Here is a 62,905-nt window from a genome sequence, read left to right as displayed (position 1 = left end):
AAATATTTTAATTTATAAAAATATTTTAAATCTATTTTATATTTAGATTTACTTATTAGCATCCGTGAAAGAACATTATCCGATTTGGATTTATTATATTTAAACGATTTGTTTGTGTTGTATCTATTATGTCCTATCGTTTGTTTGCGAGCGATGTGAGGTTTCTTATATTTGATTCATTATTGATAGCTTATTGTCAACAATAACATTATTGAGGGTGACCGTATTCTTCGATCAACAATAGATGAGATATTTTCTTTCTCAATTTAACCCTAATTCAAAATTTACTTAAATATCTTTTAAAATAAATAATTAATAAAAATAAATAAGTTATGGGCATTTAAGTAATCTTAGATATATTAAAAAATCGAAACAGTTTTCCTTAATTCAGTCAACTCATGCGGGTTATCTAAAAACTGATGGGGTCAACACGTTCATTCTATTCTTTTAACACAATCGATTTAATAAGTGAATCAGATCGATTAATGATCTATTTCTTATTTTTTTTCGATCTAACCACCGGTCATGCATCACAGAGATCAGAATAGTCTTTGCAGCTGCTTAATTCTTCGCACTAAAAGAAAAATCCAAGCTAATATATAAAATTTTCACTGCTCGCAACATAAAATAAGAAAAAGGGATATCCCAATTTCCAAGCTTTCAGCAGTGTCTGGCATTTCTTGCAGTAGATATAGCAGTAGTCCCATCACGAAGTGGATTGCTTTGGGGTCACAAACATCCGCAATAATTGAACGGCAGATGTATATTCTCTTTCCAAAGTCATGTGGATAGAGAGAATACATCAAAACAAAAAAAAGCTTCCCCCCATTTATTTATAAAGTCAGATTCTTTTCCAACTCGGCCAAGAAAGCCGATACATTAATTCAAGGAATGGTTTGACTTATGCATAATATTGAGATTTTTATAGTTTTACAAATAAAATAAATAATCTTATTTATTCCTATTAGTTGTATGGATGAAAAATATAACATATGACATCATATACTAAATCCATATAAAAATAAAAAAAAATAAAAAAATTTTGATATTCATTATGTTTGTATTGATTTTATCGGTAAAAAAGTAATTTCAATATCTCATATGTCGAAAACAGAAGGTATGTTAAAATTATCCTTTCATTCATTACTTTTTACGTATTATGCTTGTTATTAATGTAACTAACAATATTAGGATAAATAAAATTATTTATTTTGCTTTCAGAATTATAAGAATCTAAATGTAAATTTATTAAGTAGAGAGATGATGATACTAAGAGAATCTAAGTATAGAAAGAAATATATAATTAACATTAACATTAATGAGAAGAGAAGAACAAATAGAATTGAATGATGTATGAAGATAGCATGCATGTGTTTAAATATATTCTTTTATTTGGTTATTAGTATTTGATAAATTACTTAAAAAAATTCATGTTTTTATTTTGTCAAACTTTATCATAAGTACTTTGGGGAAAATGAAACTAAAAAAAATAACAAATCGTGATTTGTATGACAAAAAAAAATCTTCAATGAGGTATTAAGCATGTGAAATGAATTGAAAAGAATTTTTTATTAGTTCTATTTTCACTTTTTACATAAAGAGATTGATTTTTTTTAGGAAAGAAATTTGATTTGAATGATCCAAAAATGATAGGAATATAGATTAATGGACCATTGATAATATATATACATATATATTATATATATATATATATATATATATATATATATATATATATATATATAATGATATCTGAATCATTTTCGGGCATATGTTAAAAATATAAAATTAATAAATCATGTCTCATTCTTCCATGTAATAATATTGATAAACAAATTAAAGAAAACCAAATTGGTCAATCAGCATTCTGATCCCAAATTCAAATCCAAATTTTGTTGGCTGGTAATCAGCACTTCATTTTCCAAAACAAATTGGACAAAGGTAAATCCTCTCTCTACATGAAATGTTTCTTCTTGCAAAAAAAAAAAAAAACAGCTTCAAAATTGTTAGTAAGTATGCATAGAGATTGAAAGATGGTTAAAAAAAATAGTTCTACGAAAGTAAGAATTGAAAGAGCCGTGTCATATTACATATTACCGGATTGGATCATGATTTCATATATTTAACCTTGACTAGTTTAATTTAGACTCAATAAAAATAATAATAAGTCTTAATTAGGTGAGGAAAAAAAATCCATACGAATAAGATAAGATGGAGACAAATAAAAGGAGAAAGGAAGTAATTTTGAAATTTGGAATATTAATTCCAATCAATTTGACTTTGAAAATTATCATCAATTTTAAAAGAAAAAAAAATCCTAAGCCTCTAATTTAGGGAAAGGAAGGTCAATAGATCCTCGAGGAAAGAAAGAAAGAGCATCACATAAATCTGACTACCATCAAACCACAGTTTCCACATCTTCACTCAGAAAAGAAAAGAAGTGGAAGAAAGAATCAATCACCTCTCGATAACGTACCAAAGCCGGGCTCATGTTTCACAATCACATCTTGTTTATATTAACAGATGGCAACCATACTACAAATTGACTTAAGAATGAAAAGAAATATCTAATTGGAACAGCACACTAAACTATGCTGGAGTTACCACCACCATCACACATCAGCCCCCCATGGGATCTTAGTCAAACTCCTTTAAGAAGAGAATTGTGTTGAAGGTCTGCACCCCCTATCTTGATCTTGTCCAAAAGACCTTTGTTCTGATTCCCTAAAGAGAGTGGCACCTTTCCGCATTTAAAAGAATGCAAATAGGAGACCAGTAGTGGTCACTGCAACAGTTAATGATGCTGGGAGTAGAGAGGAAGCTCTCCTCCTTGTTGGGTCACCATCTCCAGAGGCCAAGCTTGCCAGCCAAGAGTCATCTTCCATCACTGGTTCTGTTGTTTTTGGTGCAGAATTCTTGGTGGCTTTTTGGCTGTCAAACAACACCATGAAACAAATCATTTATTTGAGCTACATTAGATCAAACATATGTCAATTACTTTGACAAACAATAACTTACTGATCAGACATATAAGCTGAAGAAAGAAAAAAAGCTGTGGAATCCTGCTTTTTTTTTTACAGATATACCCAAGTCACTTTAGAACTCAGACACCACCACCACCCACTAGCTTCTGAAACTGGATCACCACCATGCATGGTGGGGAAAGAACAAAGCAAAAGAAGAAAGAGGGGTGTGCTAAAGCCTAAAGCCTCTTTTCCCCTTTCCTTATCTTGTCCTTCCTCCTACTAAACCTTCCAGGGAAAGACAAGAATGGAAAGAGAAAGCAAAAGAAGAGATTATTTTAAGAGGTCAAAATGGAAGAGTTCCTCATCGAGGTGGACCAAGAAAGTTTGACGTGGGGTGAATATGGCATTCACCGATCCCCCTATCAAGAACACAAAATTGTTCATACTATTTTTCTGCCTCCAAGAAAAAGGACCGTGGAATGAGAGATGCAACGGGAGGAACATCGAAATTTGACTTTTCTAAAGCTCTCTTTCTATGTACTCAAGCCTCTCTCTCTCTCTCTCAGTTCTTTGGTTCTTTTACTGTTGTCTTATGTTCTTATACTGCTCTCTTTGGGAGAAGACGTTAATGGTGGACATGAATGAATGAATACCTTGGGGAGGATTCAGGGCAGAAGGTGATGGAGTATCCCTGAGCTCCGGCACAGGTGAAGGTGCTGGTGGCGTCGTCGTAGGCGTAGCTGTACGAGCGCGGGCACGCGGACTTGAACATCGCCGAGTAGACGGACGGCCGGCACGTGGTCGGGCTGTCGTACTCGCCGCTGCAGCAGAACTCCGGCCGCCCGAACGCCTCGCACGCGCTGCGGCACGCCGTGGCGTCACCGTCCCCGAGTTTCAGCTCCGCGGGACACCGGCGGTTGAGGTCCGCGGCGCACCCCGTGGCAGCGCACCCGTATCCGCCGGTGACCTCCACCACCATCGGCAGGTTGTAGCCGTCCACGAGGCTCACGTCGTAGAAGTCCTTCCCCTCGCTTCCGTCGAGCGTGAACTCCGCGAGCGTCGCAGGTGGAGCAGCCCCGGCGCCGTTGCACTCCACCTGGCCGGACCCGCAGTCGCCGGTGGCGCAGGAGCCGCGTCCGGCCGCGTCGAACGAGCATCCCGTGCGAGCCCAGAAGCGTCCGGACCAGCCGGAAGGGGCCAGGAGGGTGCGGCTAGCGCCGGCGGGGAGCTCGAAGCCGGTGGTCTCCAGCTTCGAGCTGCCTGAATTGGACAGCACGCCAGGCCAAATCGTGTCACCACATCTATTCACGAACGCGAATGTGACGCTCTCTCCTGTGCATACGCACCAAATCAGCCATTAACGCCACCTAAATCAATCACATCATCATCTGAAACCATGTATACCTGTGAGGAAGCGGAGACACATCACAAGGGACAAGGAGATCAAGTTCTGCAACAACAAGATATGAGACATCGAAGAGCTGTTCTACAGGGGAAATTGAAGGGAATGGGTGGGAGAGGATGAGGTGCGACTCCGAGAGGGAGGCTACAGTTACAATGCCACCGGAGGAAGTCGAACGGGGATGGGGAGGTGGATGTACTCTACTGGTGCTTTATATAGGCAGCCAGAAGCCAAACGAGTTGACTTTGCTGACGCTTACAATAGCAGTAATGAGGAAAGAACAATGAACGGTGACCGACCTGAGCTACTCTTTTTGTTTGCTGTGGTGGAAGATTGACATGAGGCTGAATTCCTGTTAGCTCATCGTTTACGACTCCTTAATGGTGTTGTCCTTAATTGTGTGTGTGTGTGGTTAAATAATATGTAGATGTTAGGAGTGTGGGTGTGATTTAAACCCATCAAAGTCAGTGGATATATATATATATATATATATATATATATATATATATATATATATATATATATATATAATTATTTTCACTGTGATTTACGTGACGGTTGGGCAGTATATGGCGAAGCAGGGGGCACCTGAGCCGTCCAATGAAAGGGCCACGTGGCATGAGGACGCCCGTCGGTGTAGAAAGTCAAACTTTATTCACGTGCAATTTTGACCACCCCTTTTCCGGAAGATGCACGAATGTTCGCTTATGTCTGAGGTCCGCGCCCCGGTACCTATCGTGTGGTTGGAGGGAAGATGCGGGACCCAGGGACCATGTGGAGAAAACCAGAACGAAGGGAAGATGGAAGGATGGAGTAACGCGAACAAGAAAACAAAGAACACGGAGAAGAACTGAGGAAACCAAATCACAAGAAACTTTGGATCATAAGATGAGCAGACGCGAAAGAGAAACAAGTAGCTGTCAAGAAGCCATGATTCGATCGACACCAGAAGATCTCGTCCAGGTTTGTCGACTCATCAGTCCCAATGCGGGAGCGGTGTGCATGCCAGATCAAAGAGTGGTAAGTTTGCAGAGAGTTCTGCAAATGGCAGCAAATGATGTGGGCAGGGATAGCGGGGAGCACCACATGGTGGCTTCGTTGTGATGGGCCAATCGTACTGTTAGTATTATAGCTACTTGTAACGTGAGCTAAGAGGCTGGGTCATACTGCATTCCCACAATCTTTCCTAGTAAGCAACGGATCAAGGCGGAGAGATCTATGAACCATATGGCTGGCTGCCGTGTAAAGATGCATGAATGGGATAAGAGATGATGAGGCCTTTCTCCTTCACCAGTCCTTTTACATTTTTCTCTTTACAAAAGAAGCTTCCTCCTGTCACCGCGCACTTGATCGTCTTGCTGCCTCCGCAGACCTCCCATGCAGATGTTTTCCACCCTTGCTCCCTCCCTCCTTCCTTCCTCTCTTATCGCTGATCTCCATGCACGCTATAAACAATGCAATGAGGGGCAACGATAGGCGGAGCGAAAGGCGGAGCAGGAAACTGCAAGCTTATCCCTTTGCTTATTACACAAATGGATCGACCTGACAACAGCTTGGCAGGGGTCGGATAAAAAGGCATCGGGGAGAGAGAGAGAGAGAGAGAGCGCCGTTGTCGGGCGAGGCGACTCGCTTTTGGAAGCGTCGACGAGGATAAGTCGCGCATGATCTCCACTAGCTACAGGATGAGTCACGGCTGATGTTTTTGCTCTCTTCCTATACATATATATATGGATGCCTCGGACAGCATTCTTTTTAGATTGGCAAACAGTGACATTGATCCTAAAAGATTATGCTATGACAGATCAATTGCATGACTGACGTGGTAGCTTTTTTCATTAGATCAATTGATAATAATTTATTAATGATAGTAAAAGAGTACAGTTTCCACGCTAAATCAACTGTAAAAAGTTAAGCATGTTTTGACCAAATAGGGATGAAAACATTACAAATGTCAGCTATTACTTGATAACATATTGAGTATGAACACATTTAGTTGTATTTTTTTGTTTTTTTAACAACGTTAATCATCCTTTTATAATGAAAAAGACAAATATTTACTACAGTACGAGTGAGATTAATCGAGGAATCAAACATTATAATTGTAAATTAATCCAAATTATTAGGTCGTCTACCAACACAAGCTCGCCTCTTTAATCACTTTGCTACATGAGGCTAATTCTTAATCAACCACTATACTAAATCATAATGACGACGAAGGATTGAGAGAAAAATCAAATACATAGAAAATTGAAAGAAATGGGAACCCTCAAATTTAAGTAACATTTATCATTATTGATCTTTAATTTCAGAGGAAACACTGACCTTAATCTGTTGCATAAATTGACTTCAGATGGAAACAAATATACCATAATATATACCAACTAAAATCATGAAACAAATAACAGAAAATAAATAAATTATATAATATAATATTCGATCAGGCTGGTAATACATCCATCCGATCATAACCTTGCTATCACAGTTCCCTAAGAAAACATAGTAGCAAAAAGAGCAATATATAAACATCAAACTGAGATATTGCATCCACGACCACAATTCAACTGAGCTTCTCCTGATCAAATATTTAGAAACACAATAGTATGGAACACTAATTCACTTTTGTACCAACTCCCTCTTATCCTTTTGATCTGATGCACATACCACAGATTTAGTTAATTATACTGAGAGTCAGTAACAAATAATCTTGATTTACTTACCATAAACATTGTCCTCCAGGCAAAGATTGTGTCCTCGGCACTGAGATGCATCATGTAGTGCTGAGATTTACCAAAATCACAAGATCCTGTACAGAAGATTAAAGATTAAATCCTTGTGGAAATTAAACAAAATAGAGTTTACGCACTCACACAACAGCCAGAATGAATATGTCCAATAACTTGACAGTGGAAGAAACGGCAAAATGGCAACTCATGACGAAGAATGATGCACATTTCAAGAACCAATATAAATATCACGCAAGAGTCAAAATTATTTGAAGACAAGAAAAATGAACTCCTAATAAGAAGTAAAAGTCCGATGCTGGTAGTATGGTCTTGTAAATAAACTCATAGTCATGTCAGTAAATGCAATTAGCATATACCACAACAAAGAGAAGTGTAGAGACAGTAAAAATCAAGAAATTTACATATTCATTATGTAAGCCCAACAACAACTCTGAAAAAAACTTGGATGATTCAACAGAAGATTCCAACTTTTACCAAGCCATTCTGATTAATCATGCAACAAATGGCACAGAGTCATAGGGACTTTAATAGACAATTTTACTGGTTCAGTTTTGATATTCCTTCACATATATTATCTCCATCAAAAGAATTTGCAGTAACTTCTAATGTGCAACTAAATGTCATTTTAAGACATGCCATCACATAATTCTTTGAGATTCTAAATCGTGCTTTACCATTATGCTGGTAATGAGGCACCTGACTTCAGCCAATTGTATCAACTAAATATCTTATTTAACAAATCAGGTGTAAGCATTGCCTATCAGAAATCTTAGTTTACATCAAAAGTTAAAACATACAAAGCACATTCTTAAAACAATCATAGCATATTATACATTTCTTATCAGTTAATGTGTTTTCCCCTCACCACTTGCACCCACAGGCTCATGTCCAGAAATAATGCCCCTGAATTATCAGGACAGCAAGCAGAACCGTCTAAAGGAACAGAAACATGTTATACTAATGCAGCAGGCTAAAATGGAACTCACCTGATGACAGTTTATACGATAACCTTGGGGAATATTTAACTAACAATCAACAACTCATTTAACACTTGTAACTCGCAAGATCCTCAATCTCTGCACAACTACAATCATTGCTGAACAACAAAGACAATAAGCATAATAAAAGAAAAGAATCTATAAGCACGAATGATTCTAAAAACAATATTGCAATGAGCATCAGCAACCACATTGGTAACATCGTTTGATGAGGGATCACGTCTAAATCATGAGACACATGTATAAACCATCAAATGATTAAATAGTCTACTAATTAAAGTATTAACTTTCAATGCAGATTGAAATCTTCAAGAGTGCCAACAAGTGTTTCACATAGTGCTTCACATGAATTCCAAGAGAAACATGATAAAAGAATGTGATTCTTTGATAAACACCAGAAATAGCAAAGAGCCTCAATACTCTTGTGCACAGTGTACTACAACCATGGATTGCAGCAATAACAAAAATCTAGTTGGCCAAGGAAACTGGAACTTTTCCTACAAACCCCGTTGGCAAATAATCTTCATATAAAAATCCATCACATAATAATAAGGCATCACCTTTGTAAATTCATGTCACAAGAAACTACTGCAGTATGCGGGCTGTCATTGTCTGTCAAAAGCGTCCCTACAACAGGAATATCGTTCACAGATGATAAAGTCACCAACAAGAAGTCACAGTTCAATTACATAATGTAAAATCGTTCACAGCACACAAATAATAACGGAAAGACGACCTGCAACAAGAAAAGATGATGAGAAATGTAGCACGCAATTGCACAGAATCACAACAATATATATATATATATATATATATATATATATATATATATATATATATATATATATATATATATATATATATATATATATAATAGAAAATGCAGGCTGAGAGAACTTTCATACCCAAAATAAGCCACAATCCATCAAAATTAAACCACAGCAAATATAACAAAACACATCCATGTAGAGAGATGAAAAAGATGGAAAGACACGAGCCCGGCGTATAATCTAAAACTATCAATATAAGGTGGTCAAAAAAGAAAAGAACACAACTTGCAAGCAATTAACCCTCAGTTCTTGGCAGGGCATTCCCGGGCGAAGTGCCCCATCTCGCCACAATTAAAACAGGATCGGTCGGTACCACTGCCACCCCCGCCATACCTGACTCCTCCGCCCCCGCCTCCGCTAGCCTGGTAGCAATCCCTAGCGAGATGACCCATCTCACCACAGCTAAAGCAAACACCGCCGCCACCGCCACCGCCCCCGCCGCCGCCGCCGCTTCCTCCCTGGTAGCAATCCTTAGCAATATGCCCAGACTCACCGCAATTATAGCAAGCTCCACCGCCACCGAACCCACCGCCACCCCTTCCCCTCCATCCACCTCCCCATCCTCCACCATTAAACCCGTATCCTCCACCATACACCCCGCCGCGCGCCCCACTGCCGCGTCCGCCGCCATACCCGTCCCTTCGGCCGCCACCGCCGCCGCCCTGGACGTTGGATCCGTCGGGCCCGGTGACGTCGACTGCCTTGGCGCGGCCGTCATCGCCCTCGGTGATCAAGAACTCGACGACCTCCCCCTCGGCGAGGGTACGAAAGCCCTCTGCCTTGATGGACGACTGGTGGACGAAGACGTCCTCCCCGCCGTCGTCCGGCGAGATGAAGCCGAACCCCTTGGTGCTGTTGAACCACTTAACCGTGCCCCTCGATCGCCCATCCGCCTGCGCCATCCGAACCAGAGGAACCCTAACCCTAACACAGTAGAAAGGAAGCGTCACGTTTTCCCTCCCCCCCCCTTCGGTCGATACTTATGGAGGCGTAGTAGCTTTGGGCGAGCAACGGGAGGGGGAAACGAAATCGAACGGTCAATCAGGAAGCTATCTGGAACACGGACTGTCGGATCAGCCTAGGTTTTATTTAGTGGGGAAGTAAGAGTCCCAACGACCAACATCATGATATGGCGGGAAGATCAAAGAAAACGGACGGTGTTGGTCGAGTAACCTAATTATAGGATCGTATGCTATAATATCGGATTAAATGTCAAGAGCAGCTAAATCATAAAGTCTAAGCTCGTGGATGAGATGGCTTTTGTTACTATAATACTCGTCTTTTTTTCTATCAAGAAAAAAATATATTGTGATGTATGTTCTTCCTTAAAGTCACTTATGTACGTGAACCTTAACAATTTTATTCATTCAAGATAAACCAAGTAGAGTTTTCAAATGATGATTGTCTTAATTATATTTGTATGTATAGTTGCCATCTAAATTATAGATTTTTTTAGAGCTCCCTATCCGTGCATCTTAGCATGAAGACCCGAGGATTGTACCTTGAGCTTATGCGCTCCTTAATCGTTCACTCGATATGAAGACCCGAGGCCTGCACCTCAATCAAGCATATGTGCTCCCAAGTTTATGCATCTCGACATGAAGACCTGAGATCTACATCAAGGTCGAGCTTACGTGCTCCTTAGTCGTGCACTCGATGTGAAGACCGAAGGCTTGCACCTAGACCGAGCCTATGTGCTCTTTAGTAGTGCACTGAAGAATCAAGATCTACACCTTGATCGAGCTAATATATTTTTTCGATAAAAAAACAATGAAGCCACTAAGAGAGACACACAAAATACATACCTCGAATCCCCCTACGAGAGACATGTGATACAACTCTATGGTGGAGGGGGAATGATAGAGGATATTCTGATACCACCCAGTTGGTAGCCACCTTAGACCCCACATGGAACCTCCCAGCTGAAGTCACACACGTCTCAAAGGGGTATGAAATGACAATGCCCAACTCAGAAATGGTTGTGTCCCGAAGCGATGCCACCCGACTTAGAAGCGACGAAAGCAGAATCCACGTCGCTTGAAATCGCATGAAGCGACACCAAAAAGTGAGGAAATAGTTCCGCATCACATGAGATCAAAATAGTTGCCCTATAACATACGAACCGCTCGCATGAAATATCGATGGACGCTAATAAGCAATAGCTTCTCTACTCTCTTATTTATACGACTGATACTGTTGTCTTCCTCCCCCTCTGTCTTTCTCTGACTTAAGCATCGGATGGGTTGAGCTGGAAAGCCCTCGACACAAACCTATTGTGCAGGACCATCGGTGGTTAAGAGATGACTCCACTACAAGGATGCAATCTCACAACCATGAGGTAACCCTTCGACCGGAGGACAACCCATCCGTTCAAAGAGAGGACCTTACAACCGAGCATATCTCAGTTCCTCTATCCGATCTCACCGCTTCAAAGTCAGATCAACCCTAACGAATCACCTCCCTTACGGATCTCCTATGTCGGTTTGCCACATCAACACTCCCACATTAGCATGAACGAAAACATAAGAGAACATGCACCTTCGATAATGAACCAATAATGCTGACTCATCAATCGACGATACTCATGACACCATCATATTATATATATATATATATATATATATATATATATATATATATATATATATATATATATAAAATAAACGTTCTAAGTATCCTTCTTCTCTCTCAATAAAATAATTGTCTAATTCTTATGGGTCGATTGTACAACTTGATGAACTTATTTGCTTATGATTTGATTCCATAGTACATTTCTTATGATAAACCCATTATGTGAATCGATTCATAAAACATTATCAAGAATTAAAAAAATCAAATTTAATTTAATACAGATATTTTTATTTATTTAAAAAATTTTGATTGAAACGGATTTGATTGATTCTAGACCATGCCGACGTGGCTCCAATCAGCCACAACGTGTGGGAAGAAATAATATTTAATTGCTGTTTGCATAGCATATTATAATCATTAAAAAAATCCAGTAAGAAGAGTCGCAGCCAATTGGAAGGGGACGGCCGATCAACGACTTGATCACGCTGTCTTTTGCATGTCCCCAGTGGCCAAGGGACGATGAGAGTGACCGCCCCCAGGTTTCAGAATTTGCCCCTTCTAGTATTCCTTTCTTTTCTATCTATTGAGTCGGAGTTTACAGTTAAACGATGCCTCCTTACTATGTTGCGTGATGAGAGAAGGCTGTGCTACAAAGAGAAACAAATGTGATGAAACGATCTTTCACAGGCTTCTCATCAAGCAGATACAAGGCATCACAAATTTTCAGTACCTGTCAACACCCTTGAAGATATGTACATAACAAGGAAGAATAAGGGGCTCAATGGTTTGAGATCCAGCTCTTCTTCTGCTACCAGCACTGGTCCGTCTCCCATGTCCGTGGGCGGCGGTCCTGGGAGGAGCACCAAGACGTCCTCAGCGCAGTGAACACCACCGACTTAACCCTTCGGTCGTAGTCGACGCGCTTCTCTGGGTCTGAGAGGATCTCGTAGGCCGCGCGGACGCGCATGAACTCGTCCGCTGCCGACGCGCCCTTCCCCTGGGCCGCCACCACGTCCGGGTGGCACGACCGGGCGAGCCTCCGGTACGCCACCTTGATCTCAACGCCCGTGGCGTCGGCCGCGACGCCGAGCACATCGTAGAGCGTCGCAGACGAGGAGCCGACGGCGACGGAGCAGCTCGGAGGCCGGCGGCGAGGGAGGGAGGGGCTCCGGAGGAACGATTTGGGGAAGGCGAGCGACAGCGACGACATCATCCACGAGATGATTCGAATTCGACCCGGTCGGTTAATTATATAGGAACAGATGGAAGAGGGAAGAGACTCTTAGACGGTCAAGATTCGATCACAAGCGGCATGATCTCTTGATCGGTGTGCTCGAGGGTCCGTGTCAGTACATCCACTGAATCGGATCAGAGGTGTGATTGAATCCGCTCTGCGTGCTTTTACTGTCGACGGTATTGCGCAAGTGGATTGGCTTATCATGCCCACAGACATTAATGCCTAATTTTGCCCCAATCCATTGCACCTTTCTGTACCACGAAGATTCCGCCCCCAAGTATCATCTTGAGAAAGGATTCGATTGAAAGGATGTTCATGGCGCGACTCATAAGGCATGGTAGGCCCAGACAAACGCGGGTGCAGCTCGGCTCGGGTGACCCAGACAGCCAAGGTTACTAAGCCGACGCATGACAGCCCAAACGCAGACCGGGGTCACTCCAGTCCTGATGGACCGGACCCTGTCGGGCTAGCCCAAACGGGCAGAAGGTGGCTCGGCCCGGTCCAAGCGGGCAGAACTTGATTTGAATCAGCAACAGTGAATCTATTTTGAAAAAGCAATGGTGTGGCTCCATTGGCAGCCGCGGCTACATGCAGCCTTCCAAAGCCAATCCTACCCCACCCGAAAAAGATATATCACCACAGAATCTCACGACCAAGGGCCATTATTGCTCACAACCATCCCTCAAGGACAGATGCCTGACCAAGAGGCTGTCCTTCCACCACTTTCTTGAAACAAACGCCCATCGTCCTTTTTTCATTCTGAGCCGTTTGATTAAATAAAGAAACATATCCGCACGTATCTCAATGTCACGAATTCGACATCTTGGTAACAATCCTAATTTTATTGATCAGAGATATGGATAACTCCGTGATACACATGAAAGGGAAGACAAAAGCAACGCGGTGCGGACAGCCAAACGATGACAATGGTGGCTCCTGCTGACGATAATGACAAGAAACCTAAACATGGATAGTTATGACGACACACGACGACTCCGGATCGACGGCCACAGAGGCGTGAACCGTCGATTATTCCTACGACGACCACCACTCCAGACGACGACGACGAAGACCAATAGATCGGGATGCGCTCCTCTACATCCTCCTAAGACAGCTGACCGCAGTCGGCGACGACGACGGGCTTCTTGGTGGTGCCGCTTGGCGATCCCACCGCTTCGATGGCCTTCACCACCTCCAACCCCTCCACCACGCGGCCGAACACGACGTGCTTGCCATCGAGCCACGACGTCTGCGCGGTGCAGATGAAGAACTGCGACCCGTTAGTATGCTTCCCGGCGTTCGCCATGGAAAGCACGCCAGGGCCCGTGTGCTTCTTCACGAAGTTCTCGTCGGCGAACTTCTCCCCGTAGATCGACTCTCCGCCGGTGCCGTTGCCGCGAGTGAAGTCACCGCCCTGGCACATGAACCCGGGGATCACCCGGTGGAAGGAGGAACCCTTGTAGTGGAGGGGCTTGCCGGAGCGCCCCATCCCCTTCTCGCCCGTGCAGAGGGCCCGGAAGTTCTCCGCCGTCTTCGGCGTCACGTCCGCGTACAGCTCCATCACGATCCGCCCCACCGGTGAGCCGCCGACGGACATGTCGAAGTAGACGCGAGGGTTGGCCATCTCCAATCGATCGACTGTGATTTCAGGTGAGCAAATCAGACCCCTCTTCGATCTGCTCCTCGCTTATGCTCTTCTCCGTCTAGGGTTCCATCTCTCTTATAGAGAAACGACGAGAGGAGATATTTAGTCTAAGGACGAATCTGCTCCGTCCAATAAGGACGCGTGTCGTGATCGTCTTGAGGTAGGGTTTGAGGAGGATGGGAGCCGAGACGCGGGGTTCGGCTTAACTAGCGTATGGTTAAAAGATCGCCATTGGGTTAGGAAAAGCATATGCTGTCCGCCACTTGATGCGGGATTCCTGGGGGAGCGGCACGTGACTGGTGGGGCAGCAGATGCTCGCACGCGTACTACGCTCCACCAAATGGTTTGCCTATCACGTGATATTCACGTGAGTGTAGCATTCGCGATGGCATTGGTATCACAAGGCCTCGTCGTCTGCATTTTGACTCGATCAAAGGTAGATAAAGTTCCATGTCAAATATTTATTCTAACATGTCTAATGGCACAAGCGAAGCGCGTAGATGCAGCACGTGGTCACTACGGACTGCTACATTGACTCGATGCAGTAACATGAGGTTTCGGCCATTATGCCCCCCAATCACAGGATTGGCGAGCTCAATCAAGCATCCAATCTCAGCACGAGTGGGCTACGAGTCACACGTAGCTAATGTTTGGGCTCATCCTCGGCTGCAAGACAAGACTATTGGTCATCAATGGACCGGTGACTTGTGTCACGTGAAACTAACCGATTATCCCTAGAAAAGCTATTCGTTTCCATCTATAAAAGGGATGACCACCATGTGATCCCCCACGCTCTCAAGCCCTAAAGCTGCCGACGCCCTTCTCCTTCCATCATGTTTTATCTTGCATATTTCTCTTAGTTTTTTTTTTTTTCTTTTTTTGGTTTTCTTCTTCTCGTATTGAAAAATTCTTTCTCCTTTTCGTGCTAAGATTTTGTTCATTTTGATTTTCTTTCATCTGACTTGTATGAGCGAGATTGTAATTTGTGGGTTTTGTTTGCAGTGACGACTCGTAGATTGCAACAGAAGAAGCATTGCTTTCTCTCAAAAGCATGCGATGTTGCCTTTGTATCTTCCATGACTCTGATGCAATGACCCACTGCTCCCCTCAAAAACATCTTTTGAGTTGGAAAATGCATTGAACCATGTATTACATAAATAGGTTTTTTGCTTTAAATTTAAGCACATACTTCTGCTGGGATCTATGTTGTATATGAAGGGCTATCTGAACTTATGTTGTTTGATGTTAATATATATATATATATATATATATATTATTTACTTGTTTGTTGTTAATATATATATTTTTTTATCAAATGGAATGGTTGTTGAATCATTTCACCACCCGAGTCCTTTTTTGGGTTGAATTTGACAGATTCGCCATCCTATCCGATCCTATCCCTCGCATCCGTACGGTGACAAACGGATAAGCTCAAGTCAAGTGGACAATCAGGATGGTGCCAAGAGTTATTTGGAAACCTCCGTACTAACAGCTGGAAAAACTTGATTGGCGGATTGGATCGGACCCGACTAGGATTGGATTCAAACGTCGAGATTTATATACGATCGTAAAGGTAATTAATTCTTCATGAACATGGAAGTTTCCTACTCAATAATTTTATTTTGTCGGTGGTAACTCACTCTGCTCCAGCTTGGCTTTTAAAGGAAAAAAAATGCCATGCCTTTGAGAAGATCGAGGGGCTCCATTTTATCGTATGTCGTAATTTTTGCCCCTAGTTTCTCCGTACGTACAGCGTTAATAGCATTCATTGGATAATAAATGATGGGAGAGTAAGGATCAATCTACATTTTGATACGTACATACAACCCACAAAACTCGTGCTTAAACCTGATCATCCTTTAACGTACGGTGGATGCCTTTGACGCTAAATTAGCCTTCATCGTGGGATAATAGGCGATCACGTGGAACATTGCCGTGACGTTTAGCTATTCGTCCACATGGTTCGTTATGTTTGGCTTTCAGACAAATAATATAACAACAATTTACTCGATCAAGAAAAATTGTTCTCTTTGAATCGTTTCGATCGGGCTTGATGAACGGTGTCGCCAGTTCGACGGCAAAACAGAAATCGTTGACGTGTCCACCACCGCCACCCTTTCCTTCGATTCACCTGATACGGCTCGATCGACCTATGCGGACGATAGCAGCCGTCCAAAATTTCCATCGACTCACCTTCGTGTTGCTGCTGCCTCCGAGGGAGGCGAACGTGGCGTGTGCGCGTGTGGAACACATTTTCGGACGGATGTCTCCATAGCGAAACGAGGAGGGAGAGCATTTCCTAAATTCTAGCCATCCCTGCTGGCGACACCCAGGTCGGGCCCCACCGATTCTTCACACCTGGAGAGTTCCTTCTTGGCACTCGACGCCGACGGAGGGTGCCAGGAGAGGGCTGGATCCCATGGACGAAACCCTAGAGAGAAGGGGAGACCTATCGACGTCCATCCGACACGTGGCGAAACCGCAGTGACCCGCCGTGGATTTCCCGTTATAAGCACTTGTCTCCTCCCCTCACAGTACTCAATTCTCCCTCTTCTATCAGCGGCAACCGCTCCCCCCACCCCCCCCCCCCCCCCCCTCCTCCTCCTCCTCTCTCTCTCTCTCTCTCTCTCTCTCTGCTCATCTCCCATGTCTCTCTTACGCAGCCGTGTCAAAGGTTCGTCACCCCCGGCCGCCGCCTCCATCTGCCAGGAGGGCATAGACGACGAGGAGGATATTCCGCCGGCGGCGGTGTGTCTTACGGAGGAGGAGCTGCAGGTGGCCCGCATACTCTGCAGGCTCCCCGAGACCATCCTCTACTTCGATCTCCGCCTCCGTCGCATCACTTCGCCTTCCCTGCCCGACTACCTTCGGTGGGGTACCAGACGGCGCCGCTCGATCTCGGACGACCCACCCCCTCCTCTCCCCCCATCTCCTGCTCCTCCTCCGCCTCCACCGGGAGAAGAGAAAGAGGAAGGCGATGGCTGCGAGGTCCCGACCTCCTCGTCCGCCTTCGCCGTCGAAGCCACGACATCCAGCCCGGCGACGCCGCTTTCGTTCCCCGGGAGCGGCGGCGAGGACGACGACGGCAGACCGAGTTCGGCAGCGCCGTCGCCTCCACCCAAGCAGCGGTTCAAGAACCCCGAGCGGCACAAGGAGGTGAAAGAAGCAGACAAACAACACATCCCAGTCTCTCTTTCCCTGCTTTGTGATTCGCGACGTTTTCTTGATGGGGTTTTTCTTTTTGGATCTGAAACAGTGGGTGGAGGAACAGCGCCAAAAGATCGCCACGCTAACAGACGACAAAGCTTATCTTAAAAGGGTAGCCGCTCTTCTCGCGGCCATTTTCTTTTTCTTTTAATTGATACGATTATCCCTTTCTGTATTTGATCTCTTCTGCTCATTATCTTCTTGAATCAGGTGATAGATGAGTATAGAAGTCGAATCGAGATGCTGAGAGCCAACAACTCCGTGCTTCGAGAGGTGCGGATGATGTTTTCTTCCTTCTTCCCCTTTCCAAGTGCGTGAAGGGGTCGGATTAATCGTGAAACTAATAGATTGACCATCGGCAGGCAAAGGCAGCTGCCGTCGATTATAGTCGAACGCCAAATCATCACCAGAACCATCGAGTCATACCCGATCTGAATGCGTTGCCTGAGGAGGCAGTGGAGGAGGAGGGCCCTGCGGTGGCGGCGGCGGCGGCGGCGACGTCGGGATGGCAAGATCAGAAGCAGCAGCAGCAGCGGAGCGTGGACTACAAGGTGGCGTCGATGGAGGCGAGGAAGAGGAGGCGGGAGATACAGAGGGAGAAGAGGAGCTGTTCGCCTTGGATGCACGCGAGCAAGGCACTCCGGCTGAGGTGAGAGGTGCAATGAGTAGCAGTAACTGCTGCTCCTCTTCCATTTGTTTTTGCTTTGGGAGGCGGCGGCCGGTGATGTAGGGGAAGGTATAGCGGCAATTGTAAGATACGCGGCTCCAATTCCCGTTTTTATTTAATTTTCTTTTCGTTAATGGATAATTCACTTGGATGGTTTAGATGAAGAGTTTTATATTGTGTATTATTATTATTATTATTATTATTATTATTATTATTATTATTTGGTGGTATGAATGGATTTTGTTGAGGTAACGTGGTTGGGAGTTGTAGGAGGGCTACTCTCGCGGCAGGATAAGGGAGGAGAGAGGGGGTGGGGGGGTGGGGGTTGCATCATGCCGCTCGAGTGACGCCTACGTGCCGCTGATGCGCCGGTTTAGATGTCTCATCAATCATGCAAGAATGCCTTCGTTCATTGGTGGGTGGGAGCAGCCCGTCGTACGTCCCATTTGCATACCGTGGGTGGGTTCCACGACAGTGGACCAATGAGGAGGCGCTGTCGAGTGGGGTTCCATTTCTATGTGGGATCCCCGGCGTGCATATGTACGTGACGATCGAACAACAGGGGGTGGTCCATCGCGAGGGGTGGGCTTACATAAAAGCGAGTGATGCGACAAATACACGGTGGTGTTGCTCGGAAATGTTGGACTGATGACACCCGACTTTCTAGCTTCCTAAAAGGGAGATAAGACGAAACGATCGATGAATCAAAGGGCTGCCAGTCACGAAGTAATACAGTCGAGTGGAGGGGTTCGATATCGATCTTATTTTTTTTATTATTTTTGGATGTTTTCTCACAAGGGTACGAAGTATTATTGTCAATCTCATTTTTATCTTTGTCAGCGTGTGTTTTGTGTTTTTTGATGTTTTCTGTTACGTAAGATCCGTAAGCGTTGCCTAGCAGAGTGATAACATATATATAAGGGAAAATGATCAAATTAATCTTATTTTACATGCCACTAGCAACTTTTTTGGTTGATAGTCTTAAGGTATGAAACATTACTATCACAATACGCTGGAATCCTTGGGGTGGCACCGAATCGAAGGAGACATTAGTTATATGACAAAGGATGATGGCTCATCAATCTGTCTTGTTGTCGGTGTTGTATGACACTTGTGCCCGATGTCTTTTGTATACTGCCATTTAAAGCTTCAAGTCTTTTTTTATATTTTACAACACTTATAAAGTGGTTTTTTAAGTGTTAACTGATGTGATCTCAATTATCGCTTCCGCTAACTCGTTATTTTCTTATCTTATAGATCCCTAAGGGACTGCATGAGGTTAAGGGTAAAAAAATAACGTTCGGGTGGATATTTGATATTGACATTAAGAGGAATGACTCTCCACTTACGTGAGAGACACAATAGACAAGTAAATCGGGAAAAACATGTATATGCACAAAAATTAGGATAATTGAGTTCGAGCTATGACTCGATGTTATTGGCATAAATTGATAGTGCTTTGATGCAAGCAAGAGCGCTTTGGAAATGATGAAATTGTGTAAGTCGAAGAATGGTTGATTAGTGATGAAAGAGTTCGTGCGAGGGAATTGACATCTTGAAGAAATCAATTCAAATGTAAAGACTTTGTACGCGAATGATAGATTCTTTGTGGCATCCCAATGTGACTAAAATTTGATGTTACGGAGTATGAAAACTTTTGTTTTTAGATAAGGTAAGTATGCAAGGAGGAAAGTTATTCCAACTAGGTAAGTTTTCAAGAGGATAAGTCTCAAGATTTTTGGTGAAAGGTGAACAAAGTTTGATGCCATTGAATATGAAAACTTTTGCTTTTAGATGAGGTAAGTATGCCAAAAGAGAAGTTATTCTAACATAACAAGTTTCTAAGAGGATAAGTCTTAAGATTTTTGGTGGATGCTTGTTATGCTGTGAACTGCACATGCCGAAAGTGATGTCGTCGAGAAGCAGGCCTCCTCAACCTTGAAACTATTTCTTCTAAGCCGAAGGACAAGGGTGGCAAAGATGGATGCTTCATCAAGCTCGAAAAAGGATGAAATCAAGCGACCGATGGGGAGTTATCGTAAGATCTCGCACGAGATGATGCATCAAAGGGGTAATTATATATTATCTCATATAGTTAACTATGATTAGTATCCGGGTCTCTATATTTTAAAAAGCAGTATTGGGATCCATATACTTATAAAATGAAACATTTAACCCTAGTTCTCTTTACGTCATTAACTTTGAAACATGCGACAACACATGCCTGAATGGAAAAAAAAAATTATTATCTTTAAAATATTAATTTTATATAAACTTCCCTAGTCAATTTCCTCTTTCCCTCCTCATTCCAACCTACTCACATGTCGTTCGTCGCACCTGTTGATCCTACTCGCTCGTTGCTCGCCCACCGCACCTGTTCGCTCATCGAACTTGCTCACTTGCCGCACCTGCTCGACCGTCACTCGCTAGTAGCTAGCCTGCCGCACCTACCCACCAATCACTCGCTCATTATACCTGCTTGTCCACCGCACCTGCTCATCCGTCACTCGCCCGTCGCTCCTACTCGCTAATCACTCATCGATTGCACTTGCTTTTTTTTTTAATGAAATAATAAAAATTTATTTTTCTTTTTCTCTCATTTTTCTGTACGAAATGGAAGTGTTCGTACTGAGTATAAAATCTTATTTCATTTGCCTGATTTTGAATGCAGCGTGACAAAAAAATAAATCTGTGATAACATCAACACAATGCTAGAATTGATGTTGTGTTATTTCTAGTCATCTTTAAAAGAAAAAATAGATCTATCAATTTGTGCCATTTGCCGAAAAGCTCATTGAATACTTTTGTACATTTGCTTTCTCCTTGTAACTTTGTTTGCATGAGACTCATCAGATTGAGATATCACAATAACTTAAGCAGAGTTATTGCAAGACAACAAAAATCACAAGTTTGTTCATTTGCTTACATGAGCTCATTCCGACATGAAAGCGATAACGACCATAAAAACTTGTATGCTTATTGGTTCATGAACTTTGCCATGCCTCATTGGAGTTTGATTGAGTGGCAATTTCATATCAATCTCTTATTTCTGTTAGAAGTTGTCTACCTTTAGAGATGACACCTTCTGCTACATCTGTAGTAAAAATTGTAACTAAATACACATATGAAACATAATAATCATAGTGGCAATATATATATATATATATATATATATATATATATATATATATATATATATATATATATATAAATTGTCAGATGAGTAGATTGGAAAGAGGGGTGACGAGTGAGCGATAGGTGAGCGATGATTAAGCAACTGCAACGAGTGAGTAGGTGCAGTGGGCGAGTAGGTACGATAGGCAAGCAACGATCAACCAGTGGGCGAGTGGGTGTGACAGGCAAGTGGGTATTGTTGGAAAATCTTAATAGATCATCGTGAAAGAACAGAAAACAAAACTGATTCTCAAAGATTCAATATCGGATCGTCGTGTGAAAATTGATGCATGAAAAATCGTAAAACTGAAAATCGCAAAACACATGTGAGATGATTTATCTAGGGGAGATCTTATATTCATAAAAATACAGATCCAAATATATAGATGAAGGGGGTTAGATGTCCTCCTCTCTAGCGGTGTTCCACATGACAGATGATGTCGCGATGCTCCTCCTTTCGCAGCGCAATCTTTTCTCTCCTTTGCACACCACAAGGTTGCACCAAGATCAAGAAGGGGTCGACCCTTCTTGCTGTCCACATGCCCCAAATAGGGTAATCGACTGAGGAGAGGGAAGGAGGAGAATAGAAGGTGACAATTAAAAAGGGGTCTAGCTTATGCCACTTTAGTTTCCCATATTTATTAGGAAACTTGGATAGAGCATCACATGCGAAGTAGAAAAATAAAATCACAAATTTCACAAAGAAAAAAGATTCTCGTTGTTGTGCAAAGATTGGTGCATAAAATAAAATACAAAATCGAAAATCATGCATATCAAGGCAGATTTGTTACCTATGGAGATCGTATATCTCTACAAAATCCTAGATCTATAAAAGTGGATGAAGGAGGTCAACTATCCTCAAATTGCTACACGATCTTCCTCTCCATGCGCACCATGTGATCAAGAAGGGGTCGGCCTTTCTTTCTATCAACATGCCCCAAACTAGGGATCTCGAAAAAAGGGTCTAGTCTATGTATCATTGGTTCTCTTCTATTTATGGAGGTCCCTATCAACTTAACCCTAATGGATTTTACTATATTGGGTACTAGATCTCTATCTAACTATCGAAGCCTCTTGGATTAGTAGATCTTTACCTAATAATCTCTCATTGGTTCTTATTAGATCTTATCCACAAGATCCAATAATTCACGAGCTTACTAGATATCCAATAAGATATGGGCTCCAAATGGATATCTCATATCCAAACCTCTACTCATCAGGACACCTACCATATGTGTGTGATTTTCTATTCCCAATATCAAGCTGGTTATAAGTCATACCTATCAGAACTCCTTCTGACTCTATGAATTATAATCTCCTATAATAATTCACTTGACTCATCGAATACAAATGCACTAGGCCATTACATCATAGTCCCCAAACGATATAAGAGAATTCAATTCATTAGACTTATCTATCCTCAGTTATCATGTATCTATGGTCTCTTATCTATCTAATATCCCAAAGACCATATATCAGACATGGTGTTATTAGCCCCATATAGAATATACTCGAGTCTCACTCTAATCGAATTTTTCCAAAGAACTCTTTCTCTCTCAAATCGAATTTTTCCAAAGAACTATTTATCTCTCAATTCGAATAACTATGGCTAGAGATTTGCTTGAGCAAAAACACAGGATATTTCTCTCATGACCGAGGGCGGATAATCCTCTATCGACACTCAATTGCCCTCGTAAGGTTGCCGACCACTCTTGATAATCGATTGTGCTAGGTTTGGAACCTCTAGACTTAAGTCCGGTATCAACGAGTGAAGTACTCATATAGGGCATCCTTGGTATTTTAAGTCTTAGGATCAGACACACAATTGTGACCACAGAATCGCTGTCTAACAATGAGGTATCATTCACCATCCAACATTTCATGAGCAGATCAATTAGTGAACTCATTCTCTAAACCGATTTCGACGAAAGTCGTTTCAGAGAGATGTTAACTTTGAAGTCATATTCGTAAGTGTAGTGGAAGTAAAGCAAGTAAAACAATTTGTAGTAAGGGAAAATAGCAAGAATAAAAATGTAAACTGTTTTATAGTGGTTTGGTTATTGTGACCTACATCCACTCCGCTGATTCCCCTTCCGTCGAGGCCATCGGCATCCACTAACGATCTTCTTTCAATCAAGCGAAGATCAACTACCCTTTTACACCTTCTCTTTTTCACATGTTTAGGAGACAACCTTTACACCCCTCTTTTACAAAGTTTCCCTCACACACCTCCCTTAGAACTCTCTCTAAGCTTTAGGAGGAGGGAACTCCACTTTCTAGTAGGCTTACAAGTTTAGCATAACAGAGTTTTGCTCAATTTCCTTTCTACTCCATGCAGGAATAGCTGGGGTATTTATAGACCCAAAATAACTTCAAAACTCAGAGCCAAAATTCAAATCCGTGAGATTTTAGGATACGGGCGGTACCACCGCGTGATAATCTCTCGGAAACTGTGCATGGGCGATGTTCGGTACCACCGCCTGATATAGTCTCGAAAACTATGCCATGACAATTCCACCTGTTGGGTCACTGTTTGGGCCTTCCACTTGGCCCAACACAGCCCAAACTTGGGCCTAGTTGGCCCCTAATTGAGTTGGTCTAATTACATTCTAAACCGACTCAATTAGACTCTAAACTAACTCGATCTAGACATAATCGATTTCAAGCGAATCCTTTATTGTCCGGCATATCATTGGTTCTTTCGGCGCTTCGTTCAATCCTTCGGCACATCGTCCTCTCCTTCGACGTATTGCCCAATTAGCATGTTGTCTTCTCGCAACATCTGATCTCCTTAGTGTAATGTCCAATCTCCTTGGCCCAATGCCCAAATTCATGAACCGAAGCCTTCTGCCGACACGTCGACCGATCCTCCGGATCGACGTCTAATCTGTTGACAAAATTGCTCCGGCCCAATGTCTGATTCCTCTTACTTAAATCGATTTGCCTCTTCTGATCGAAGCTAATCCTATGTCACTCAAACGTATATTAGATAAACACTATCAACTAATTTTATCATAAAATCTGAGATTCAATAGGTACCACCGCCTGTGCTGGGCAGTACCACCGCCTGTGCTGGGCAGTACCATCGCCTGTAGCACTGACACTGGGCAGTACCACCACCCAGTCTAGCGGTACCACTACCTGATAGTCTCGGAGACTGAGTATGGGCGGTACCACCGCCCAGACCAACGGTACCACAGCCTGATGATCTAATTCCAACTCAATTATATGCTAATTATGAATTTTAAGATATTTACTAAGCTAAATAAGTCCGTAAGTCTAAGTTTCTTCTAGCGATCTTCCGGCGGTGAATTTCCGACGTTCTCTCGGCAATGTTCTAGCGAACTCCTGACAAGCTCCTAGACTTCACAACGATCTTCTTGGCAAGTTCTGACAAGCTTTTCTGGCAAGCTCCTAGACTTCTCAGTCAATTCAGATAGAACTTCAGACGAACGTCCGAACTTCCGACGAACTCTCGAACTCCTAACGAAATCTCATTCTTGACTTAGGGACTTTATTTTGCTCTATGCCTGATCACTACTATCGTAGTTAATCCTACACACTTAAAACTTACTTCGATCTAGATAATTATTATAAAGCTTAAATAAAATATTGTTTGGTATATCATTGGTTCATCGACGCTTCGTCCGATTCTTCAACGCATCGTCCTCTCTTGCGGCCTATTGCCCAATCGATCAGTCAACCTCCGTAACTCTGATTTCCTTGGCGTAATTTCTACTCTTCTCGGCCCGATACCCGAACCCATGGCCTGAAGCCTTCTACTGATATATCGACCGATCCTCTGGCTAGACGTTTAATCTTCTGACATGTTCCATTCCGGCCCAACATGATTCTTCCTGCCTTTATTGTCTCTCTCTGATCGAAGCTTCCTGCGTCACTCAAAACGCAGATCAAATCATAAACACTATCAATTGGTTTCATCATCGAAATCGTCTCTCCCTGATCGAAGCTTCCTGCGTCACTCAAAACGCAGATCAAATCATAAACACTGTCAATTGATTTCATCATCAAAATCCGAGATTCAACATAGTAATCTTTAATTACCCCATACATTACAAGCCAAGTGGGGGAGCGAAGGCAATGGTAGAGATTGAATGCACACAGCAAGCTAGCTTAATGGAGGGTTAACAATCGAGTATTGTGTAAGCGGATGACAAGGAAAAGGATGTGAGACGATAAACAGTTTGGCGGCCATAAAGGCGATAGTTTGGCGGCCATTAATCCGGCTCCAAGTGCTAAAGCAAAATAGAAGGGTAAACTTCATAAGATCTCGTCAGATGTGTCGAACTTTAAGTCAATGATGGTGATCGACCAAAGAATAGAATAGACAATAAGTGATGTTGTACCTTATTATACTTAAAAAGGAGTAGACAATAAAATTGACAAAGGAGGGGTATAACCAACCCCAAAGGGGGATGATCAAACATATCAAGGAGGTACTTTTTCACGACAACACTTAGTGCATTCCAAAAGTGAAATAGTAAAAAGGAGGCGAACTGACTTCCGATGCTGTAAAAGTTGGATGGCTAAAAAAAGACAAATTCTTCTAATAACCAACTTTATATAAGGAGTGCAGCACTCATAGTGCTTCAAAAGTATGGTTTCAAAAGTACGAGCATGGAGTTGACTTGGTCTCTTTAACTTTTGATAGAATGAGTCAAAGTGAGTACTTATTTCTCTTGATTATCCAGTTTAGGAGCTCCTTTGAAGAGTAATTTAAAGAAGACAGATGGCTATCAAATCATCACTATCGATGATTGATTCTATCAAAGGTAGCTTATCTACTATACCTTCTAGTAGAGTGATAAAAAAAGAGATGTAAACCTACTTGAAAATGATGACCAGGCAAATGTAAAATCATTCGATAAATTTTGTAGAGGAGATATCAAAATTCCAAATTCTTCAATGCTCATTTTAACTCTTAACAAACATTCATTCAATTCAACTAGCGGAGACAAACGAGAGACCAATATTTAAAATGTCATCTTTTTAATCAAAAGGATCCACACCACTAACTGTCAAATATCAATAAAACTTGATCGATCCCATCTTAGAGTCAAAGAGTCATCATCGATGATGAATGGAGACGAGCACAACTTGATAAATCCCACGTTAGAGTCAAAAGTGATTGACAAATTGAGACAACATCAACAAGCCAACTAGGAACACGAACCAAGAGATGCATTGCAATCGAAGAAGAATTAAATATGTAGAATTCACGTATGAATAAGGTACAGCAGTGTTCATGTAACTGATTTCAGCAAGTATCACTAGCACTTCATCTCAACAACAATCAAAAAGTGACCACCAAATAGTTTCAGCCAAAATTGAGAGTTCTAAACACTCCTTCCATAGAAGCTAGGAATCAGATAACGATACGGGATGCCGCAACACCATACGGAACTGTTTCATGTATCCCATATCTCTTCCTGAATCAGAAAAAGTTAATTTGTCAGAATCTGCCTCGTATCCTACTCCTCCTGAAGGCCGACCGATACAAGGATACACACCACCGAGAAGTATGCTGTCATCTACTTTTTTTTCTTTGATTTGCTTGACAATGATTGAGCATAAGCAGTTCCCTGAGCAAAGAATTGCCAGAATGTTAAAAGGGGTCAACTAATCCAACTTAAAACTTAAAAGATGACAGCTGAAGAAATGCAGAAGCATGGATCAACTAAATCATATGACCATATTTCAACAAATTGTAATGCCTAATAATAACACAAACATCCTATGTTTGCAAGAAATTATTGATTACCTGCAACCACTCGTCCATGTCAGCAGCTGTTGTTCCAGTGCCGACTTCCACCTTTGCAGGTTTCTTTGTTTTCTGGGAAGAAGAAAACACACATATTAACATGGTCAACATTTAGCAGGAGCATGGCAACATAATTTTGCATGAAGATATAAGAACTACATTCCTGAATTAGATTCTACTTTTAGAATGTTTGACAGAAAATAGGTTCTCAAGGATATCCATCATAAACCAACAGAAGACAATGTTCTTATTAAATACCAAGTGATTTATTTAAAAAATTCAAGAAAAAAAATAAAAGGGAGGAACAGGTGCTTAGGATAGAAAACATTTTCAGAAATAAAAGGCAGATGTGTTATTTTATGTATATCCTTCTATCCTACCCTAAATGTCAAACTTGGTCCTACTTTACTGAAAAGGAGGTCTTCAAAACAAAAAAGGAGATTAGGATTTATAATTTTCTGGATTGGTTATTTTCAGATCAAATTAACATCTAAAACTATGGCACCTTTCAGGAAATGTGGAAAACACCATATTTACTTTTTTTTTCTTCTGTTGTTGTAATTTAGCAAACAGTTTCTTCGTGTCCAAGCACATGATAATATATTTCGAAATTATAACATTTGATATTTTTGTATGAAAAGATGCTAGAAATATACTTATAAGCCGCAGAAATTGTCTAACTAATAAATTTAGATAGCCAAATTCAAAGTTTACAACAAATGATATAGATGACTTAGTACCTTTGAGAATTGTTGAATTTGACCATATGCCCACAGTCCCAGAAAGCCAATAAGAGCCACTCCAAGGGTCACAAGAAAGACTGATTCAATGCTTAGAAAACCTCCAGCCTCAATAACTTCGATGGTACCATTATAGAAAACATTCTGATATGGTTGCTGATCAATCTCATAGACTATTGTTCCCACCAAGTCAAACGTGCCAGGCTGCAAAGCATACAATACGTATACAACAAGATAAATCCAAATGCTCTACAACAATATAAATCTCTTGTTATTTGGAAAAGAAAAAGCACATAACAGAAATATACACAAAGTTAGGAGCAAGATTAGTGGTTCATATAAATATTGCATGTTGATGGCTTGAAACTATAAAGGATACTTCAATCACATCAACTGGTACACACCTGTAAGTATTTGCTGACAACAAATACATAAGGGAAGGTAGCTTGAGCAGAAACAGGAACTGATGCATTATAGAACTCCTGAAAAGTGATGGAACTTTAAATAAAAGACAAAGCACATAAGTGATTCGAGACTAATGCAAAACATGCATGCATTTCAGAAGGGAGATGGCAACTGAACCCTGACAAGCTGTTAGACATCAGCAAGGCAAGCTGATATCCAGCTCAGCTATAATCGCAGCTATTACAAGCTCAATAAAAAGTTTCTTTAGCCACCTCAATTACAGAAAAAATGAGAAACAGGTTAAATCAAATTTGATATTACCTACAAAACAATATATCAGGAGCTTGTGATTTCACAAGATGACACTAAATGATGATAGTATGGCGAAAGGCGCCACTACAGTATTGACCTATCCTTCATTGTGAGTTAGCTCAAAAAAGTTGTTCGAATTGAGATTTTGAAGATCTACCCATGGATCAATTTGCTGTGCCAGCAAATTGATTGTGTAACTTAAACGTATCCAGAATACATCAATAGGTGATGAGACATACATAACTGTGGCCATCGCCGGTCAACAACACCATTTAACATAGCTAGAACATTTGTAGTCACAGCAACTATAGTTCATTTTAAGTTTGTTTGTTCAGCTTTTTATTGTGTGGCAAGCGTAATAGCAGCAAAAAGTAATGGTGTTTAAACATAACTAATTATGGAGGTCTACATCATATGAATAGAGAAAAACTACTTACTGAGTTTCCTGGAATTGTACCCATAAATTCTTCTACTCTGGGGTAACAAAGTATGATTTCTAGGTTTCGTCTCAAAATAAAATAGAAGAATCTCAAGGCTATCAAGTAGACATCCCAACTAATGATGTTCACTTATAATTTTTGTCAAAATTAAAATATTAGTACTAGGAATCAAATAATTAAAAATTATTTCGTTCTGTATTATATCCCCCATTTTTTACAATCAGCAATACTGAACAAGTGATTTCATAATGTGATTATAATCTCTAAGAAACAATAATGAATAATATTTGAAGAATGAAAGGAGTGCTTGTAACACCTATCTGAAAACTGACGAATTCTAGAAGTCCAAGGAATTATTTGAATGGGATTCATCTGTACTAAAAAAGAATTTTGTATACAAAATTAACCAGTTTTAAGAGTTCACTCTGTTTCCGCATGTTAGAGGACACCACCTCTCTTTGATGCAATGACCCATGATGACGTGGAACAGAGCATTACAGTAAAGTCAAATGACACTTCACCATTATGATTGACAGTCATCACCAAAATCACCTAGTTAAAGTTTACCAGTGTAAGACCTAAGATCTAAAATATCACGACCCAGATACAAGAAAAAAGTGAAAAGCAAATCATGACATTCTGATTAATAAAACCTGACAGTACCTGAAATACAGAGGGCATAGGATGGCATAACTACTGTCCAGTACTTTTTACAAGTTCACCTAGATCTCAGTTTGGTTTTTCTTTGTCTATGGACAGATTGGAATAAACAGATTGCCAGCCCTTTTCCAGCGAAAGCTGCGAGCTAAGCATGGATAAAGACTAGACAATATGATGATATGATGTCAGTAATAATTTGTTCCTTTTATGTTCAAATGTAATGTGTTCAACTTCCAGATTATTTATGCCACCTTACAGTCAGCATAGAGAAGTATAGAAAAACTACTACAAATAAAATATAACTGTGCACATGATTAGTACTTTTCCAAGATGTCAATGAATAAAAGCAAGAACGTCAGTTACAGGTAACATATGATATGACTAGAGAAAGATTGATGCCAACATATGCAAGTGTGCATAGTTCTTTAACACCATAGACCACATGACCAAGTGCAGCTCAGTGCTGATAACACAGCAACAAATCATATGTGATGTCCACTATAAAGCAATCAAATGTGAGCCAACAACAGGTAAATAAATAGATATACTAACCTGCAGAGTAAGATTCTGCACAAACATGTGATGATCAAATGGAAGATGAAGGCTAGCATGTATGGCAACCACTTTTAAAGCTGATTCACCTGTATTTTTTTTCAGATGATAATATCTGGTTAGACATACATAACACAAAGTCTATTGAATAAGGAGGGAAGTTTAATCCAAGAGGCTCCCACCAATGCAATGTCTGGGGAGCCTAGCAATGCAGCCTTACCTCCATATAGACAAGTTATTTGATAAGAAACAACGACACATATCACACAGAACAGACTCAAGATAATCTATCTAGATGAGGTAGACAGCAAAATGCAGAACAGAAAGAAACAAAAAGTTTTATGGCTACAATATCGTGCACATAGACAGGCGAGATATATCAGCCTTGAAATATATATATATATATATATATATATATATATATATATATATATATATATATATATATATATATATATATATATATATATATATTCAATAAACAAACAGAAGTAGATAATAAAAGGAAATATAAAGGCGACTATAGAAAATGAACTACAATGCAAAAAGGAAAATCTATCATATCATGATGATACAGCAAATGCATCAGCTTCCACAAAACTATTTTCACACACTGCCTAATATAGATAGTCTAGATAGCCAAAAAAACGGAAACAAGACATAGTGCCAGCACTGCATAATTAAATATTAAGCTACACGCTACATCCTAGTTCTACAGCATCTTTAATCTGTAAACAGTATTAATCTTACTGACTTGTGCCAGTTTATGCTTGATGAACATAAAGATCAGAGAAAGAACATCTAGTTTCTGTCTCTGCTGCTTCATCAATAATAGTCTCAATATTTATCATTTAGACGATCACACTTAAATAGGTTGACAATGATATGATAAACATACTGGCAAGTGGCAGTGAACTTACATTTGTCAGTACAAAGACTGTTAGAGTCCAGAAAATTTTAAGAGTTACAAAAAAATCAAATATGCCAAACTAGAAGATCCGTGACAGGGAACATCATGTTATCACCTTAAATGAAATAGGTGTTAGCAATGTTTTATTTTAGTCCTAAATCCATAGCTGCATTTCAATACAATAGACTCTAATACATTAATAATTAAAACAATAACATGGTGAACAAAAAAATGGCCAGGAGATAGAAATGTCAAACAAGGTGCTGATTAATAAGTTTAATATAAATTTAAAGGCAGCAGGAATGCACCCTCATTATGTAAGCCAACCAGTAGCTCAGTCTCCTCTCCTGCTGGTACCACTGCATGGATAGAAGATTACAGAGTTACAATCCAGAACCAAAAACTACAAATTTCTAAATAAAACAATTATTTGTTCCCACATGTTATACTTACATCTGGCAGCGTTCTTTGGAAATACACATATAGTATCTACTCCAGGAGCTGGACCAAAGGCTCCATCACCAAAAACTTGGGTATCATCACCAACTATTCCCAGATCACTTCCTTCAACAACTTCAGTTGCAGCAACATCCTCATCAGACTGGCATATAACTACTGCCATAAGAGCCAATAGATACGGTAGCATTAGACATGTTGATTTAGCAGTGCATCTTCAAGAACAACTAGGAAGTTTGTTAAATGTATAGCAAGCTTTTGAGTAATAGAATCAAAGAGGGGGGAAAATCTAATTGTTAAATACAAATATAATACTGCTATTGTTTTTTTCTTCTTCTTGTCTTCTTTTTTTTTCCCTGTATTATTTCATATTTCTTGAAACGAACCCTTTGCAAAAAAAAAAAGAAAGGAAAAAAACTAATCAAACCTCCTGAAATTCAAGAATTAATGCAATTCTAATCGGTTGATACTCTCAGGTTATGCAGAATAGGTCGAGGAGACAAGCCATCGAACTTAGCAATGGATGCCATTTACCAGCAAACATCCTGTTCTTGTGTCCCTTTAAAATAAGTCATGATATTTCCCAAGAATTAGGACAAAAAAACATGATAATACGCTCGTCAATAGCATAGTAAGAAAACATAATTAAATCAACGAATTTTACGGAATTCAGCAGATCTAGAACCAACAGAATAAAGAAAAGGAAAGAAACTGCATCAAGAAAGGGGTTCCTGGTTATCAAATGGCATGTACTCCTCCGATCGCCTAAGAAAGACGCATCGCGATCACGAGAGAGCGAGCGGATCGATCGGGGACGGATAAGGGCAAACCTTGGAGGATCGGAGACGCGATGAGGAGGAGCGCGATTAGTGACCAGAAAACCCTAGCGGCCATGGCGGACGGAGCGAGGTCACAACCAGGCAGCGCCGGACGGATTCCCACCGATACGCGCTGAAGACGACAAGCCGGAAGAGAAGAATGCCTCCCGATTTACGGTAGCCTCCTTTAGGGTGCTCGGGTTTCTCTCCAAATACACCTCCTAAATGAGCTTGTACAAGCCCTGTATCACAGCCGTCCGCTGTCGTGGATCGCATACTTGTAATAATCTGCACGGTCCGATCTCTTACTTATGATCGACATCTGCTCGAGCACATCGGAATATAACGGTCGTCATAAAAGTAGTTGCGGCTATTTATGTCGGCTTCGGCCTTACTGTTACCAAGCATGAATCCGTGGCGTCAATGAGCGTTAAATTGCATCTCCAAGCCCCCACATAAAATCTTATTTCGAATTTTCTTATATATATATGTATATATATATATATGTATGTATATATATATGTATGTATATATATATATATATATGTATATATATATATATATATTTATTTTATTTATCAAAAAAATAAAATTAAATTAAAAAATTTAAGTTTTTATTTTTTTAAGCATATCTTTTTACTTTATTCTCACATATTATCTTTTTTTAAATATGAGATGATTCATTATCTTTGTCCTCGTTAATCATCATATTTCTTTCATTTTGGTCACTTTCATCGCTCAATCACCTTGTTGCTCTATTGGAGTCATCTCCACTCGTAGTTATTGTCTACCACCTTCATTCCTCATCGTGTTACACTCAAGACAGTCTCTACCACCACAAGACTTCGTCATCGTATTTGTCGCCTTCACCTCTCATGCCAACTCTAGGCTCATGCTCTCAAGAAGTGAAGAAAATCAGATAGGGCAAAAGTAAGAAAGATACATGTGAGGTAAGATGAAGGCGAGAGGTGAAGGTAACGATCAAGATGAGATGACTTTGACAAGTGATGGAGAAGAGGTGAAGCCTAGGATAATCTCTTTTTTTTTTTCAAAGATGCTCTATGAGAATAAAACAAAAGAAAAAAATGATGTGCGTAATAAAAATAAAAATAGATTTTTAACAAAAGAATTTATCTAATTTTTAACCTTTGAAAAAGTCAAAAATTACCATTGGTTGTCTCAACTAAAGTCGCGCCTTCCGTGACGACTTGGCATGACAAACATCGTGGTGGGACAGTTTCATGACTTTGGACCCGAACATAAATACGAAGCTTATTTCCGTGAAAGCCTACCTACGTAATGTTGGCACGGCGACTTGGTATACGCCTTCACGAATGGGTTGCCGAGATGTAACCAATGGTTGACTTAGTCATGTAATGATCTTTCAATTATATTCTTTTAGTTTATGTCGTCAGATGTATCAGAAAGAAAGATCTAAAGTTCAAATCTCAAATCTAATTTTTTTGCTTCTTCATGTAATCATTAATTATTCTGTCTCTGCCACTTCATCCTCACATCCAACCTATGAACGATTCATTCATGTCTTTAAGGTAAACGAAACCGCATGCGTAGTGGGAACGGCAAACAGCACAACCGTGACGTATCCCTGACTTCGGAGATCGATGCGAGCACCAAATGTTCGTAGAAAAGACCGACCGCTCACATCTACTATGTTTCGTTCTTTTGCAGGTTAGGTTAGATATAGCTGATGGTACCTTCTTGTTGCAGCTTAATGATATGCGATCCATTCTCTTTTCCGGGTTCAATGGTCATCATGGATTGCTTGTTAGGTTGGACTTCACCTCTTTCTACTAATCAAGATCCAAGATAATAACCTACGTAGATATTGGGGATGGAGGAGCAAGGAAAAAATAGAATTCTACGATATAAGTATAAGAATCCTTTTTAAAAACAAGAGAATTTATAAAAACACTTACAAGATTTTTCCAAGTGCACACACTCTCTATATTCCTTGCTTCATGAACTATGGTCTTATTTATATAACCTAGTTGTAACCACCCTATAACTATTAGATTATGATTGTGATAGTTTTTGAAATTATCCTATAACTACTAGATCATTATTGAGATAGTTATTGAAATCACTCTGTAACTACCTAGATAATTATGAATCAAATCTCAACACTCCCCCTTATTCATAGTTGCATACACTGATTTTCGACATAAAATAAATATGTTTTTGAACCAGAAGCGACTTGGTGAGGATATCTGCAACTTGTTCATTTGTTCCACAATACTTCATTGTTATGACTCCACTTGCTACAAGATCTCGAATGAAACGATAGCATATCTTTATATGCTTCGTTCTTCCATGAAATGTTGAATTTTTCGTCATTGCAATTGTGGCTTTATTGTCACAAAATATTTCCGTTGCTTCTTTTTGTTCCTGATGAAGATCTTCAAAAAGTCTTCTAAGCCATATTGCTTAAGCTGCTGATGTTACGGCTACATATTCTGTTTTCGATGTCGATAACGCAATTGTTGCTTGCTTTATAGAACTTTAAGATATAGGTCCCGATCCGAGGCTAAAAATATTGCCTGAAGTACTCTTTCTATCATCTAAAGATCCTGCCCAATCACTATTAGTGAAACCAGATAATTTACAATTAAAATTATGAGAATACCAAATACCATAATATGTAGTTCCAGCAATATAACGTAGAATTCTTTTAACAGCTCCGAGATGATGTTTGCTTGGGCTATGCATAAACCTGGATACTACACCAACAGATAATGTAATATCTAGTCGAGTATGAGTTAGATAAATCAAACCTCCAATCAAACTTCTGTAGTATCTTGCATTTGTCATACTTGTACCATTTTCAAAATTTAATTTCTCATTTACATTCATGGGTGTTGCTGTAACTTTACAATTAATCATGTTAGATTTTTTGAGGAGATCCATTGCATACTTTCTTTGTGAAATAAAAATTCCATCTGATCCTTGCTTCACTTTCAACCCAAGAAAATAATGCAGTAAACCTAGATCTGACATTTCAAACTTATTCATCATACATTTTTTAAATTATGTCACCAAAGAGTTAGATGAACATATATATATAATATCATCAATAGAGAGGCAAACCATTAGAATATTATGTTCATCTTCCTTCTTTAGATAAAGAGTAGGTTCATTATTACTCCTCTTAAATTTATTTTGATGAAAATAAGAATCAATTTTACTATACCATATCCTTGGAGCTTGTTTAAGCCCATAAAAAGCTTTTCTTAACTTATACACTTTTTCTTCATGTCCTTTAACCAAAAAACCTTCAAGTTGAGCAACAAAAATCTCTTCATATAAATCTTCATTTAAAAACATAGATTTCACATCAAATTGATAAACAGGTCAATTTAAGTGAGCAACTAAAGCCAAGAAAGTTCTCACGGTTTCGAATCTAGCAACTGAAGAAAAAGTTTCATCAAAATCAATACCTTGTTGCTATGAATATCCTTTTGCTATAAGCCGAGCCTTATGCATTTAGATACTTTCATCTGCATTAAATTTTGTTTTGAACACCCATTTTAACCCAATCGCTTTCTTTTCTTTCGGTAGATCCATTAGCTCCCAAGTTTCATTCTTCTCAATTGACTTGATTTCCTCCTTCATTGCTTTTCTCCATTCCTCTTTTTTAACTGCTTCCTCAAAAGTTGTTGGATCTGAAATAAACAAAGCAAATGTTGAGTTATAAATTTCTGTCAGGGATCTGAAATTTCTTGGAGGGGTTTCATTTAAGGAATCAGAATTTGAACTGCTATTGGGTGAGGTTGACAATGAACTTGTTGAAGCAGGATCTACGGAGTGTCTAGCTCTGCTGGAATCTGCATTTGTGTTCCACCTTTATTGGTCTCTCAATTCCAACTTGCCCTTTCATCAAACATAACATTTCTGTTAATAATAACTTTGCCACCAATAGGATTATATAATCGATATGCTTTCAATTATAAAGAATAACCAATTAAAATATATTTTTTAGATATTTCATCAAGCTTGTGATGATTTTGTGAATTCATCAAAGCATAACAATATAATAAAAAATTCTTAGATGTCTAATACTTGGTTCCATACCATACCAAGCCTCAAAAGGAGTTCGATTCATAATAGCTTTTGTTGGTGAAATATTCAACAAATAAACTGCTGTTGCAACTGCTTCTTCCCAAAACTGATTTGGAAGATGTTTTCCTTTAAGCAAACTTCTTGCCATTTCAATGATAGTTTGATTCTTACGTTCAGCTACACCATTTTGCTCCGGTATATATGGTGCTGTCAATTCTCTATGAATACCATTTTCTTTAAAAAAAACTAAACTCATTAGATAAAAATTCATCGCCTCTATTTGTCCGAAGTGTTTTTATATATCTATCACTTTGTCTTTCTACAAGTGCCTTAAACTTTCGAAAATTATCAAATGTTTTAGATTTTAATTTCAGAAAATATACCCAACTCATGCGGCTATAATCATCAGTAAACAATAAAAAATATTGACTTTCATCAAATGATTTTGTATTCATAGGTCCACATAAGTTAGCATGAATTAATTCAAGACAATTAGATGCTCTCCATGCTTTTCCAATAGGAAATTGTTTTTTACTTTGTTTGCCATAAATATATCCTTCACATACATCAAGTGTATTAATTTTAGGCAATCCGAAAACCATTCCTTTTTTATTTAACAACCTTAAACCCTTAATGTTAAGGTGTCCATATCTTAAATGCCATAAACTAGACTCATTCTTTTGAATTGAGACAAGTGCATGCCTTTCAATATTTGATATATCAAGTGAAAACATCTTATTTTGCATCATGCAAACATTTACTATAATCAAACCAGATTTTTTATCTTTAATAGTGCATGAACCATCATCAAATATTACTAAATATCCATTATCTATCAATTGTCTAACACTCAACAAGTTATGTGATAAAGTGGGAACAAAGAAAACATTATCAAGGTATTTTACCTTCCCTTGATTTGTCTTCACCTCAATTGTTCCTTTCTCTTCCACTTGGATTTGCTTGCTATCTCCAAGTCTAACATTCAACTTGTGAGTTTCATCAATATCTCTAAATATTGATTTTATGCCTGTGTTAGGACTCTAGCTAGGAGAGTCCTAATTGAGATGGACATTCATGTAAAACCTACTTAAGCCGACCCCTATTAAAGAGGTGAAGAGGCCAGCTAGGATTAGGAGGTTGTTTCTTAGAGAAGAATAAGAAGTTGTAAAGGAATAGGAGTCTTGAGTAGGAGTCATATTAGGAGTTGGTTAGAAGTAGGAGTCTTATTAGGAGTTAGGGTTTAGAAGCCCTATAAATAGTCATATATTCCTCCTCTTTTGATAAGTAATAGATGAATCTTTTCTGCAGCCTTTGAGCAGCAACTTGGAGGGAGGAACCCCTATAGAGTTCCAAGGAGGCCGATCCCCTAAAGAGATCAACCCCAAGTTTAGAATCTGCAAGGGTTCTACCACCTGGTATCAGAGCAGCGTCCTTGGCATCTCGCTGCCCTTCCACTGCCATCCATCAGCCCTCCACAACCGTCCAAAGCAATTCCCACAATTGCTTAAAAGATCATCGTCGAATTCCGCCATCATCTCCACCACCGCGGATCATCTTTTGATCTCCCTGTGAATTGCAACAGGTTCTGGTTTCCTACCTTACTGTTGCTGCAATTTAGTTATCCTTATTCAAAAATCCAAAAAAAAAAACTGTTTCTATATTGCTGCATAAACCTTTCGTCACAAAGTTTTCATCTCTACGACGAAAGATACATTGCAGAATTCCAACCGCATAGTACCATCTGTTTGATCTTGCTACTATGTTTTTTCTATCCAAATTTCTATGAAATTTTTATGACATCTTTGACACTTCCTAACAGCAGATTTCCCTTTGATTTTTTTAAAAAATTCTCAATATAAACCATTGATCTTTTACGTCAAATCTGCTATACTTGAAAATCTACACTGTAAAATTTCAGCCGCATAGCACTGTTTGTTTGATCTTAATACTACATTGTTTCTATCCAAATCTCTACGAAATTTTTACGATAGCTTTAACACTTCCTAACAGTAGATTTCCCTTTAGTTTCATCAAAAAATTCTCAATATAAACCACTGATCTTTTACGTCCAATCTGCTATACCTAAAAATATGTGCTGCAGAAAATTTCAGCCGCATATTGTTGCCTTAACCCATCTATTTACAATCTTTTTTGAATGAAATTTCTCATACACTTCATATATCATCTTGGCTTCCATCTAAAATTGATCTATTAAGAAATTCATCTCTAAAAACGATTTTATGTTGCTGCAAATTTTCGTCATAACCCGCTGAAATTTTTCGACGAGAATTCTGCAATCGCAACTTGCACCAATTTCCTTGCTGTTATACTGCCAAAATTTTCTTGATTAAATTAGATATCCTTGCTGTCATATAAACTGTAATTTTTCTATCAATTCCCTCCTCAATTCTCTCAAGTTTTTGGTGGAAATTACGTCAAGAAACCGTTGTTTCTTCGACGACAATTCTACTCTTACAAGACAGCACATACTTGCTGCAACTTCCACTGATTTCTATCAAACCTTTGCTACCATCTACCACAGATCCAAAACATTCATCCATAGCCCTAAAACTCCACTAAACCACACCCTCAAACTACACTCAAAACAGTCACAAAACAAGCCTAAATCGTAGCCTACATCCATCGATCCACCAATCCTTTCGACCATCACTTCTCTCAACTATACATGCCTTTAACCTGACAACAAAAGAGAGATCTTAACATCATAGATTTGGAGGCATATACTATGGCATCTAAGGAGGCAATCAATGCTAAATTCGAAGTCTTGGAGGCGCGAATGGAGGATAAGATTCGGACGCTCTTTACCGAACTCAGATTGGGCCGACCACTAAGCCCGAAAAAATCATATCACGGAGAGAGTTTTGCCCAATCGCACCAGGCTCGAAGAGATGAGTTCCAAGGGATGGGAGGCTCTATAACTGAACCCAACTATCCATGCATGAGAGTGGACTTCCCTAGATGGGAAGAAGGAGAACCGATTGGTTGGATCTCGCGCGCGGAGCGATATTTTCAGTACCACAAAATCGTGGATGCATCTATGGTGAAAATTGCAGCTATACATCTTAAAGGGGATGTTGTACAGTGGTTTGATTGGTTTGAACATACTTATGGAGTCCTTTCATGGCAACAATTCAAAGAAGAACTGCTGATCCACTTCAGACCAACCGATTACGAGAATATTGATGGACAACTAGCAAAGATCCGACAAACTTCCACCATTCAGGAGTACCAAACCAGGTTTGAAAGGTTATCTAATCAAACTCTTGATTGGTCTCAAAAACAACTATTAAGGACCTTCATTGAGGGCTTGAAGCCGAAGATCCGAGGAGAAGCTAAAGTGTGACAACCGTATTCGCTTATGGCAGCCATCTCTTTCGCACGACATCAAGAGGAGCAATTGAACCATGAAGCTTGGAGGACTAGGGTCGCTCCTCAAACAGTAATATTGAAGCCCTTAGCCCCCCCTACTATTGACCAAGTCCCTACACCAAAGAGGTTAACAAGAGAAGAGCTTCGGGAGCAATATGCGAAGGGGTTATGTTGGCATTGTGACGAGCCGTGGAGCCGTGAGCATCGCTGTAGTAAAGGAGGACTTCTTATGATTGAACTGATAGAAGAAGAGGTCATTGAACATTCAGAAGAGAGCCTTGAACATGAAGAAAAAGATGCAGAAGAAGAGCCACAACCGACCGAAGTTACGGTACATACACTAGCTGGCTACTCAAACCCGCAAACGATGAAAGTTGGAGGCCTTCTCAAACAACAACCGATCACTGTTCTCATCGACACGGGCAGCACTAATAACTTCCTAAACAATAAGTTTGCTGTCCGTATGAACTTACCTATTGAGAATTGCAGCAGGTTTGTCATTAAGGTCGCCAACGGACGGATTTTGAAGTATGATCGTAGGCACCCGCAAGTGAAACTGTTGCTGATCATGAGGCCTTACCAAGAGATAATTACATATTTCTTCCTTCTCCCTCTTGATGATCATGAGGCCATGCTCAAAATTAAATAGTTGACGATATTATGTGATATTTCTTGGAATTTTATGCAACTAATTATGAAATTTTACAGTAACGAGAAACAGGTTATACTGAATGGGAAACGTAGGGGCGACGTAACGACGATTTACACACAACAAATGAAGAAGGTTTTGCATAAAGTATGCAGCGGCTTTTTGGTACAACTTGAGCAGCAAACTAAGGGAGAGCCAACAGAATTTGAAGATCCAAATCTACTTCCTTTGCTTGCTGAATTTTCAAATATATTTGACGAACCGCGCAACCTACCTCTTACCCGTCGACATGATCATTGTATAACGATTCTTCCAGGAAAATCTTCAGCAAATGCTCAGTCATATTAGTATCCACATCTCTAGAAGGATGAAATAGAAAGGATTGTAAAATAGATGCTCGAAACAAGAGTTATTCGGCCAAGTTGCACCCTCTACTCTTCACGGATGCTACTTGTACGCAAGAAGGACGGAACAAAGCGAATATATGTTGATTACCAAGCTCTCAATGACATAACTATCAAGGACAAATACCTTATTCCAATAGTAGATGAATAACTAGATGAAAGGGAGCACAAATCTTCATAAAGCTGGACCTTTTATCTAGGTATCATCAAATACAAGCGTGCGAAGAAGACATACCGAAAACCACCTTTTGAACACACAACAACCACTACGAATTTTTGCTTTTTTCAACAGAAGGTGGAATATTTTGGGCATATTATATCAGAGGAAGGTGTGATAGTGGACCCCTTCAAAATTGGAGCAATACAAAACTGGTCGACCCCGAGAAACATAAAATTGCTACATGACTTTCTGGGTTTAACAGGCTACTACCGCAAGTTCATGAAAAACTATGGAAAGATCAATGCACCACTTACTTCCTTATTGGAAAAAGATGTCTTCTAATGGTTGGACAGAGCCTCCGCTTCCTTCGACAAACTTAAGGCAGCCATGACGACGCCGCTAGTGCTAACACTACCATATTTCAACCGACCCTTCATTATTGAGGCCGACGCATCAGGAGTCGGAATTGGAGTCATTCTCATGCAAGATGGTCGACCACTCACATAAACTAGCAAGACATTATCTCCCTTCCATCAAAATAGCTCAATATATGATAAGAAGATGCTCGCCATTGTGCGCGCAGCAACGAGGTGGAGACCCTACTTGATTGGTCGACGATTTCAAATTAAAACCGACCATAAAAGCCTCAAGTACTTTTTGGAGTGAAAGATATCATCCCCTGAGCAATAAAAATGGGTAACAAAACTTCTTGAATTTGATTATGAAATAACTTACAAAAAGGGGAAAGAGAATATTCTTGCAGATGCGCTTTTGCAACTAGATGCGCTTTTGTAACTACCTGAGCAAGCTGAAGTTTCGGCCGTTTCACTTCCGACCAGCGACTTCCTTGAGGATATTAAGATGGAATGACAGGAAGATTCAGAGACTAGTAAGATTATAAAAAATTTGGAGGAAGCACCAAGCTCCGTGACTCATTACAATTGGGACTCAAAAAAATTACACTATAAGGGACGCATTGTGCTTATGATAAATTCTACTTGCATCTTCACGAGCAGATTTTGGACAAAGTTATTCTATATGTAGGGTACTAAATTGAAAAAGAGTATGGCATATCACCCACAAATCGACAGCCAGACAGAAGTTGTAAATAGGTGCTTGGAGACAGCCCAAAGCCACCCGCCAAATATGACTATCCAAAGAGAACTCCAAACCCAGCCAAGTGCTATTATTGATCGACGGATCATGACTCGACGACGACGACCCACTACTAAAGTGCTAATATAGTGGGTGAATCTACTAACAGAAGATGCCACTTGGGAGAACTATGATGACTTGAAGATCAAATTCCCAAAATTAATGAATCGTCAGCCTCGAGGACAAGGCTGATTTGAAGAGGGCGGGTCTGTTAGGACTCTAGCTAGGAGAGTCCTAATTGAGAGGGACATTCATGTAAAACCTACCTAAGCCGACCCCTATTAAAGAGGTGAAGAGGCCGGCTAGGATTAGGAGGTTGTTTCTTAGAGAAGAATAAGAAGTTGTAAAGGAATAGGAGTCTATAGGAGTCTTGAGTAGGAGTCCTATTAGGAGTTGGTTAGAAGTAGGAGTCTTGAGTAGGAGTCCTATTAGGAGTTAGGGTTTAGAAGCCCTATAAATAGTCATGTATTCCTCTTCTTTTGATAAGCAATAGATGAATCTTTTCTGCAGCCTTTGAGCAGCAACTTGGAGGGAGGAACCCCTATAGAGTTCCAAGGAGGCCGATCCCCTAAAGAGATCAACCCCAAGTTTAGAATCTGTAAGGGTTCTAACAGCCTGACATATGATTAGAACATCCACTATCCAGAAACCAAATATCATTTGAGATATTATGAACTTATGAATGAGTCATAAATAACTTACTATTTTCTTCATTTTTCTCCACATAGCTTGCTTGCTTTTCTCTTTTCTAGCAATCTGCCTTCATGTGACTAATTTTTTTACAATAGTGACATTGAATTCCACTCTTGTAATTTCTTTGATCATAATTTGATTGTCTTTGTTCATCATGCCCATTAAAGTGTCATCTTCCTCTTCTATTTCCTCTACCACGAAATCCTCCTCTGCCACACCCTCTTCCTGCTGAAGACTCCCCCTTAACCTGAAATCCTTTATCTTCACTTTTTTCAGTTGACCTATTCAACCTTACTTTATGTGCTTACAAGGACCTCATTAGTTCATCAAATGAATATGTAGATAAATCTTTTGACTCCTCAATTGCGGCAACAACATGATCAGATTTCAGAGTTAAACTTCTCAAAACTTTTGCAACAATTATATGATCAGGAAGATGTTCACCATAATATTTCATTTGACTAACAATTTCAGTCACTCGAGAAAGAAAATCTTATGCTGATTCATTGTTTTTCATGAACAAAATTTTAAACTCACGACGAAGGGTTTGAAGTTTTACTGTAATCACCCTTGATGAGCCTTGAAATTCATTTTGAAGTATCAACCAAGCTTACTTTGAGGTTGTCGCTGTTGTAATTTTTTAGAAGATTGTCTCATGTACAGCTTATTGAATGAAGAACAATGCCTTTGAGTCATTCTTTCTATTCTCCCTCAATCTGATTTCGTCATATGGATTCGCATATTCATTCTCTATTAAGTCCCAAAGATCTTAAGACTTTAATAGAGTCTTCATCTTGATACTCTAAAATTCATAGTTTTTTCATGAGAAGATGGGAATAAGGGGTTGAGACATGGAATTACCATTGAAAGTCATATTGCCTAGTTCAGATTGAAACTAAGCTCTGATACCACAAATGTTGGGGATGGAGGAGCAAGGAAAAAATAGAATACTACGATACAAGTAAAAGAATCCTTTCAATTCAAGAAAACTAATGTAGTATTTAAAAACAGGAGGATTTATAAGAACACTTACAAGATTTTTCCAAGTGCACACTCTCTATATTCCTTGCTTCATGAACTATGGTCCTATTTATAGGACCTAGTTGTAACCACCCTATGATGAGGGTGATAATTACGATAAGACTTGCGTGACACCCGCTGATGCCCCACGTCTCTGTCGAGCTGACAACGCGTGGCTGACACGGGTCGTAACGCCAACCGAGGCCCATTAACGACCGCTCAGGCTCGATTCTGCACGCCATGCCAACAGTGATGTCAGACGTCATCAGAATGTACGATCCTACCCCCTGCGAGCAGGCGCGTCAGGTAACACCGAACTCCCCTATAAATACCCTTGCATTCTAAACGGAAGGGGAGGAAAAAAAACAAAAAACTTCCACGACCACCGACTAACTTAATCATCGGAGGGGTCGGGTCGAGCATCCTGACCCGACCTGCGTGCAGGGACGAAGACGAGGCGCCTCTCTCCGGGCGCGTTGGCAAGGAGCCCCTTCCTAAAAGAAATGACGACCCATCATCCGGAACCAAACCAAGTCGCGTCGGCCCCGAGGCCACGGCTAAAAAGTTATTTACACTAATATTTTGGTGCTAGAAGGAGGGCCGGATGTCGAGGGATCGCCAGACCGACTCGACCGAACTCGCGGTCGAGGGGGCGCACCCGGTCGGGGCTCCAGGGGAACATTCCCCACGGATGGGTCTCCGCAAGGAACTGTTGGGAAATCATTGGGGGCGACATCATATGCGCAGCGGAAGAACAAGAAAAACAAAATCCCAGATTCCCAAAAAGATGTTCGTCGTCGTACGAAGATTGGTGCGCAAAATCCGCAAAACACAAAAACTGCGTATAGAGATTGTGTTACCTAGGGAGATCGTATATCCCTGTTTCCTTGCAGATCCTTAGGAGAGGGTGAAGGAGGTCAAGCGTCCTCCTCTCTAGCGGTGATCCACACAGCAGGGTTGCGACGACGCTCCTCAAAACTCCAGGCCTACTCTGAGGTGGAGAGGGAGAGGAGAATAGGAAGGGCAAGCAAAGACTCTAGCCTATGAGGCTGTGAATCCCTCCTATTTATAGAGATCCCGTGTCAAAACCCTAATGGGTCCTTTCCCTAGTGGGTATTGGATCTGCATCCAATAAGACAAGGGCTCCGTCGGATATCTCATGTCCGAACCTCTACTCATCGCAATGCCTACCATATGTGTGTGACCCTCTAGGCCCAATATCGAGCTGGCCGTGAGTCATACCTGTCAGAACTCCTTCTAACTTAGTGAATTATTATCTCTGTAATAATTCACTCGACTCATCGACTACGGAAGTACTAGGCCACTACGCCGTAGTCCCCAGACGATACAGGGGAATCCAATCCATTGGACCTGTTTGTCCTCAGTTACCATGTACCTATAGTCCCTCATCCATCTAATATCCCAGAGACCGTATATCGAGCATGGTGCTGTCAGACCCATACGGTTTCTACTCGAGTCTCGCTCTAATCGGATTCTCCCGGAGAACTCTTTCTCTCTCAACCCGAATGACCCTGGCCAGGGATTTGTCTGAGCAAGAACACATAGGATATTCCTCTCATGACGCCGAGAGTGGATGATCCTCTGTCGACACTCAATAGCCCTCGTAAGGTCGACTACCACTCCCAATGACCAGCTGTACTAGATCTGAGAACAGTCAAACCTATAAGTCTGGTATCAAAGAGTGGAGCACTCATACAGGACATCCTTGGTGTCTCAAGTCTAAGGACCAGATACACCACTAGGACTATGGAATCGCTGTCTGACAATAAGGCATCATCAACCATCCAGCATTCCGTAAGCGGATCAATCAGTGAACTCATTCTCCAATGAGCACCTGTACTGTATCCCTAGTGTCCCTACACGAGCAGCTATGAGACCAGCTGCATCCATCATATGGACGGGTATACAGCACACCAGTCTATCCGGTTATCACGATGTCCCTCTCGAGTAACCTATGACCGGGATTATTTAGGATATGTATTTAAAGGTGAATCATTCTCATTATCGTGATCTCATCACGATCCGATTCCCATTGCACAAATCCAAGGACATCACAATATATATGCATTTATGCAATAGTTATAAAGTGATATACGCCATAATATAATAAGCAAAAAGATTCTGTATCAAGTCACACGTGCCATCACTCACGTGATTGGCTTGCTGGGCACCTATGACTAGCAATCTCCCACTTGACCTAAAGCCAATCACCTATGTGTCTGATCCCCATCAGACCCCTGTGACGCTCAAAGACAATCTGAGACAACGGCTTTGTCAGTGGATCTGCAATGTTATCTTCGGATGGAACTCTTTCCACTACTACATCTCCTCGGGTTACGATCTCTCTTATAAGCTGGAACCTCCTCAGAACACTTCTGATGAGACCCGGGTTCCCTTATTTGAGTAATCACCCCATAGTTGTCGCAATATAAGGAAGTCGACTTGTCGCTATCTGTATCGACTCCCAAACTCCCTCCTTTGCTGCATCTAATGCGGCAATGTACTCCGCCTCTGTGGTCGAGTCAGCAGTGGTATCTTGCTTGGAACTCTTCCAGCACACTGCTCCTCCATTCAAGGTGTACACATACCCTGAATTCGACTTGCTATCATCGACATCAGACTGAGAACTTGAGTCAGTGAAGCCTTCAACCTTAAGGCTATTACCTCCATATACTAGTAAAAGATCCTTAGTCCTTCTCAAGTACTTAAGGATACACTTTACTGCTTTCCAGTGCTCCAAGCCTGGATCCGCCTGATACCTGCTCGTGACACTCAGAGCATGCGCTATATCAGGCCTAGTACATAGCATGGCATACATGATAGACCCTATTGCTGAGGCATAAGGTATCATATCCATGTTCGCCCTTTCTTCTAGAGTCTTTGGGGACATACTCGTAGAAAGCGATATCCCATGTCTCATCGGTATGAGACCTCTCTTGGAATTTTCCATGCCAAACCTTTTGACAATAGTTTCTATGTACCTGGACTGGGACAAGCCAAGCATCCTTTTGGATCTATCTCTATAGATTCTAATCCCCAAGATATAGGATGCTTCTCCTAAGTCCTTCATGGAGAAGTGTCTAGATAACCAAGCCTTTACTGTGGATAGCATTCCTATGTCATTCCCAATGATGAGGATGTCATCCACATATAACACCAAAAAGCTAATAGCGCTCCCTCTTACCTTTCTGTATACACAAGGCTCATCTTCGTTCTTAACGAAGTCATAAGATCTGATTGCCTCATCAAATCTTATGTTCCAACTTCGGGAAGCTTGCTTTAGTCCATAAATGGATCTAAGCAACCTACACACCTTATCTGGGCAGTTCTTGGACACGAATCCCTCAGGTTGCATCATATACACCTCCTCCTCCAGGTTCCCGTTGAGGAATGCGGTTTTCACATCCATCTGCCAGATCTCATAATCATAGTGTGCTGCAATAGCCAATAGAATTCTGATGGATTTTAGCATTGCTACGGGTGAGAAAGTTTCGTCGTAGTCAACACCTTGCCTTTGACGATACCCCTTAGCCACTAGCCTTGCTTTATAGGTCTCTACCTTTCCATCTACTCCGATCTTTTTCTTAAAGATCCACTTGCAACCGATGGGTACAATACCTTCGGGTGCATCAACTAGGTTCCAAACCTTATTGGAGTACATAGAATCCATCTCAGAATTCATGGCTTCTTTCCACTTCCCGGAGTCTATACTCATAATAGCCTCCTCGTAGGTCTGAGGATCAATATCATCTACATCCTCTGCTCTAATATGTCCCACATATCTCTCAGGAGGATGGGATACTCTATCAGACCTGCGTAAAGTTGATACTTGTGTATTAGGTACCTGAACAGACTCGGGCTGTAGAGTGGTGCTTGAGCTTGGTTCCCTAACTTCGCTCAACTCTATCATTCTCCCACTGTCTCCGCCAAGAATGTGTTCCTTCTCAAGGAACACTGCTCTCTTAGCTACAAAGACCTTTTGGTCCTCGAGATGATAGAAATAATACCCACAAGTTTCCTTGGGGTATCCCACAAATTTGCATCGCTCTGTCCTTGATTCTAACTTATCGGGGTTGTGTCTTTTAACATGGGCAGAACAGCCCCAAATCTTAACAACCTTAAGATCAGGCTTCTTCCCTTTCCATATCTCATATGGTGTAGACACTACCGACTTAGTTGGAACTCTGTTCAGAAGGTAAGCTGCGGTTTCTAGGGCATATCCCCAGAATGAGATGGGTAGGTCAGCGAAACTCATCATGGACCGTACCATATCTAATAATGTACGATTTCTCCTTTCAGAGACACCATTGAGCTGAGGTGTATAAGGAGGTGTCCATTGGGATAATATCCCATGGTCCTTGAGGAAGTGAGTAAACTCTGTACTTAAGTACTCACCTCCTCGATCTGATCGAAGAGTTTTGATACTCTTTCCAGTCTGGTTCTCCACCTCATTCTTATACTCTCTGAATTTCTCAAAGGCCTCGGACTTGTACTTCATTAAGTACACATATCCATACCTTGAGAAATCATCAGTAAATGTAATGAAGTAGGAGTAACCTCCAATGGCATGAGTTGACATGGGTCCACATACATCATTATGTATGAGTTCCAACAACTCAGTGGCTCTCTCTCCAGTTCCACTAAATGGAGAGTTGGTCAGTTTTCCACGAATGCAAGGCTCACAAGTTGCATATGACACATAGTCGAATGGATCTAAATATCCATCATTTAGCAACTTTTGAATCCTTCTTCCATGGATGTGACCTAGCCTACAATGCCACAGGTATGCATTGTTCACCTCATCTCGTTTCCTCTTAGACACATTTATATTCATGATATGTGGAGTAGTGTCTTGCATAAACAAACCTTTATGCAATATTCCTCTCGTCAATCTCCCCTCGGCTTTGCTAGAATTTACAATAAATTGTAGATGTGATAAGCAATATTGGTATCCAATACCAATGCATTATCACAAAAATCTGCCAATTGGAGATTGATCATGAATATACCTGAAGCTTCTCCAAGCTTCTATTTCGCCCTTTCTACAAGGTACTCTTTGTAGTTCCTCTTCCAGTGCCCATCTTTACCACAGTGGAAGCACTGGCCTTTGTCCTTTGTTGGGTCTTTCTTAGCAACCTTTGCTTTACCTTGTTTGCCCTTGCCCTTTCCCTTCTTAAGGGACCTTTCTGCTTTCCTTTTCTTTCTGGTCTCACCAGTGTAGAGAACTGGCTTCTCTTTCTTAATAGTACTCTCTGCCTCCCTCAACATATTGAGGAGCTCTGGGAGAGTCACCTCAAGCTTGTTCATATTAAAATTCATTATGAACTGTGAAAAGGAATCTGGTAGGGACTGAAGCACAATGTCCACACACAAGTTATCCTCTAGGACCATTCCTAGACCTGTGAGTTTCTCTATCCACTCAATCATCTTTAGGACATGGTTCTGAACCGGTGTCCCCTCAGTCATCCTAGCGCGGAAAAGGCTCTTGGATATCTCATATCGTTGAGTCCTTCCCTGTTCCTCAAACAATTTACGGACATGTAGGAGAATGGATCTGGCATCCATCTTTTCATGTTGTCTTTGTAACTCTGGAGTCATAGAGCCCAACATATAGCACTGAGCAAGAGTGGAGTCATCAATGTACTTCACGTAGCGAGCGATCTCATCCTCGCTTGCCCCTTCTTCGGGCGTAGGCATCACTGTATCAAGGACGTACACGATTTTCTCCGCTGTGAGAACAATTCTCAAGTTACGGAGCCAATCCGTATAATTTGGACCAGTGAGGCGGTTGACATCAAGTATGCCACGTAAGGGATTTGAAAGCGACATTTTCTGAAAATAAAGATGTAGCAAAATGAATAACATGCAGATTTTGCAAGAAATAAACTATCAAGATATGGACTTCTATCTTAATATGCTCCCACTATTTTACTAACGAGTCACGCGACACCCTCAGCACATGAAACGGAAGTCTCCGGCAGACTTCTAGTGGGGATCAGGATCCAATCAGCGTCTTAGTGTAACCTCGAGGGACTCGACCAATCACACTAAGCCTAAAAGGTAGACAACTCTTGCCGATCACAACTCCTTGTGATTCCCGTCCTGTTCGGCCTCCGAATCACCATGGCCTCGAGGGACTCGACCAACCATGATGCTCGGTTAAGTCAACACCTTCGTTACAAGATGAGTCTGATTTGATGATATACCCTCGAGGGACTCGACCAAGCATACCATGTCCTCAGGTCACCGGTGACATCTCTATGTCGTAAGCAAGATAGCGAATCGCGATATAGGTGAGTCTCGAGGGACTCGACCAACTCAACCTACACCGGGATTCGGTTCCTACTCATAACGATGGAAGGCCACGTGGGTCAATCTAATTGCCTCACGTTTACCGACTTAATATTATCGAGAGATGTTTCTATAATTTGGTCTCCTAATATGACATGTCACACATATACATATTTAATATATATCTACATCGCATGCAAATATATATACATATCTAGTATGTGTATAAGCAATCACATCAGATGATCATGGACCACAACCTAATATGATTAGGCCCGAGCCAGTAGGCCTAATCACTCACATCAAGATCTATGTGTGCAACTGTACATCTTCATGCCCTGTGATCGTCCATCTCGTCCTCGTCGGTTTCGTCGACATCTTGATGCATCTCCATGCATCACGATCGTCCGTCTCGTGGGTCCCGCTGTCGCATCCACGCTCCCGCTGCGCCTCCTCATGTGATTACAACTTAATCATAGGCACGCAGGCCCGACAATAAACGAGAAATATAATGGAGGTTCGCAGACCTCAATAATAATAATCACAAGTACACACATCACACGGTCCATGATCATCCGTCCACACATCATACATCACATGTATAAATAATCATCATCATGTAGGACTACTAGATAATAATAAAAAATAATAATCAACTAAACCTTTTAATTAATTAATATTTTTCTGAAATCAGGGACATGTAGGGAATTTCTCAATTCCTAAGGGTATTTTCGTAATTTGGACAAAAGACAGAAACTGGAATTTCTCAAATTCCGAGGGGCAAAACTGTCTTTTTCCCAGAAAACCCTAATGCCCTTTCCCCTTTTCGCTGCTGCCGCCGCCGCCACCCTGCCGGCGGCGGCCTGTGCGGCGAGGGGCGGGGCGCTGCCCTCGCCTGCGGGCGTCGCCGCCTCCGCGGGCAGTTCTGCCGGCGAAGCAGCGCCCGCAGGCGGTGCTGCCTCGCTGGCGGCCGCCCCTGCGGGGTTTTTGCCCGTGGGAGCAGCGGCCACAGGCGCCGCTGCCCTGCGGTGCCTCAGCCCGCGCTGCTGCCCCGCGGCGCCTCTGCCCGCGGCTCTGCCCTGCGGTGCCTCAGCCCGCGCTGCCAGCCCCGCCGGCCGCAAGCCTGCTGCAAGCAGGCCGCCGGCCGGCTGCTGCAGGCACAGCGCTTGCGCATGCGCCGGCGCTGTGCTGCCTGGCTGCGACTGCGGCTGCCGCTGCAAGTGGCTGCAGGCATGCAGATCGAGGGCAGCAACTGTTGCTGCCCTTCCTCGCTTTTGCGTCAACGATTTTGACGTCAATATTCTTCCTAAACACAATACACGCAGTTCAAAACCAATCATTCGCACGAACAACCTGGCTCTGATACCACTGTTGGGAAATCATTGGGGGCGACATCATATGCGCAGCGGAAGAACAAGAAAACAAAAATCCCCGATTCCCCAAAAAGATGTTCGTCGTCGTGCGAAGATTGGTGCGCAAAAATCCGCAAAACACAAAAACTGCGTATAGAGATTGTGTTACCTAGGGAGATCGTATATCCCTGTTTCCTTGCAGATCCTTAGGAGAGGGTGAAGGAGGTCAAGCGTCCTCCTCTCTAGCGGTGATCCACACAGCAGGGTTGCGACGACGCTCCTCAAAACTCCAGGCCTACTCTGAGGTGGAGAGGGAGAGGAGAATAGGAAGGGCAAGCAAAGACTCTAGCCTATGAGGCTGTGAATCCCTCCTATTTATAGAGATCCCGTGTCAAAACCCTAATGGGTCCTTTCCCTAGTGGGTATTGGATCTGCATCCAATAAGACAAGGGCTCCGTCGGATATCTCATGTCCGAACCTCTACTCATCGCAATGCCTACCATATGTGTGTGACCCTCTAGGCCCAATATCGAGCTGGCCGTGAGTCATACCTGTCAGAACTCCTTCTAACTTAGTGAATTATTATCTCTGTAATAATTCACTCGACTCATCGACTACGGAAGTACTAGGCCACTACGCCGTAGTCCCCAGACGATACAGGGGAATCCAATCCATTGGACCTGTTTGTCCTCAGTTACCATGTACCTATAGTCCCTCATCCATCTAATATCCCAGAGACCGTATATCGAGCATGGTGCTGTCAGACCCATACGGTTTCTACTCGAGTCTCGCTCTAATCGGATTCTCCCGGAGAACTCTTTCTCTCTCAACCCGAATGACCCTGGCCAGGGATTTGTCTGAGCAAGAACACATAGGATATTCCTCTCATGACGCCGAGAGTGGATGATCCTCTGTCGACACTCAATAGCCCTCGTAAGGTCGACTACCACTCCCAATGACCAGCTGTACTAGATCTGAGAACAGTCAAACCTATAAGTCTGGTATCAAAGAGTGGAGCACTCATACAGGACATCCTTGGTGTCTCAAGTCTAAGGACCAGATACACCACTAGGACTATGGAATCGCTGTCTGACAATAAGGCATCATCAACCATCCAGCATTCCGTAAGCGGATCAATCAGTGAACTCATTCTCCAATGAGCACCTGTACTGTATCCCTAGTGTCCCTACACGAGCAGCTATGAGACCAGCTGCATCCATCATATGGACGGGTATACAGCACACCAGTCTATCCGGTTATCACGATGTCCCTCTCGAGTAACCTATGACCGGGATTATTTAGGATATGTATTTAAAGGTGAATCGATCTCATTATCGTGATCTCATCACGATCCGATTCCCATTGCACAAATCCAAGGACATCACAATATATATGCATTTATGCAATAGTTATAAAGTGATATACGCCATAATATAATAAGCAAAAAGATTCTGTATCAAGTCACACGTGCCATCACTCACGTGATTGGCTTGCTGGGCACCTATGACTAGCAGGAACACCCCGCCGTAACTTCAGAGCGCTATTGGCGGATCTTCAACGACCAGGGTTTGTTGCCGCCTGACGCCCCCTCCGCCGAACCGTCGCCCGTCTCGTCCGAGGCGTTTCTCGACCTCACCCATCAGGTCCAAGTTCTAACCGGTATGGTACAGTCCATCGTTCCACTCGTCTCTGGAACGCAGCACCCGTCGGCCGTCGAACCGGTGCGACAACAGGAGCCGCCTGCTCAGGCTCAGGCGCAGCCCCTGGAACTTCCCGCTTTGCCTCGGGCCCCGTCGTCCCCACTCGGGGATCGAGTGACGGCGGACCGGAGAGGCCACGCTCAACCCAAGGCCCTTCCTTCGGCCTCGACGGACTCCCTGCGAGCCCAGGTGCTCGTCCTCAGTTGGCGGCTTGACGAGGTACAAAAGGAGGTCCGCAAGTCGAGAGGAGAGCTCGGGGAGGACGTACATCAGGGATCCCCATTCATCCCTGAAATACGGGATCAGACAGTCCCACAGAACTTTCGTCTCCCCTCTCTGGACACATACGACGGCTCCACTGACCCAACGGACCATGTAGCCGCCTTCCGCACCCAAATGGCACTGTATGGAACCTCTGACGCTCTGATGTGCAGAGTGTTCCCCACAACTCTAAGAGGACCAGTCCGCGCGTGGTACAGCAGCCTAAGGACCGGGACGGTCGCCTCATTCGACCAGCTCGCCAAAGACTTCGAGCTCAACTTCCTGACCAGCGCACAGCCGAAACCGTTCGTTGCCTTGCTTCTCGGACTACACCAGAGGGAGAACGAATCCCTCTCCCACTTTGTGAACCGTTTTTCCATGCAGATCCGGGGGTTATCCGACGCTCACCCCTCTCTATTGATGCAGGCGTTAATGGCGGGACTGCGACCTTCCCGATTCTTCTGGTCCCTCGTGGAGAGACCCCCCTCCGCGGTACCTGAGATGCTTCAGCGGGCGAACCAGTTCGTTGCGGCTGAGGCTTGGATAGCCGGAAAGCAGGAAGAGCACACGAGGGTAAGATCGGAGCCAGCTCATGGGCAGTAGCCTGCCACAACTAGGCGCATGCTGGACCGATCTGACCCGCTCGCTCTGAGGCCTCCTCTACCCCCCTCGGCGCGTCCCGAACGGAGATATTTCTCCAGATAAAGGAGAGAGGGTTGCTCAGGGCTCCCGTTCCGATGAAAAACCTGCGAGAGCTCGCCGACCAGTCCAAGCATTGCCGCTTTCACAGGCAAAACGGGTACGACACCAAAAACTACCGCGAACTGAAATGGCAAATCGAGGAGCTTGTCCGCGGGGGTCACCTCAGTCGGCACATCTGACGTAACAGGAAGCCTTTGCCTCTCCTGGAGGGCCCCGTGGAGCGCCACATCGATGTCATCACCGGAGGACTGGCGATTGGGGGAACCAGTATGTTCGGGAGAAAGGCATACGCCCGTTCCGCCAGGATTGACGCTCCCCAACGTGGTCCCGACCCCAAGGTCGCATTCCCTCCCGAGGACGTCAAGCCACCGGAGCATGACGACGCGCTTGTGATAATGACTCGAATCGCTAACGCCCAAGTGAGGAGAATCATGATCGACACGGGGAGCTCAGCCGACGTGCTCTATCTAGATGCCTTCCAGAAGTTGGGGTTAACCAAAGAATCCCTGAAGCCTATCTGCTCGGCGCTCACGGGATTCACCGGCGATTCGGTCTCACCATTGGGGACTGTTACCTTGCCCCTCACCTTGGGAGCATCGCCCAGAACAAAGACGGTGATGTCCACCTTCTTGGTGGTAGATCTTCCTACTGCTTACAATGCCATCCTCGGCCGCCCCACCCTCAACAAAATCAGAGCTGTAGTCTCCACCTATCATCAGACGGTGAAGTTTCCTACCCTCGCCGGGATAGGGGAAGTTTGGGGAAGCCCCCAAGAGTCCAGACAATGCTACTTGATGGCGGTTTCGCTGCACAAAAGGGCGAGGACCGACCAACCTCTAGAAGACCTGAGAGAAGAGAAGTGGCTGACACCACATCCGAAGCCGATGGCGCCCACTTGCGACATGCCATTGATGGAGGATCGCCCGGATCGGACGGTCCAGGTCGGGTCGGAACTCCCCGGGCAAGAACAAGAGCAGCTTATCGGTTTCTTATAGGAGAACGCCGATGTCTTCACTTGGTCGCCATCCGACATGACCGGTGTTGACCCAAAGACCGCCCAGCATCACCTGAATATATCACCCGACGCCCAGCCAGTAAAACAAAAACCACGATGCCAAGCCCCCGATAGGCAACTCGCCGTCTGCGAAGAGGTGGAGCGACTCTTGCAGCTGGCTTCATCGAGGAAGTCAAGTATCCGCGATAGCTGTCTAATGTAGTGCTGGTAAAGAAATCTAATGGGAGCTGGAGGATGTGCGTTGACTATACGAGTCTCAATCGTGCATGCCCAAAAGACTTCTATCCCCTCCCAAGAATCGATCAACTGGTCGACGTAACTGCCGGGCACGCTCCCCTATCGTTCATGGATGCCTTCTCCGGCAATAACCAGATCAGAATGGCGCCCGAGGACCAAGAACACATGGCTTTCATCACCGATCTAGGGGTGTATTTCTACAAAGTCATGTCGTTTGGGCTCAAAAACGCAGGCGCCACCTACCAGAGGGCCGTGAACAAAATGTTCGCTGCTCAAATCGGGCGGAACGTCGAAGTCTATGTCGACGACATGATCGTGAAAAGTCGCATGGCGGCAGACCACCTGACCGACTTGGCCGAGACATTCTCCACGCTCCGGAGGTATGGCCTGCGACTAAACCCGACGAAGTACGTTTTCGGCGTTAGTTCGGGAAGGTTCCTCAGATTCATCGTGCATGAAAGAGGAATCGACGTGAATCCGGAAAAGGTTCAGGCGGTCATCAACATGCAGGCCCCTCGAACAGTCAAGGACTTGCAACGACTAAACGGACGGCTTGCTGCCTTATCCCGATTTCTGTCTTGGTCTGGTGATCGTTGCCTCCCCTTCTTCTGGGCGTTAAAGAACCCCAAGGACTTCCGGTGGATGGCGCAGTGTGAAGAGGCTTTTGGACAAGTCAAGCGACACTTGACCAACCTCCCCCGCCTTGCTTCGGTTACTCTCGAGGCAAAGCTCAGCGTTTACTTGGCCGCCTCCCAGCACGCGGTCAGCTCCGTCCTAACCAAAGAGGCCTTTGGGGAATAACTACCGGTCTACTACATCAGCCATGTCCTGAACGGACCCGAGAAGCGGTATCCGCCAATCGAAAAGCTCGCTTTGGCGCTCGTGCTGGCATCTCAGAAACTACGCCCTTACTTCCAGGCTCACCCGATTGAGGTAATCACTGACCAACCGCTCCGGCAGGTTCTGTCTAAGTTTGATGTCGCAGGACGGCTCCTCAAGTGGTCGATAGAACTCGGAGAATTCGACATACATTACGTTCCGAGGACTGCTATCAAAGCCCAGTCCATGGCCGACTTCATCACAGAACTGGTTGAAGACGGGAATGGAAGCTCTGAGCAGTCAGAGGAGGCGTGGGACCTGCACATGGACGGCTCGGCTACCTCCAGCAGCGCCGGCGTGGGATTGGTACTCTCGGCCCCCGACGGACGCTCGTTCGAACGCTCCTTCCGCTTCGGGTTTCGGGCAACCAACAATGAAGCCGAATACGAGGCGCTCCTGGCAGGACTCAAGCTGGCCCTTGAAATGCAGGTGGACGCCATCCACGTCTTCACTAACTCGCAGCTCATCGCCGAGCAGCTCAGCGGTGGGTACAAAGCCAGGGAACCGACCATGGCAAAGTACTTGGCGGATGTAAAAAGCCTAGCCTCCAACTTCTCCCACTTCACGATATCCAGGGTGCCGAGGAGCCAAAATGAACGAGCCGACGAGTTGGCGAAGATGGCTTCAGGACCAGACCACGGAAGCCGCTCCAAGGTTAAAGAGCTCCCATTCCGCGCCATCTCGGTTTCGGCTATAACTCCTGCCGAAGCGCGCGCCACGTGGGTACAGGAGATGTTGCTCTTCAAACGCGACGAGATTCTTCCCGACGACGAAGCTGCGGTGCGCCGCATTCGCCGAACTGACACGGACTTAGCTGGTTTTGCCTAAGTCGTGCGGCACCCTTGCGTGTCCGTCCGTAAAGGTCAGCCTCCCCGTAGACTCCCATTGTCCCTTAGGACCAACAAAAGAGAGAACGGGCTAGAGAGAACGCCTCAATTGGGATCCACAAGCAAACATCTCCGAAAAACACTTCATAGACAAAGCAAATTACAAACAGACTTTACAAGCTCTAAATAGTGGCACAACAAAGGGTAAAATGGTCCATTACAGACCGAAAAGCTCTCGAGCGTGTCCACATGACACAACCTTTATTTACAAGCCTAAAGAGGCCACCAACCCAACTAAATTGGGACTATTAAGCCTTCGGCCGCCCCTCTACATTCTGTACAAGGTAAGAACATGCCGAACGACACGGACATACATAAGCATTATATCAAACACCCTGTTTCGAAGTTTGTCCGTGACATTCTCCCCCACTTATCCCTTCGACGTCCTCGTCGAAGCCTTTGTGAACACTGCAACTCTTCGCCTTTGCTGAGTCTTCAATCTTCTGCTCCAGCTGCAATGCGCCTCCTGGCTCCCAGCTGCTCTCCGCTGCTGTTTCTGAGTAGTCGAACCTTTGATCCGCCATGCTGCTTCAACTCGCCAATGACTCTGACTCTGGTGTGGGGTTGGCTGAGTTGTGTTGATCCTCATTGATTCCTGCGGATCTCCCAGATGAAGGAAAAGACCATCCTTACTGCGCTAGTCTCTCATAAATTCCACATGCTGCTCGAACTGGGTGGATGCTTGTTGGAGCTTTAACGAGCATCGTCTCGCAAACTTCTGAAGTTTTGGGTCCTTCCTCCACAACATCTGCTCATTGACTCTTCTTTCAGTTAGTTGTCACATCCAAGTAGGTTCGCATCACTTCCGCTTTCGATTGGCATTTCGTTGGGAAATGAAGCGGACAATCTACTCTCAGTAGCACTGATCACAATTGGTGAGGATTTGACAACTGTTGTCTTCCATTCTCTTCGAAGGGTCTTTGAACTTGTGCAGAGCTCCTCTGCTGGATAGCTAAGAGAATTGGGGTACTCGGTTTCGCCCATTCTCTTAAGAGTTGAGAAGGCAAAGGTTACATGACTTCGCCCGCCTCCTCGAGGTTGTACTTCATGCATCGAGCTGGTTACTGGCCTTCACCTGCTCTTTGCTCACACTTCTGAAGCACTTGAAGTGTTTGCACTCCTTGCGTTGAGTTAGTTACTGTGATTCACCTTCTCAATGCCATTGAACTTCTGGAATGCAGGAAGTTTTCACCCCAACTTGGAGTAATTCTCTGATAGATGAGGTCGCCTCTGGGATTGTACCGTCTTCTCCATCAACCCTGCCGCCTACTCCACTGAGTAGCAAAGGTACAGCACCGCGTATTGCTTGCTTCGTTCCTTGGTCGTGCACTCTTGCATGACCCGAAGTCCTTCACTTACGGCAATCTTGATGAGAAACTTGTTGACACCGGTCTTACGAAGTTCTTCGGCCTCTACCCTTCAGCCTTGTCTCGGTACTTGAAGATTGCCTCTGCATTCTCCACCTCCTCGGCCCCTTTCACGACCAAGCGCTCTCCCTCCATGAGAGCAAGGGATCAATGGCTTTCACGGAAGTCCCGCCTCTGCGGTACCATGGCGCTGCCATGCCCATGGCCCTACTATCCGTCTCCTCGCATCTGTATCCCTTTTCTTCACGATCAATAGATATGTCTCCGTGGCACTCCTCTGAGTCCACCTCCATTCTGACTGATGCTTGATTTTGGGTAGCTAAGTCCCGCTGGACTCGTCGTCACTTCCTCGCCCCTTTCGACCTCCTGCTTCAACACCTCTGTGTTCTCCAAGCAGTCTGTTTGGTCGATGGAAAGACAGACTGCAACTCCCATGCATGGCCTCTGCCATCACATTGTAGGGTTTGCACCGATTCTGTTCTCCTTAGCTTCCTTGGTAGCAACGTTCGCTTACTCGGTCTTATCCTCTGACTTGCCGGGCTCCCTTAAGCGAATATGAGCTCTGGAGCAGTCCAACTCTCGAGCTGCTTCGATCATACCTCTGCATGATCAAGTCCCTCCCATGGGACTCACTGGTACTTGCATTCGAACTTTTCCCTTAGTGGAACACAGCCCCCATATGCTGATGACCAAGGTTTTCATCCGATGCAAAATTCGATGCACGCACGGAAGACCCGCCTCTGCGGTACCATGGCCTTCACTCCTTGAATCCATAGCCCTTCTTGCCGTCGTGTTGTTCACCGAAGTGGAGCTTCCAGTAGCTCCCGATCATACCTCCATATGATCCAGTCCCTCCCGGGACTGATTGTGTGTATCGCATTGCCACGAACTGTTCCACCACGATCCGCTGCACCATGTTGCCTCCTGGTGACATCTCCATTGCATTCTGATCCTTGTGGAATAAACTCGAATTGTGAACCCTCCATGTGTGGCCTCTGCCAAAACATCGTAGGGTCTCCTCCACCTTCGATTTTGTTCGCTCATTTGGCAATCGACCTTCATCCACCCACTCTTGGGTCACACCTAGATGAAGCACCGCTCTAGGACAGTCCGTCGCCTAGTAGCTCCCGAAGTCCACCGACTTCACTGTAATTTGTGCACCATTGTCTGGATCCTGGGCCTCTGCCCCTACCAGCACAATCTCCGCTGCGCACCGCTTCCTTCATAGCAACTCGAATGGCAACACTGTGGCATATTCTTCAAGAGTACCCACCTCTACGTCCTATTGCCCCGTGCTAAGGCCTTCTGAACCCAACTTCGCCTCCGCAAATTAAGTCGCCTTAGTTCCTCCATCAAATGCTTCTCCGAGATAAGGTGCATGTGCCCCGAAGCTCCCTTCGTCTTTGGCACCATGCAAGATGAGTCTGCTCCGTCAGAATGAAGGACCCATGGAACAACATGATCTTACTCTTGCCTCTGCAAGAGTTCATGTCCTTGACCTCTGTCTAAGGAAAGCACTGTGCCTCTGCTCCATGTTCCAACTTCTATGCTGGCTCCCTTCAAGCGGCTTGAGTACTTCGCCAAGTTACACCCAAGTTGCTCCGCTCCTCGTTTTTGCATTGAGTCGATGGTGGCTCTCGCGCCCACCATTCCACGGGTCAGCCCTCCCTTGAGTCCGATCTCCACATCGACTCCAAGTGTGCCTTCATTTAAGTTGCTTTAGGTCGCTCCCCCACTTGATCTCGCAATGCATCCACCAATGCATTCTCTCAAGCGAGATCATGCGACGACTCCTCGCCGCTTGCTCAGTCCATTGAGCTTCGTGGAGTTGTTGTTTGTTGAGGTACTCCTCCTCAACATGTGAGGTCCGTCTCACATGATTCTCCCTCTAGAGAGCCGGGACTTATCCCTCCTGGATAACTGTTCCATTGGAGCAACATCTTTCTTCGTTTCGGAGACCACCATCCCCTTGGACTACTCCGATCTGCTGAACAAACTGTGCATTGTTCTGCCTCCTGCAAACGCACTTGCTAGATTGCGACTCCCCGTCAATACAGCCCCCACTGCACCCCTCAAGGCCTAGCAACATGCTGAACTCATTGCACACTTCAGCCTCCTACGGACGTATCCTTCACATGCCGAAGAGAAAGTTTCAATGCTCCATGGCGCCGAGTTTCGGTCGCCTTGGGATGGCCACGAACATTCCGTCGTCCGCATACAAGCCCATGCATGAGTACCAAATTCTTCGAGTTAGCAATTCCCCTCACCTCTGTGAGCTTTGCATAACTCTTTTGGTCGTTGAGCAACTCATTCCACCTTGCATAGTCTCATTCTTGCCAAGCGCCTCGCTTGCATAGAGCACCATCAAGTATAGTCGTCAACGTTGAGCCGTAGCTCAAACTCAGCCATCCCAACCTTTGTGCGCTCCAAATTCTTCCAAGCTTGCCTGTTCTCGTGGTGCCTCTTGCGCGAAGGGTTGGCCATTCCTCTGAATGCCAATCTCAGATGCCCGCTCCTCTGAGCGACTCTTTTCCCTACATCTCCATGCCCGTTTTCCCTCAAACGGTCGCGCGTGTGCTGAATGCCCTCAACGCAGCCCCGCTAGGTCCCCCACGTTTGCATGTCAAGTGTTTCTATGAGTGCTTGTCCTGCTCTGATACCATATGACACGGACTTAGCTGGTTTTGCCTAAGTCGTGCGGCACCCTTGCGTGTCCGTCCGCAAAGGTTAGCCTCCCCGTAGACTCCCATTGTCCCTTAGGACCAACAAAAGAGAGAACGGGCTAGAGAGAACGCCTCAATTGGGATCCACAAGCAAACATCTCCGAAAAACACTTCATAGACAAAGCAAATTACAAACAGACTTTAAAAGCTCTGAACAGTGGCACAATAAAGGGTAAAATGGTCCATTACAGACCGAAAAGCTCTCGAGCGTGTCCACATGACACAACCTTTATTTACAAGCCTAAAGAGGCCACCAACCCAACTAAAATGGGACTATTAAGCCTTCGGCCGCCCCTCTACATTCTGTACAAGGCAAGAACATGCCGAACGGCACGGACATACATAAGCATTACATCAAACACCCTGTTTCGAAGTTTGTCCGTGACAGAACGTAAGCATGGTATTCCGAGGTGAACGGATGGCTCTATAAGCGATCCTTCTCACAGCCCCTGCTGCGATGCCTCGAGCCTGACGAAGCGAAGGCGGTCCTCGCCGAGGTCCACGAGGGGATCTGCGGGGAGCATATTGCTGCTCGGACCTTGGCCTACAAAATCTTTCGTCAAGGATACTACTGGCCCACCATGTCCCGAGACGCCAGAATCTACGTGCAGCGGTGCGGGCCCTACCAGAGGTATGCCCGAACGCCCCAGCAACCGACGGTTCCCCTGTCCCCTATCGACTGCGCGTGGTCATTCACGCAATGGGGATTGGACCTCCTCAGCCCTTTCCCACCGGCATCGGGGCAACGACGATACATCGTTGTAGGCGTGGATTACTTCACCAAATTGACAGAAGCCGAGCCACTAGCAACGATCACGGAGTGGTAAGTGGAGAAATTCGTTTGGAAAAACATCGTGACTCGATTTGGCTTGCCTGAAGCCATCATCATGGACAACGGATCCCAATTCACCAGTGCTCGGTTCCAGGAGTTTTGTGCGAACTACGGGATTTAGCTGAGGTTCAGCTCTGTGGCCCATCCCCAAATGAACGGGTTGGCCGAAGTCACTAACCGATCTATTCTAAACGGACTCAAGAGGAGAGTGTCAGTGGCCCAATCAGCTTGGGTGGATGAGCTCCCCAGTATCCTGTGGTCCCTGCGGACCACCCCCAATACCGCAACCGGAGAATCCCCTTACAGCCTCTCGTTTGGGACCGAGGCTGTCTTGCCCCCCAAGATTGTTTTCCCTACCCCGAGGACGGCAAGCTATGACGAACGGGTATCGGCCCAGGGACTGCGAGCCGATCTCGATCTGCTCGAGGAGCGGCGCGCTAATGCATGTTGAATCTCGTATTTTGATGATGAAACCACTTGACATGTGTTTATAATTTAAACTACATTTTGAGTGATGCAGGTCTACTCGATCAGGATTAGACAATTAAGGCAGGAGGAATTGACGTTGCGCTGG

The 62,905-nt window shown here is 43.2% G+C and overlaps 6 protein-coding genes across 8 annotated transcripts; 1 reads left to right on the top strand and 5 right to left on the bottom strand.

The window, feature by feature from the left end:
* Nucleotides 1-2,473: 2,473 nt before the first annotated feature.
* Nucleotides 2,474-4,563, bottom strand: LOC135622024 (thaumatin-like protein 1). The gene is made up of 3 exons (XM_065123656.1): nt 4,371-4,563; nt 3,620-4,298; nt 2,474-2,931 (listed from the first exon to the last, which is right to left on the bottom strand). The coding sequence occupies exons 1-3, from the start codon at nt 4,438-4,440 to the stop codon at nt 2,751-2,753; spliced, it is 930 nt and encodes a 309-aa protein (XP_064979728.1). The 5' UTR covers nt 4,441-4,563; the 3' UTR covers nt 2,474-2,750.
* Nucleotides 4,564-9,021: 4,458 nt separating this feature from the next.
* On the bottom strand, nt 9,022-9,908 carry LOC135622031 (glycine-rich protein 2-like). The gene has a single exon (XM_065123662.1). The coding sequence runs from the start codon at nt 9,840-9,842 to the stop codon at nt 9,183-9,185; it is 660 nt and encodes a 219-aa protein (XP_064979734.1). The 5' UTR covers nt 9,843-9,908; the 3' UTR covers nt 9,022-9,182.
* A 1,869-nt stretch (nt 9,909-11,777) lies between these two features.
* On the bottom strand, nt 11,778-12,749 carry LOC103978128 (chaperone protein dnaJ 11, chloroplastic-like). The gene is made up of 2 exons (XM_065123678.1): nt 12,242-12,749; nt 11,778-12,153 (listed from the first exon to the last, which is right to left on the bottom strand). The coding sequence occupies exon 1, from the start codon at nt 12,722-12,724 to the stop codon at nt 12,320-12,322; it is 405 nt and encodes a 134-aa protein (XP_064979750.1). The 5' UTR covers nt 12,725-12,749; the 3' UTR covers nt 11,778-12,153; nt 12,242-12,319.
* An 820-nt stretch (nt 12,750-13,569) lies between these two features.
* On the bottom strand, nt 13,570-14,450 carry LOC135622037 (peptidyl-prolyl cis-trans isomerase-like). Its single transcript, XM_065123669.1, has one exon. It carries the CDS (start codon nt 14,370-14,372, stop codon nt 13,854-13,856), a length of 519 nt encoding a protein of 172 aa, XP_064979741.1. The 5' UTR covers nt 14,373-14,450; the 3' UTR covers nt 13,570-13,853.
* A 328-nt stretch (nt 14,451-14,778) lies between these two features.
* On the top strand, nt 14,779-18,431 carry LOC135636142 (protein YABBY 3-like). The gene is made up of 6 exons (XM_065147737.1): nt 14,779-14,829; nt 16,704-16,927; nt 17,057-17,549; nt 17,650-17,712; nt 17,811-17,873; nt 17,963-18,431. Exons 1-6 carry the CDS (start codon nt 14,779-14,781, stop codon nt 18,251-18,253), a joined length of 1,185 nt encoding a protein of 394 aa, XP_065003809.1. The 3' UTR covers nt 18,254-18,431.
* An 8,194-nt stretch (nt 18,432-26,625) lies between these two features.
* Nucleotides 26,626-32,712, bottom strand: LOC135622018 (translocon-associated protein subunit alpha-like). 3 transcript variants are annotated; one of them, XM_065123648.1, is made up of 9 exons: nt 32,529-32,712; nt 31,696-31,857; nt 31,551-31,601; nt 30,333-30,421; nt 28,368-28,445; nt 27,964-28,167; nt 27,224-27,295; nt 26,973-27,044; nt 26,626-26,891 (listed from the first exon to the last, which is right to left on the bottom strand). In XM_065123648.1, exons 1-8 carry the CDS (start codon nt 32,590-32,592, stop codon nt 26,994-26,996), a joined length of 771 nt encoding a protein of 256 aa, XP_064979720.1. In that variant the 5' UTR covers nt 32,593-32,712; the 3' UTR covers nt 26,626-26,891; nt 26,973-26,993. The 3 variants fall into 3 exon arrangements, with proteins under 3 accessions (XP_064979720.1, XP_064979718.1, XP_064979722.1); XM_065123646.1 differs by having other exon boundaries at nt 26,626-27,044; XM_065123650.1 differs by having other exon boundaries at nt 26,626-27,044; nt 31,696-31,854.
* Nucleotides 32,713-62,905: the final 30,193 nt, after the last annotated feature.

Source organism: Musa acuminata, chromosome BXJ1-3 (assembly GCF_036884655.1).
Source record: "Musa acuminata AAA Group cultivar baxijiao chromosome BXJ1-3, Cavendish_Baxijiao_AAA, whole genome shotgun sequence".
In the NCBI taxonomy this organism is placed as follows: domain Eukaryota; kingdom Viridiplantae; phylum Streptophyta; class Magnoliopsida; order Zingiberales; family Musaceae; genus Musa; species Musa acuminata.
The sequence above is the reverse complement of the archived record's forward strand: the minus strand, read 5'-3'. Positions and strand labels throughout refer to the sequence as shown.

Coding starts and splice junctions, on each gene's coding strand:
- LOC135622024 (XM_065123656.1), bottom strand. CDS start 4,440: ATGTCTCATATCTTGTTGTTGCAGAACTTGATCTCCTTGTCCCTTGTG. Junction 4,299..4,370: donor GTGTCTCCGCTTCCTCACAG/GTATACATGGTT, acceptor GCGTATGCACAG/GAGAGAGCGTCACATTCGCG. Junction 2,932..3,619: donor TGCCCTGAATCCTCCCCAAG/GTATTCATTCAT, acceptor GTTGTTTGACAG/CCAAAAAGCCACCAAGAATT.
- LOC135622031 (XM_065123662.1), bottom strand. CDS start 9,842: ATGGCGCAGGCGGATGGGCGATCGAGGGGCACGGTTAAGTGGTTCAAC.
- LOC103978128 (XM_065123678.1), bottom strand. CDS start 12,724: ATGATGTCGTCGCTGTCGCTCGCCTTCCCCAAATCGTTCCTCCGGAGC.
- LOC135622037 (XM_065123669.1), bottom strand. CDS start 14,372: ATGGCCAACCCTCGCGTCTACTTCGACATGTCCGTCGGCGGCTCACCG.
- LOC135636142 (XM_065147737.1), top strand. CDS start 14,779: ATGGCATTGGTATCACAAGGCCTCGTCGTCTGCATTTTGACTCGATCA. Junction 16,928..17,056: donor ACTTGTCTCCTCCCCTCACA/GTACTCAATTCT, acceptor TCTCTTACGCAG/CCGTGTCAAAGGTTCGTCAC. Junction 17,713..17,810: donor ACAAAGCTTATCTTAAAAGG/GTAGCCGCTCTT, acceptor TTCTTGAATCAG/GTGATAGATGAGTATAGAAG.
- LOC135622018 (XM_065123646.1), bottom strand. CDS start 32,592: ATGGCCGCTAGGGTTTTCTGGTCACTAATCGCGCTCCTCCTCATCGCG. Junction 31,602..31,695: donor TCCAAAGAACGCTGCCAGAT/GTAAGTATAACA, acceptor CTATCCATGCAG/TGGTACCAGCAGGAGAGGAG. Junction 30,422..31,550: donor GGTTGGCTTACATAATGAGG/GTGCATTCCTGC, acceptor AAAAAAATACAG/GTGAATCAGCTTTAAAAGTG.